Source organism: Papio anubis, chromosome 2 (genome assembly GCF_008728515.1).
Source record: "Papio anubis isolate 15944 chromosome 2, Panubis1.0, whole genome shotgun sequence".
In the NCBI taxonomy this organism is placed as follows: domain Eukaryota; kingdom Metazoa; phylum Chordata; class Mammalia; order Primates; family Cercopithecidae; genus Papio; species Papio anubis.
Window position 1 is genome coordinate 176,299,369 of NC_044977.1, and position 72,089 is coordinate 176,371,457.

General features: G+C 38.1%; 1 long non-coding RNA gene and 1 other non-coding gene across 2 annotated transcripts; both read right to left on the bottom strand.

The window, feature by feature from the left end:
• Positions 1-12,684: 12,684 nt before the first annotated feature.
• On the bottom strand, positions 12,685-26,439 carry LOC103882432. Its single transcript, XR_002520583.2, has 4 exons — positions 25,611-26,439; positions 19,007-19,178; positions 13,322-13,415; positions 12,685-13,135 (listed from the first exon to the last, which is right to left on the bottom strand). It is a non-coding gene; the product is annotated as an uncharacterized LOC103882432 (long non-coding RNA).
• Positions 26,440-67,498: 41,059 nt separating this feature from the next.
• Positions 67,499-67,714, bottom strand: LOC116274082. Its single transcript, XR_004182552.1, has one exon. It is a non-coding gene; the product is annotated as a small nucleolar RNA U3 (small nucleolar RNA).
• Between the last annotated feature and the right edge of the window lie 4,375 nt (positions 67,715-72,089).

The window sequence follows — 72,089 nt, forward strand, 5'->3', positions numbered from 1 at the left end:
GTATTTGTTTTTTTTTTTTTTTTTTACTTTTTTTAAATGTTTGTGAGTACATAGTACATAATTATGGGGTACATGAGATATTTTGGTACAGGTATGCAGTGAGTAATAACCACATATCACAGAAAATTGGGTAGTGATTTCCTTAAGCATTAATCCTTTGTGTTACAAACAATCCAATTATACATTTTCAGTTATTTAAAAATGTATAATTAAATCCTTTTTGACTGTAGTCCCACTGATGTGCTATCAAAGAGAGGTTTTATTCATTCTTTCTAACTATTGTTTTGTACCCATTAACCATTCCCATCTCCACCCCTTCCCAGTACCTGATAACCATTCTTCTATGCTCTATGTCCATGATTTCAATTGTTTTAATTTTTAGATCCCACAAATAAGTGGGGACATGCAATGTTTGTCTTTCTCTGTCTGGTTGATTTCACTTAACATAATGACCTCCAGTTCCATCTATGTTATTGCATATGACAGAATTTCATTCTTTTTATGGCTGAATAGTACTCCATTACATGATGTATCACATATTCTTTATCCATTCATCTGCTGATGAATACTTACGTTGCTTCAGAATCTTGGCTGTTGTGAACAGCACTGCAATAAACATGAGAGTGCTGATATCTCTTGGATATACTGATTTCTTTTCTCTTGGGTATATATGTAGCATTGGGATTACTAGATCATATGGTGATTGTACTCTCTTAGTTTTTTTAAAAACCTACAAACTCTTCTCCAAAGTGGTTGTACTAATTTACATTCCCACCAACAGTGGACAAGTTTCCCTTTTCTCCACATCCTCACCAGTATTTGTTATCATCTGTCTTTTGAAAAAAAGCCATTTTAACTGGGATGAGATGATATCTTATTGTAGTTTTCATTTGCATTTCTCTGATGATCAGTGATGTTGAGCACCATTTCATATACCTGTTTGCCATTTGTACGCCTTCTTTTGAAAAATATCTACTCATATCTTTTGCCAATTTCTTAATTGAAATATTAGATATTTTCCTATAGAGTGTTTTTGAGCTTCTTAAAAGATTCAGATTCTTAAATAATTCAGATTATTAATCTCTTGTCAGATGGGTAGTTTGAAAACATTTTCTCCCATTCTGTGGGTTATTTCTTCACTTTGTTGATTGTTTTCTTTGCTGTACAGAGGCTTTTAATTTGATGTAATCCTATCTGTCTATTTTTGTTCTGTTTGCCTGTGCTTGTGCAACATTACTCAAGAGACGTTTGCCCACTCCAGTGTCCTGGGAAGTTTCCCCAATGTTTTCTTTTAGTAGTTTCATAATTTGAGGTATTAAATTTAAATCCTTAATTCATTTTGATTGGATTTTTATATATGATGAGCGATAGGGGTCTAGTTGTATTCTTCTGCATATGGATATTCAGTTTTCCCAGCACCATTTATTGAAGAGAACTTCTTTTCCTCAGTGTATGTTCTTGGTGTCTTTGTTAAAAATGAGTTCACTGCACATGTGTAGATTTGCTTCTGGGTTCTCTGTTTTGCTTCATTGGTCTATGGTTCTGTTTTTATATAAGTATCATGTGCTGTTTGGCTTATTATAGCTCTGTAGTATAATTTGAAGTCAGGTAATGTAATTCCACCAATTTTTTTTTTTTTTTTTTTTTTAACTTAAGATAGCTTTGGCTATTCTGTGCTTTAGTGGTTCTATATAAGTTTTAGGATTTTTTTTCTATTTCTGTGAAGGATGTCATTGGTATTTTGTAGATTACTTTGGGTAGTATGAACATTTTAACAATATTGATTCTTCCTATCCATGAACATGGAATATCTTTTCATGTGTTGTGGCCTCTTCAATTTATTTCATCAGTGTTTAATGGTTTTCACTGTAGAAGTCTTTCACTTCTTTCTCTTTCTCCTTTCCTTCTGTAATTTCTATTATGCATTAAGCTGGTTTAATCATGTCCCAGAGTCTCATAGGCTCTGTTAATTTTTTCTGATTTTTTTTTTCTTTTTCCTAGACCGCTTTTTTCTTTCACCACTTCAAACTCTGCTATTAATCTCATCTAGTGAGCTTTTTTATTTCAGTTGTTTTACTATTTAGCTTCAGAATTTTTGTTTGGTTCTATTTTAAGATTCTTAAATCTTTACTAATATTTTCTATTTGGTAAAATGTTTTTATACATCTTTTCAGTTCTTTAGACACTTTCTTTAGTTCTTTAAATATATTTTTTATGTTTAAAAATGTCTGGGCTCTTTTGAAGATGGTTTCTATTAATTACTTCTTTTCCTGTGTATGGGCCATGGTTTCATGTTTCTTTGCATGTCTTGTGATTTTTTGTTATTGTTGAAAAATGGACATTTTAAGTAGTGTAATGTGGCAACTCTAAAAAGAAGATGTTCCCCTCACCAGGGTTCGTTGTTGTTTATTGTTGTAGTTGTTACTGTTTGTTTAGTATTCCTTCTCTGAACTAATGCTGTGATGTCTGTATTTTTTGTAGTGTGTGGCCACTGAAGTAACTGCTCAGTTAGCTTTTTAGTTGGCTGATTAATAATTGCACCAACATTTAGTTAAATGCTTTGAACGAATGTCTCCTAGCTTTTGTCAAGTGATTTGAGGATATGTATTGGGGAATGCTTCAGTGCTCTGGAAGACAGTTTACAACTTTGCTTAGGTCTTTATTTTGTGCTTGTTCAGAGCCTCAAGTTCAGCCAAAGTGAGAGATTTGAGTCTTCTCATGTCTTTCAATTATACAGCCCTGCTTATGGACGTGGCCTTTTAGATTCTCAGAAATGTATCAGAGCTTTTCAAAGGTCATTATGGAGGGTTCATTTCTAATTTTGTCTTCTTTTCTTTTATTTTCTCATTCATTGGTTAGCTTAACATATTCCTGAGACTATGCCTCCTCAGGTAGCTTTGATATTAAACAAATTGTCATTGATTATTTTTGACAAATGCCTCATGGATAGTACTGTTTGCATAGAGCAAGTTCTGAGTCAGGTCAAATAAAGACAAACCCTGGGAATAGGGATTTTTCAATGAGCTACTAGGCAGATGAAATAGTGACAATTCTCTAGCAATGAAACTTTTTGAGGCACTCCAAACTTGTATATCCAGTGGATGATAAGTGATTGGTTTTCACAGCTACTGTAGTTTTGAGGATGCTTTTAAAAAGTCCACCAGAGAGCTGTGGGAAGAGTGATCAGATCAGGGCACAGTAAAATACCACAAACTCATAGTTCTTATGGAGAATGTCATTTTCTTGAATAAACATCCCTTGGAATATTTGCAAGTTTTTAGTTAATTTTCAGTTTCTCATTTCTTTTATAAAGAAGCTGATTTTCAGAGGTTCTTACTCCACCATTCTGAAATTTGAAAACTGAGAACTACACATTTTTGAATCAAGCAGTTTCTGATGTGTGACGATTATTTATTTGTAAAAAAACAATTTCCTATGGTTCAAAGTAGTATATTCTATTTTGCATTAACCTGAGCCTGACTGTAGGCAATCATTTGGGAATCCAGTAATGTTGAGTGTAATATGCTCTACTTACTTCTTGCTAATTACAGTAAAAGTAAAGGCAGAGTCTTTCTTCTGATTCAACACAGCACCTTTCTTCTTCATGTGCTGCTTTAAAAATGTATCCTGCATTATTTTCATCTAATTCTACCTGGTCTAGAATTCATAGATCTTGGTTTAAGAATCATGTTTGAATTTATGAGCTACCTTATAGATTGCATTTGCACCTGCTAAAAGTTTACTTAAAATGCATACTTTTTATTTATCAATGGTCTTGTATTGAGAGTTGCCTCTCCAATTCCCTTTGCAAAAGGCATGTGATGCTCTTTAAATGTTTGCCCTTATTTCAAGTGCTGTCTGCTTAGTACTTGTGCATCTTACTTGCTAAGTTGAGTTATCTGCCTTGTGTCTCCATTATCTGCAGTAAAGAGCACTTTCTGCCAAGCAGTAGAGGTTGGAAGGTTCATATATGCTCCCTGGCAAAGAAAGTCACTTTCCGACATGAAAATAAATTTTCTCCTGCATAGCATTTCCTGTATAATGTGATTAACTAGTGCTTCAACTGACACACAGGGAGGAGATTTGCCATTTATTTGCTTTGTGCCCTATAGTGTACAGGCTTTAGTTACCTACCTTGAAAGAAAATCCTTCTCTATCTCTTTATTATATCCTGAATAGAGTCCAAACACTTTAGCATGGGGTTTGTCCATTACTATTTTTCTAGTGCCTGGAACGTAGTAGATGTTCAGTAAAATATTTATTGACTGAATTAATTCAAGGACTTTTATTAACTTTCCAACCTCATTATTTCTTTAATAATCAGTCCATGCTCTGAGTTCAGTGGAACTTTCTTCCATTGCCTGAACTCTCCATGTGCTTTTCACATTCTCTTTTTAAATTCATTTATTCTGCCTTGAATGCCTTGCCCATGAGTCCATTTTACCTATGGAAATTATGTGCCTCCTTCAAAACACTTTATTTTTTCCCTGGCAGTGCTAATTGATCCCACAAGACATTATATATGCCTCAATTTTGTGTATCACTACATACTACCTTGTAGTCAAATCAACTGTAAAAATTATTACATACATGCTGTGAATCAGGCATCTCTTATGAGGCATTTCAGATCCTCTCAGCCTCACTTGTCCTGTGATGCAGTCATCACTGTTGTGTAAACTAACTCTGTGTGCACTCAGACACACTCCAGCAAGTATAAACTGCCAGCACTCTACCTGATGCCCATGTCAGCTCCTTTCTCCTCCTGTGCTGGATCTTCCCTCTGGATAGTGAGGCATTAAAGACTGCAAAAATTCATTTGCTCCCATACATGTACAACAGAGAAGTATGAGACACTTCAGGCTATATGGGGCAAAACTCACCAATAGAAGACAGAAACTGGTAAATCAACTTTTCTATCCTTTTTCTCAAGAATAGACTGCCCTAAAAAGTGTTAGCTAGATGTCCTTTAAAGAGATTGTCTTGTGAGATTAAACAATCATTCACATTTAGTAGCTGGCAGTAGTGCAATCCATAGCAAATTCTTTTTTCCTTTTCTACATCCAGCTATTCCTTTTCTCCCTGTTCCCAGAAATTTTACTCACTCATAAAAATGCACACAAGCTTTTGCCATAGACTTTGTTTGCTGGGAAACCCAGACTATGACATAATGTGCACCTACTCTCAATTCCAGAACTAAAAAAAAGAAGAAGAAAATGTAAATTCTCACCCTGAAGGATAAAATTGGGGGAAGAAACATAAATTATTAGCCATAATAAAAGGTACCATCTGAAATCATCAAACTATGAACACAGTGCTAAGGAAGCAGAAATGAAATGACATTAAATTCTGCTAGTTGACACCGGTTTGATAGACTCAACACAAAAGATAACATTGAGTTAGCCTTCAAAGAATGAGAAGAATTATGCCAGATGGGTAAGAGAGACGAAAAAGAGCAACCAAGACCAAGAGAGTAGCTTGAGTGAAAGGAACAGAGGTGAGAGAACTGCTTCTACAGTTTATTTAATCATTTATTATCACATATATTTGATTACTCTAAGTTCTTGAAGAGAGAAGGAACAAAATAATAAGATTTGAGTAGGGAATTGATCATTTTCTTCATTCACTGAGTGATAACACTTAAAATTCTGTAACAAATTATGAGGTACTCATGGAATTACAGGTTCGCTAGTTCCCCTTTCCAAACTAAAGCTCCATGTGAATGTCCAAGTGTTATTTGCTATACAATAGTAGATAAAATCCGAAACAGCATTGACTGACAGCATTTTGTATTTGAAGGTGCAAATAACGCGTTGCATACATATTGCATCATGCAAGAATTCGGCCACCACAATGACTGCATAAACATTTTTTTGAGGGCAGATTATTCATCATCGCCAGGCTGGAGTGCAGTGGCGGATCTCAGCTCACCTACAAGCTCCGCCTCGGGTTTCACGCCACTCTCCACTTTCCTTCTCCAGTAGCTGGGACTGGCAGAGGCATTTCGCCACCTCGCCCGGCTAGTTTTGTATTTTTAGTAGAGGCCAGGGTTTCACATTAGCAGGATGGTGGTCGATCTCCTGACCATTGATCCGCCCGTCTCGGCCTCCCAAAGTGCTGGGATTACAGGCTTGAGCCACCGCGCCCAGCCCCGACTGCTGTAAACATTTATGTGAACAAGCATTTATGTGCAATACTCCTGTGCAGATTCCCAGGGTTAGAGGAAATGATTGGAAGGATATGGAAGATTTCAGGGATAGAGAAAAGTGTCAAGACACAGAAATGTTTTTGTGCTCACATCTTATCACATTGGATCTCTCGTAAATTTGTGGCTATATTTTTCTTACCATTCTAGGAAAAGAAGACCTTGATATAATTTGGATATTTGTCTCTGTTCAAATCTCACATTGAATTGTAATCTCCAATGCTAGAGGTGAGGCCTGATGGGAGATGTTTGGATCATGGTGGTGGATTCCTCATGACTTGGTGCTGTCTTAACAATAGTGAGTGACTTTTCATAAGATCTGGTCATTTAAAAGTGTGTGGCACCTCCCCCTCCACTCTCTCTCGCTCCTGCTTTCACTGTGTGAGATACCTGCTCCCCCTTTGCCTTCTGCCATGAGTAAAAGCTTCCTGAGGACTCCCCAGAAGCAAATGCTACTATGCTTCCTATAAAGTCTACAGAATCGTGAGCCAATTAAACCTCTTTTCTTAATAAATTACCCAGTCTCAGGGATTTCTTTATAGCAGTGCAAAAATGTCCTATTACAGACCTATTGTCTGTATTATCTGTATCGTCTGTGTTGATTTATAAAAACCATTTAAAAATTCATTAAAAACATTTGCTAGCACTGTGGTAAATGATAGGGCAGAAAAGGCAAGTCCATTCATTCTCCTTTGCCAACATAGTAGATTAGTGGTGGCTGCCTTAAGCACAAGAATGAGTGTGTTTAAGCCAAATCTAGGATCAGAATAAAAGCATTCCATGATCAATAAGAAATGCCTGCTTCTGATGAGAGAGGGGTGTTGGCAGGCACTTGCCTTGCATTTGTTCTACCCTTGCTGTAGGAGTGCAGGATCAATGAAGACACTTGCTCTCTTGGAGCGCTTAAGTTAGTGATGACACTTGCAGATAACTAACTAACATAGCTTAACAAGGTGAGACTGGAGCCAGAAGTTGGAAGGCTTCAATCATTCAAACTTTGAGGGACAAGGCTAAAGATATTTCAAAAAGAGTCACTTCAATCTGTTTTGTATCTAGTGCTTTCCCACATAATTACATTTGAAAAACTGTACAGCATTAAAAGTATGTGAAAACACTGACATCATCCAACCCCTCTAAAACTTGTTTCCAAATTATTCATTCATTGTCACCATGGACAGACTCTGTAATATTGGTTCTCTTTTTATATGTGTGTATTTAACCACCCCTAGGAGAATATGAACTCCCAGAGACAAGGGTCATAGCATCTGCTTCATTTCACCCTCCACCACGCTGAGGAGAGTGCTTTTGAATGAATCAGTGAAGAACTAAGGGGATTTAACCTTACTTACCCCTAATACATAGTTAGACAGTTTCAGTGGTATAAACGTTCTGAAAACAGGGGTGGTTAAAAAAACCTCAATAATTAATTCTGTTTCAAACTCAAAGACACCTCATGTTAGCATTCAGTGACACCCGTACCTAATATTCGATTGAATGGCAGTATTTTCAAGGACTATTCAACAACAGAGAGTCAAATTCATTGAATTTCACATGCAAGGCTAATAAAATCATGGAATATCGTGGTTCTAGAGAGACAGTGAGAGGCATGGGTAATTTAAAACAACCACCACAAAGCTCATTTGCCTTGACGGCAGGCAGACGAATCAGCTAGCCTGGCTGCTTAGCGTTCAGGTTCACTTTGCCCGGGTCACTCAAGTGGCTTCCTTCCCTTTGTTCTATGTGGAGGCTGCTGGGCCATGCTGTGCCTTCTGGCTGGGCAGACAGAATGCTTTCAATTTAGACCATGGAGTTCCCAGCTCAGGAAAGGGCAAAAATTTGGTCAAACCCAACAGACAAATGATTGCCTTTGGTTTGATTCCAAATGAGAATCAGTGCAGCGTGACTGCTGATGAAAAAGGACTGCACAAGGTAGAAATAAATTGATAAGATAACTGCATAATTTTGCAGTCACTTGGCACGTGGCCAAGCTAGCAGGGATCCCACAATAAATCGCAATTGTAAGACTGAGACTGACGGGAAGGCATGTAACAATTAGCATTTTCACTCAAGCTAAATGAAGTCTTCCTTTCCTTTCCCTTCTTCCCTTCCCTTCTCATTCCTTCCTTTCATTATTTTTTCCCTTTCTATCCCTGTTTTGCTACTCGCTTTCCACATGCAGCACAGTATTTTCACAAATACCTAGAACAACCTATGTGAATAGACTCCATTTAAAAATGTAAAATGTTTTTCACAGTAACCTTCACTAATACATCAGTCCTAAAGACTTCATGATGAAGAAATATATCTGTGTGAGAGAGGCATGCGATGTGCCTTTTGAATTCCCAAAGCTTTGATAAAAAAGGAATACATAAAAACTTTATCAGGTTTGTAGGTTCTGACTTGAAAAATAAAGCCAAAGAACAATTAAATCTACCACTTTATTTTTGCTAGCTTACTGTTACTGAGTTGATAAATTATTCCTTCTTAATTGGAGAGTTGTTCCCCCATCCAGTTAGGAGAGTTAAGTGAAAATACCCGTCTTGCAATGAAAAGGTAGATTATTTGTCACAAATTATATCCTCGACAGGCGAGTTGGAGCGATAGATGAGCAAGTGTGAACATATCTAATTATAAGAGGTTTTGGAGGAGAGAGCCGGCAAGAAATATATCTATAGATCTCATCAGCAAACAGATTTTGGTAGATAGATTAAATTAATGGCTCAATTTTTTCTCCCCTCCAAAGCCCATGCAGTGTCTATGCTTTTTGCAATGCAATTTGCAGTTTCTCCTATTTCTTGCTTACAAAACGTACTTTGGCTAATTAGATGTTAGCAGACTTCATGAAAGCAAAGGTTTGTAATATGTTTATATGGCTAATCTTGCTCTCTTCTGCCTTTGCAATTACCATGAAAAATGTGTGCCCTTGGTAGGTTGCTGGTCTAAGGATCTGGCGCGAAACTGCAGCTTGCACCCAAGCCCAGAATGGATCAACCAATCAGTAGTGATCCTCACATATATGAGTGATAATAAAGGACTGATGTTTTAAATGATTAAGTTTTGGGGTGTTTTGTTACATAGCAATAGCTGACTAGTACATAGGCAGCATTTGAAAATAGGAGGAAAATTATTTCAGGCAGGGTAAAACTATAAAAAGCTAAACAAGGCTCAGGAAAAGTACAGGATAAAGCTGGTGCCAATATGTTATAGTCCATCTGGTTGAGAATGTTCCTTAACCTCAGTCTACATAAAAATAAGGATTAAAGTAAAGAGTAGAAAGGAGAACATAGTGGAAAGTGCCTTTTGGGAATTTGGGGAAGTTCAGAGAAATGTAAGTTTGTATTTATCAGTCTCTCCCTCTTGATGTCACCACAAAATCACCACCTTTTTTGCACATTATTACTAATAATATTTAGAGACTTTATATATTTTATTTAATCCTTACCATAATCTGGTGTTTTTATCCTAATTTTATAAATTGAAAATTCAAATTTGGAGAAGACATGTAAATAGAAGGTGTCAACGACTCTAATTTCTATTTTTTTTAATATATTGATCTTCATTTTCTTTGTTTTTTGTATTTTGTTCTGCTGTTCAATGTTCTGCACCAATCTATGCCATCTCATACTGGTCTATATACTAATCTTATTGACAGTCTTCTTAAATTGTTTAAACTTTTAAAACAATTTTTTTTTTTGCATTGCCAGGAACTTTTGGCATTTGTCTATAATATATATGTATGTGATTTATTTACATATATTTAGCTAGGTTATTGCATTTTGTGTAGACACGGTATGAGAAAAAGATAGAATGCCTCTGTCAGTCATCTAATGACCAACTCTAACCATATTTTAATTAAAAATCATATATGGTTATTCTTCTACCTGCTACACTGATAAATAATTTATCTAAAGTGGTGAGAACTTCTGCAGTTCAGATAGATTCATTTAATTAAAATAAGTGTTTAAAATGGCAGAGCTTATGAGACAATGCTTAAAAACATAGTTTGAGTTTTCTAATGAAATCTTCCTACTTCTTATTAAAACGCTAGTGAAACTACACATGCGCGCACACACATAAAAATGCAAAACAAACAGGAAAAAATTACAATTTCACTCTAATTGCTAAAATATTGGAAGGATTACTAGAGAGCTCAGGTATAATGGAACTGCATTTAGACATAAAACAGTGCGACTGACAAGAAGGACTAAAGGGAAAGAACTGGTCTTTCAGGGCAATCTCTCTGTTGCTTTCACTCTTGTTTTCATTTTCTGTCTCCCTCTAACTCAAACACAGAGGGCCTATAACAAATTGAACATTAGGCCGATGTCCCATGATGGGCTATGATGTGTTCCCAAGGAGCCCAGAATCCTATCTCATTCTTCTTCTCCTACCACTTGTGAGGGGATGAGAAAGGAAAGTGGTGTGCCATCCTAAAATGTACTATTCCCTACTTGTGAGAGCTATTGAAGTCATAGAGCAGTACATTGCAAAGCTATTTGTACTTTTGGTTAAGAAGAAATAAAGACTTGGGAGGCTGAGGCGGGAGGATTGTTTGAAGCCAGGAGATCGAGACCAGTCTGGGCAATAAAGTGATAACCCTGTCTCTATTTTTTTTTTTTTAAATTAGCTGGAAGTAGTGGTGTTTGCCTGTAATCCCACCTACTCAGGAGGCTGAGGGGAGGGGATCCCTTGAGCCCAGCCATTCAAGACTGCAGTGAGCTATGATGACACCACTGCACTCCATCCTGGGCAACAGACTGAGACTCTGTCTTGAAAATAAATAAATAAATAAAATAAAGACAATTTCATATGAGTGACACTAGCATATTAATTGTCATGATCAAAAAGGGCCAAGAAAGAGTGCTGTTTTGCGGCATCCTAATAGTCTCTTTCTGCAGTGTGTTCTGGATCCACTGAAGTTTTTGAGCCAAGGCTAGGCCATTTCTCTAAGCAATGTCAGCCAATGACTGCAGGAGTATCCAGTCCTGTGGGAGAACTAGGACCACATCTGCCCAATGTGGGAATCCTCTATAGGCTGTCTTTGCATGGGAGCTTCCCATTGGGTTGGCTGGGACTTTCTCAGAGCTTTGCTGCAGTATGGGGCCTTTCCTAGCCAAAACTCTCTGTTCTTCCCCCTCCCTTTCACAGGTCTTGGACCTATGGACTGAAGGTGCTCTCTGTCTAATTCTCCTTCTTTTCCCCTTAGATTTCATGGCACTTCTCTTAATTCTGACTATTTCTCCTATTTCTCCTATTTCTGACTCCATCTTGGCGCCTGCTCCCCAAAAAGCTCAACTAATACAAGGAAGATCTATGAATCTAGAGCTGAAGAGAAAGGACTAGGCTGGAGATCCTGGTTTGATATTTTCAGCCCTTAGGAGGGGGTTGTAGTCATGACCAAGAATGATATCTATAGACTGTGTATAAAGTCCTTCTTCCCCATAGCACCTATTGCAGATTCAAGTTAAAGGTCTAGGGCTATACAAATTCATGCCATGTACAGATAGATCTAGCTAGTCTCACTTCATCCTTCTTATTGTTACTTTTAGTCCTTGAGTAAAAGGCTTCCTTCAAATTTTGTAAACAAGTAGACACCAGTGGAGTTTGGGTCAATAATTTTATGCCCAATATAAGAAAAAAATAGACAGCTACTTCTTAGAGAATGGTATCTAATTAAGGCTGTTTCTTGGTTGTTGATGAAGCATGTTACCAATCTGTGGGTGATGTGGAGAAAATGTGACAATTGGGGAATTGGCCTTGCCACCAGCTAATTGTAGGACCAAGAACAGTCATTCATCCTATAGCATTGATGGGGGAGACCTTTCCCCCAATTGGAGGGCTCAGCCTCTCTCATCTGAACTTTCCACTGAATGAACTATCCACAGAAGAACCAGGTTCATCACAGCTCTTAGTGCTCTGTTTCTCCATTTGTCCCTTTTATCTCTTTCCAACCTCCCTTGATGGGTTGCACATCTTGCATATTGATTCTGTTTTCAGAATTTCAGTTAGAAAAGTTCTTTTCCCATTTTAGCTCAAGAGTTGATAATAGGACTTGATTGTGTCATCTCATTTCTGTAATTTTATTAGGTTCAGAACAACGTTTGGGGGCATTTTGTCACATCTTTTACACGTACTTAAAAGTGCAGGTCTTAATGTTGAAGTAAAGTACTCTAAAGAAGAGTGCCCTGCAGCAGATCAGAATAATTTAAACTCTAAAGCAGAGTTTGGCAAACTTCTTTTCTAAAGAGCAAGACAGTAAATATTTTACAGTTTGTGGACCCTGTGCTTTCTGTTACAACTACCAGCTCTACTATTAAAGACCAAAAGCATTCATAGAGAAGGCACAACTGAACTTTATTTTTAAAAACAGGTGGTAGACAAGATTTGGCCCATGGACTGCAGTTTGCCAACCTCTGGTCTAAAGCACAGCGCAGTACTTTTTAAATCTTTTAAAACAGAAAGCAAAAACATTTACAACATTTACATTGTAAATATATATGTGAAAATTATGTAATATGAATTTTCTAGCAACAATTTGGTCGTCTCAAACTTCTATTCATCTGACTATAAATTTATGTGTCATATTTTTACACTTTTACTTTTAATGAATTAAAATTCTCATTGTTGAGTGCAGGCTGCTATAAAATAAAACTTAGAATTCTTGAATTTCATAAAGCAATCCATTAGTTCTTGTCATTATGACCTAGTAAGAGTAGAAAATATTTTGAAAACTGAATTAGTTTCCAGTTTATATTCATTTATATTTGTTTGCATTTTACAATTTTTTTTCCATCTTTTTTTATTAGTTTGAAAGCAAGGCCTATTTAAATTCTGGAACTTTTCTCGGAAATTTCACAGTCCTCATTCCGTGATGAAGGAGGTGACTAGTTGCCATGGAGATGATTACCAAAGCTTCATTGAGGTTTGTGATTTCTGGCGGGAAATGAGCAGCAAGAACAAGTAAATTTTTTATGGCATTTTCAAATTTCAAAGCTAACCTTTAAATTGACCCTGTCATATTATCACTGGGATTATGTAATTTTAATTACTTCTACTGGTTATAAGTTGTTGGATATTAATACTAAAGCTGAGCCGTCTGGAACACAAAATTAGACATACCCGTAGGCCGTATCCTGTATTCAAACCACAACTCTCTCTGGGGAGAAAGAGCTAGAAGAATGGCTTCTCAAGCTTTCTGAATGTTGTTAGGTTTCTGTGTAAATGAGAGATAGAAAATATAACTTTATGAGTTTTTGCCTCCTGACATGTTTGCATTGACAATTTTTAGGGTAGACTAATGGGAAGAAAGTTGGATTGGTAATGAAAATTAGGCTCAAGCTCTGATTGTGTTACATATCTCATTAGACTAAAGTTGTCAGATTTAGCAAATAAAAATATGGGATGCACAGTTACATTTTTATTTCAGATAAACAATGAATACGGTTTTAGTATATGTATGTCCCATGCAATATTATACTAGAAATTACTCATTGTTTAACTAAAATTAAATTTTAACTGAGCATTTTGTATTTTATGTGGCAGCCCTTCCTTAGAGAAATCACATATATAATCTTTCTGAGCCTTCCAATATTTTCACATTACACTAGTTTTAATCTAAATACTTTTAGCATTAATAGGATTTTCAAGGTTAGGAAAGGCTAACTGCTATAACAAGTGATCCTCAATTCTTATTGGCTTAATACAACTTGAGGTGTTTTTCTTGCTCACATCACATCCAATGGGGTTCAGTGAGCTGTCTTCCATATGGCAGCTTAAGGACATAGGCTCCTTTGTGCAGCTTCATCATGTTTAAAATATGGTCTCAATAAAATTAAACTGTAAAATACACCCCTCCCATTGGTGGAAACCTGTCGTTGTTACTACTTAGACTTAAGGTGCTTTTGAATGTTTAATTAACCATAGTCCTACAAAGAAGAAATGGCTTTTGTGCATCTCTATTCAATTTTTACCACATGTGTTACTTTTGCTCATCTATTCAATTCCATGTGTCTGGCACTAGTTTAGGCACTGGAGATAAAGTAGTGAACAAACTGGATAACTTCTCTTTCTTTGGAAAGTTTTGTTCTAGTTGGAAGAGACAGGAAAAAACAAACAAAAAATAACTATATATCGGTACTATGAAGAATAATAGAGCAGTATACAGGGAAAGAGAGTTAACGGGAAGTGTATTAGACAGAGTTGTCGGAATCTTTGTGACAAGCTAATATCTCAGCAGAAAGCTAAAGGAAATGAGAATGCCTGGAGAAAGAGCTTTCCATGCAGAAGAGGCAGCAAGTACAAGTCCTAGGGCAAGAATGCATTTGGTGTGCAGAACAGTTAGAAGGCTGCGGTGGCCAGAGCACAGTGAGCAAGGCTAGCAGTGGTAGGAGAGTAGGTCAGAGACACAGGCCATTGTAAGGATTGAGGGTTTTACTCTGAGATGTGAAGCCATTGAAGTGTTTTGAGCAGAACAGTGATTTAAGAACAAGAAATCTTAAAAGCCATTTAAAACTTGTGTTACTTTGTTGACTATATACTGCAGAGTTTATGTCAAACTATCTAGGGCAAGGCTGTAGCAAAAGATCAGTCATGAGGCTGTTACAATATTCCAGGTGAGAGGTGATGCACTTGAATAGACATAGTGAAGTTGGTAGGAAGTGGATGCATTTTGAATACATTTCAGAGATAGAGGAGAGATTAGCTTAAGGTGTCATGTAACACAAAATGAAGAGGCAAAGCTTATTCTGAAGTTCCAGGTATGATCCACTGGAAAATAGACTGACATTTACTAATATAAGTCTACGGAAGGAACTAGTATAGGGGTATTAGAGATCAGGCGGATTCAATGTTGATAGTTAAATTTAATGTGCCTTCAATAAGTTAAAAAAGCCATTGAATGAGTTACATTAGTTATCTAAGTGGAGAATTATATCCAGGATTCAGTAGAGAGATTGAGGCTAGAGGTGAAACAGAGTCATCACTGTACCAATGGCATTCAAGCCTTGAGATTGGAGATGGTCACCAATGATTGTAGACAGAAAAATGAAGAGGTCAAAGGACAGGGCCTTGGAACAGCCCAACATTAAGGTGTCAAAGAGAAGAGAAAAAAAATCAGCAAAAAAAATATTGAGAACGTACAGCCAAAAAGCAAAAAAATTGGGAATATGTACCCAGAGAGGTAATTCAAGGAAAGATTCAATTAAAAAGCCAATGGAATCAAAAGTTCAAATGCTACTGCTTGGTTAAATTATTTAATTCAAATTAAATAATTTCATTTAATCCAAATTAAAGCATTAGATTAAGCAAAGTGAACATCTTTGGTGACATTTAAAGATGCAGAGATGGAGATGAAAGCTTAAGTAAAGTTAGGCCAACTTCCAGCCACTTGAACTAACTGAAGTTGGTTCAATATAGAATGGGAGGAAAGTAGAGGCGCAGGTACAGATGATTCTAAAGAGTTTCGCAGTAAAATAGAGCAGATAAATTATTACTTCTTTAAAGTAAATCTAAATTAGTCCCCAATTTGCTTTCATTAATCCCACAATCATTTACTGCATGTCAGTTACATAAAAGGCATGACACCAGGTGCAATGGATACAAAGATAACTATGACATGCTGCAAGATTGCTGCACTCATGATTAGGGAGAAAGAGGTGCAAATAAGAGATTACAGGTCAATGTGAAATGTGTTATTAGAGTGCTATGGTAGTATGCTGAAAAATGGCAGTGACTCAGCCTTGGATGGTCAGGGAACAACTCACAGAGGTGATGGTAGCACAAACCTTTAAAAGATAATTGGGCTTAAGCAGATGGTTAAAGATTTAAGCATGTTCGTAGTGAGAGATATGGCATATGCAAAATCTGGAGAGCATCCACCACTAATTCTGTTGGATTTGTAAATCTTTCCCCACATTCTATTAAAGTCGAGCTCCAGATACATTCTTTAGTGTTTGGAAGTCCTCCTCATCTTCCCACATGACTCCTCTAGTCCCTACACATATATGCAACCCACAACATGCTCCGTTATTGCCATTCAAAGTGTGGTCCTCATAACAGCAGCATCACATGTGAACATTTTAGAAATACAAATCCTTGGCTCCCGTCCCACACCTACCGAATCAGAGTCTCTGATGGTGGTACCTAGGAACCTACATTTTAACAAATCCTTCAGATGGTTCTGATGCAGCTAAGGTTTCAGAAGCAACTTGTCCAGGTGCCTACAGATTTCTTCTTTTTTAAAAATTTTGTCCCTCTTAGCATTCAGTGGAAATGCTCATAATTAAGGTTATGTGTTCACTAATTTAGTCTCTCCATATCTACTGATAAAAAGTTATTTTGTTCTGAGTTCCAACATGCCATTAGCAGGTGCTTCCATGAAAATAACCAAGTAAGTAACCAGAAATTCCTAAAGTGTTGTTCTTTAGGGAGTACTTGCATTTTAACCAGGTTTTGAAAGGGTATTTCTGCTGAAGAAAGCTGAAGTGAGAGATATTTGCCTGTGTGTATATCTAGAAAAAACTTTGTTAAAATTTTATTTTTTATTTTAGATTCATGAGGTATCGTGCAGGTTTGTTACAATGCATAATGCTGAGGTTTGGCTTCTAATGATCCCATTGCCCAAGTAGGAAACATACTATCCGACAGGTAGTTTTTCAACCTTAACCTCCTTCCCTGCTTTTGCAGTCCCCAGTGTCTATTGTTCCCGTCTTTGTGTCCATGTGTTGCCAATGTTTGGCTCCCGCTTATAATTGAGAACATATAGTTTTAAATTTTCTGTTTCTGTGTGTTAATTTGCTGAGGATAATGGCTTCCACCTGCATCCATGTTGCTGCAAAGGACGTGATTTTGTTCTTTTTTATGGCTGCATAGTATTCCATGGTGTATACGGTGTATACATACCACATTTTCTTTATCTTATCCACTATTGGTGGGTACCTGGGTTGATTCCATGTCTTTGCCATTGTGAATAGTGCTGTGATAAACATATGAGTGCAAATGTCTTGTTGGTAGAGCAACACCATTACTGGGTATATACCCAGATGAATATAAAGCATTCTACCATAAAGACACATGCATACAAATGCTCACTGCAGTACTATTCACAATAGCAAAGACGTGGAATCAACATAAACACCCATCAATGACAGATTGGATAAAGAAAATGTGTTGCATGTACACCATAGAATACTATGCATCTGTAAAATGAATGAGATCATGTCTTTTGTGAGAACATGGATGGAGCTGGAGGCTATTATCCTTAGAAAACTAACGCAGGAGCAGAAAACCAAATACTGCAGGTTCTCACTTACAAGCGGGAATTAAATGATAAGGAACTTATAAACACAAAGAAGGAAACAACAGACACTGGGGTCCACTTGAGGGGGAGGGTTGAAGAACGGAGAGGAGCAGAAAAGATAAATGTTAGTTACTGGGCTTAATACTTGGATGATGAAATAACACGTACAACAAATTCCAATGATAAGAGTTTACCTATGTAACAAACCTTCACATGTACTCCCAACCCTAAAATAAAAGTTAAAAAAAAAAATTTATTTTCATTTGGGTTTATACTCAGTAATGAGACTGCTGGGTCAAATGGTAATTCTATTTTTAGTTCTTTGGGAAATCTCCAAATTGCTTTCCAAGAGGGCTGAATTAATTTGCATTCCCATCAACAATGTGTAAGTGTTTCCTTTTATCTGCAACTTTACCAACATCTGTCATTTTCTGACTTTTTAATAAAGTGATACAGCTTTATTAAAAAGTATCTCTCTGAGGTTTTGATTTGCATCTCTCTGATGATTGGTGATTTTGAGCATTTTTTTTCATATGTTCGTTAGATTCTGGTATGTCTTGGAAAGAAACTTTATAATAAGACTCAGACACACCAAAATTTAGCACCTCACATCATTGATCATTGAATAAAACCTTGAGACAACCATCAGCATTTCATTAATGAACCTTTATCAAGCACTTTATTTAATGAACCTCCTGGGCTGCAGGAAAGAACAGCACAATTACTCTTATAAGTTATAAAAAGTTCTTGGTTACTCCTACCATCTTTTCTAAGGCCTACTCATTCTATTTTCATTTGAAATTCTAGGTTTAAAATAAGTCGTCTTCTTTATGACTCTTCTGAAAAATGTCAATTCAAAGCTGAACAAGATGGACTTTCCACTTTTTAAACAGATTAGTATTCCCGAGTCACTTTTAGAAGCTCTGTAAGGGGGATCAAATGTGCACACTTAGAATATGCCCTCAATCAAAGGGAGGATCAAACACAGTAGGGCTCACCATGAGTGTCCCTGGAATGTAACTACTTTCACAAGCCTGTCTCTTCCTACTGCTATCTTTCTCTCCAGATGCTATCCTCACCACCCCCAGAACATTCCGTATATTTCACGGGTATCTAGAAGCCTTTGCTATCACTCCAAATTACTCTCTGGAAAGTAACTAGAAATAATAATAGCTACAGCTGATACATTTACTATATTCCAACAGCTAAGTGATTTAGAAATGTTATCTCATTTGATCTTTGCAATGATCCATGAGGTAATTTTTATTAGACTTATCTTAAAGAGGCTTAGAGAAGTTGAAAGAAACTTGCTTACTCAGATAGCAAACTCAGGTCTATTGAACTCAAAAGCCATGATATTTTTTATTTCACAAATGCTCAGTCTGTAACATGTCATTTTGCTGCTTTTCCCAGGGATATTTGTGCTTAACATAATCTGTGATAACAGAATGGGTTTGTACTTCCTTGAAGGAACTTGGACACCGATGAACAGGTAGAGATGACCTTACCTGGTTGGCTATGGAAGCCTGAAATCATGCTGTGGGTATTTGTTGTGATACATGAAGGCAAGACTTACGAATAAATGATGATGACAGAGATGTCTTCCCTGTCAGAGTGAAAGCTTTCTGTAGATCTTTCTCCTTACAAGTCAAAGCACATCTTTGAAACAATCAGGAACCCCTGTTTTGGATAGAAGGAATCATTTTAACAAATCAAGTGTTGTAACCTCCCCAAATTCTATAATTTTCTGGGAGGAATATGAACCCCAGAAAGTTTCCAAATACTCTCAGCAGGTACAACTGTTGGGTATGAGTAAACCCAAGCAAGTGTGAGCCATCTCAGCTTTAGCATGTGTGTTAATTAGTATGTCAGATTGTGGGACTCAAAGGTTTGACATTCAGGAGTTCAAATGTTGACTTTACAACCTTCCAGGCACAGCTCTGTCTTAGTCCATATTTGTGTTGCTCTAACAGGATCCCTGAGGATGGGTAATTTATAAAGAAAAGAGGATAGCTTCGCTCACAGTTCTGTAGGCTAGGAAGTATAAGAAGCATGGCAAAGCCATCTACGCAGCTTCTGGTGAAGGCCTCATGCTGCTTTCACTCTTGGTGGAAAGTGAAAGGGAAGGGGGCATGGGCAGAGAGATCACACGGCAAGGAAGGAAACAGAAGAGAGAAACTGAGGAAGCCAGACTCTTTTTTAACAACCTACTCTCATTGACTCCCACAGGAGGGCATTAATCTATTCATGAGGCAACTGCTCCCACGACCCAAACATCTCCCACTAGGCCCCAGGTCCTAACACTCATGCACTGGGGATAAAATTTCAACAGGAATTTTGAAGAGGACAAGCCATAATCAAAACATAGCAGTCTCCACATCTTGCTTTCTTCATTTGTAAATGAAGACGAAATATCTTAGCGTTGTCCTGAGAATTGACACATGTAAAACATTTGGTTCTGTCTTCCTCAATTAATGGTAGCTGCTGTCTTTATGACTATCAATATCTCCTGAATGCAGACATCCACAGGACCCTAGAGATTGCTTCTATAAACTTCTGGCCCCAGAAAATGTATACTACCAGTTTGTAGGTAATACTGTGATGTCAGTGGGTTAGCATGCAGATAATGCTAGTAAAAATAAGCAGTATTTTTGAGTATTTACTACGTACCAAGTCTTATACTAAACATTATATATAAAATATCTTATTTAAGCCTCACAGTGATTCCATGCATGCTAGTGTTACCCCATTTTATAGATGATGAGACTGAAGTATAAGAAATTCAGTAAGTAATCCAAGATCATACAACTGAAAAGACATGAAACTGGAATTTGAACAAAGGTCCGACTAAATGGCTGCCCTCTTCACCAATGAGCTATAAGAACAAATATTTTTAAAGTGCTTGCTAGAGGTAATCTCTTCTTTATTAATTCAAGAGAGAATATTATTCTTGGCTTTTGTCTTCAGGTAGTTTTATAAAATAAACACTAAGCACTTCTTGCATTGCTGAAATATTGTCTTGTTAGGGAAGAAGTATTCTCGGGACACTCAGAATCAAGTATGGTTCCATTTTTATTAATTGTATGGGTTCTTTAAAGCTGTTATTGTGGAATCATTCCCATTCCATTAATATAGGACCGATTATAAATTGGAGTGATCTTATTGCTTTTATTTAGTGGAGGGAACGGAGGAGGCAAGGAAGATAAAGAGGACCATAGTGTAACAGATAAATCTATCCCTTCCATTAGCCTGCACTGGAAGCTTAAAATGCTCCAGGAAAGCCATTTGTGATGTAAATAGGGATGGTGTGGACAGAGAGCTTTTTACAAATCTGCTATTTACGTAAGAGAGGCATCCTGTGGGTTATCCCAGTGGAATTCACTTTCCTGCTTGGTTTACCATGGAAGGGAAAGGAGACCTAACAAATAGCCCTTCAGTTTGCTCAGCTGTGAGATATCCATTAACCAAGCAGAAGTTTGTCTGCACACACTGTATGTTTGCACAGCTTGCAGTGCCATCTTTTCAAGACCCACCATTGTCTGGAAAGCACTCCGAAGTCCTAAGTCTATAATAAAGCAAATAGCTTGCACAGTTATTTACTGTCAGGTTCACTTTTTACACTGTAGCCTATGAACGTCATCCGTTAAATTAAACCTCAAGAAGACCAAACACAGTGCATGAAGGTTAAATATGCTCTTGTGTTTGTTGGCACATTAGCCACCAAGCCACTTTCTCTTGAAAGTGTCCTTCAAGACACTTTCTTTCCAAAAAAAGATTAGAAATTTGATTACCAAGTTCAGATAGAGAAAAATTCACTCTCTGAATTTTATTGAGAAACTTTTCCCTAGCAAGTAACCATAAAGCATTTTCCCTTAAGAGTTCAGATTGAGCACATAGTAGAATGATATCCTAGCAGAGCTAGCAATTATTTATATAGAGTGGCTTTTCAAAACCACTTGCCCATGTATTTTCTCATTTGCTTGGAACAAGTATCATCATTATTATTTAATTTTTCTCAAGAGAAAACTAATCCTCAAAGCGGTTCAAGGATTTTCCTAAGATTATTCACCTAGTAAATGGTAGAAAAAAAACTTAGGTGCCTGTAGTTCTGCCTCCAGGGTCTTTCCACTACTCATCTTCATATACAAATGTATTAGATCTTGCTACTTAAAAAGTGTGGTCCCAGCAAACAGTAGCAGCAGCAACAACAATGGCAACAGCATCACCTAGGCAGTATCTCAGACCCCACCCAAGACCTACAGAATCTGAATTTGTTTTTTGGGTTTTTTTTTTCCCTTCTTTTTTTAGAGATGGGGTCCTGCTGTGTCACCCATGTTGGAATGCAGTGGCATGATAATACCTCACTGTTACCTCAAATTCCTGGGTTCAAGCAACCCTCCCATCTTAACCTCTTGAGTAGCTGGGACTACAGGTGGCACCACCAGATTTGGGCTAATTTTTTTTTTTTTATTTTGTAGAGACAAGGTATTGCTATGTTGTGCAGGGTGATCTTGAACTCCTGGCCTCAAGCAATCCTCCTACCTCAAGCTCCTAAAGAGCTTGGATTACAAGCATGAGCCACCGCATGGTCCTGAATCTGTGATTTAAACAAGATCCCCAGTTGACATTAAAGTTTGCGAAGTACTCTCATTAAGACTCACAAGTATAGTGGTATCTCCTTTCTCCAACTAAATAATATATCAAAACATTGGCATTTGAAATATTGAGTGTTAAATTCCAACAGGGTAGCTGAGGTCTCGCCATTTCTTAAGACATTACATAGGTTTGCAGATCTATAATTTCATCTGCACTTCTTGAAAATTTCATTTTGGTACACATACACCTGTGTCCGCAGTTACACATACATTCATCTGAGCAAGAAAATGATGCTGTTTGTCTCTACCTGCTTGGATAACAATGTTCGTTTTTATTAGCATGGTAGATTGTGAGGGAGGAGCAGTAAGCCATCTGGAGCTTGAGCCAGATATTCCATTAGGGGCTTTCTAGTTGATGCAAACTTTTAAATTAAATGTTCAGTGTCAAGTAAATGCTTGTGAAATTGCAATTCTCCTGCCATATGGTGTGCTGCTTAACAATAGATGATATTTGCTGTTCCTAAAATAAATTATCTATTGGAAATCAATGTTATGTCCAATAGCTTTGCTGATAAACAGTTAAATGAACTCACATTAGTCATTTAAATGTCTTGGTTCTTATTTTCTTGCCTGCAACATTAGATCAAATAATCTCTATGCAACTCATCCAAGCTTTGTCATAGAATTGGAATTTTAAAGTATCTGAGGATTTGTAGAGCCTGAAAGGACAAAGTGAATTCACAATCAAATAATATCTTTCCCCCCTGCATTCTTTTGTGAATGGAATCCTCTGGCCCTTCATTAATGGCACTTAAAATAACTGTTTCCTTTATTATTCTCAGCATGAAAGAGTCTCTAAAGCTCTCTGCAGTATAGTCCAGCTCAGAACCAAAATGAAGTATACATGATTGAATGTCAAGATGTTGCTGAAGCACTCCGAGAAGTTCACCATATAATGACAGGACTAGGTTCTGGTTTATTAGAGTAGGTGGCCTGGAGGAGGAGCTTGGTGGTGAAAATATACACGATGGCAGAAACCTAGTTTCTGAGTAGTTAAATTTGGCCCTTGTCCTTTTGCACTAGGAGTACTTTTTAAAAATAAACTCCAGAAGAATAGCTCACTCTCGGTTTTTAGAGTAGTTTTGGCCCTTTTACTCTTGGTCAGGACTGACACTTCCATCCCAGTTTTCTGCCCAAACACGGTCAATCTATGAGCAGACATTTTAGAGAAGACCTGTGCTTCTGAGGTGAAGGTGCTACCCAGCTGGTTTTGGTATTTTTGAGGAGGCACCAGCATTCTAACCTCAGATACCTGTTACCTGGGATTATCATGAAAGGGAAGTGGTATGTGTAGGAAATTAAAGAGTTTTAGAAAGAAAGAGAAAGCTAATTCAGAAGCCCAGACAATGCTGGATTGGATAAAGCCCAATAATGCTTAGCACAGGGTCCAGAACATTTCAAATGCCATGTTTAGAAGTTAAAAAGCTGATATAATTTTACTTCATTTAAGGTGGTAGATTCTGCCCTCCACTTACATTAATGAGTAGGGGAGGCATGTGTGCTTAATAGTTTAAATGAGAGCAATAATGGGATGACAGCAGCAAAGCCAGGGCTGACACAGCAGCTTTCATGAGAAATGGTAGTCAGGGTCCAAGGCACAAGGCCTGTCCATGAATCCTCCAGCTTTCCTGGGTCCTCCATTTGTCAGGTTTGAGGGAGGCCAGGCATTTCCTACTGAAAGCACTTTTAGTGAAGGAAAGGCTCCTAAGGCTTATTAAAAGAAAAACTTAAGACAAATTAATTTTAATAGGATTTAAATAAGCAAAGAACGATTCACAAATTGGGAAGCCCCCAGAGCCAGAATAGGTTCAGAGTGGTTCTGGCACTGCTGCATGGTAGGATCAGATTTATGACCTGAAAAAGGAAAGTGATGTACAGAAAAGGAAAGGGAGGCACAGAAACAGCTGGATTGGTTACAGCTCAGTGTTTGCCTTAAACACAATTTGAATAGTTGGCCACCTATGATTGACCAAAATTAGGTGATTGGTACAGGAGAAGGTTATAGTCTGATTGCATATCCAGTTATGTTACAGTTTACTACAGATGGAGAAACCTTTAGACTGAACCTAAAATATGTTAGAAGGCAGCTTTAAGCTAAACTTAGTTTAACAGACAGAATGTGCAGACATTTGCTCAGGTCAGTTTTCCTGGAATTTAAAAATAATCACAGAAATCTCAAGATTGGACAGGAATCCCAAGTGTTGGCCACCAGCTCTTTCTCCCTTTTCTTTTTCCAGTCTTACAATAGAAAAAGCATTTCATATTAGATACCAGTATACACATATATGCATTTATATAAAACTGAAACAAAAGGTTCATAAGATAATATCCTTATTACATATGATCTACTGATAGTTTTTTTTAAACCTGATTAGACTATTTTGTTATGAAGAAAACAGAAACTAACCCATAGTTAACCTTAGATCTGGGATAAAGAAACCCTTTTCTTATGGGTGCCTCCAATTTGTCCACCCAGGAGGTGCTTCCTACTATCACAAACTCCTTCTCTGTAAGCCTCTGCTGGCTCTGCTGCTGATCATGCCAGTACCTTGAGGCAGAACTGCTGTCACTATGCTGGTCCCATCAGAAAGATGATGCAGACAAATCCCTGTTGCCCTTGTTCCCACCAAAGCACAGCCAGCAAAAGAGAAACCATACCAATAATGTTAACAGATAATTTAATATAAAGACTTTTGGAGATCAGAAAAAAAGTGTATAGCAGGCAGGACTACCTTGCAGCTCCCACTCAAATGGACAGAGCAGTGTGTCCCACTCAAATAGACAGAACAGTGAAGCTCCGACTCAAATGGACAGAATTCACATCATGAACTTTTGCTCCAAGAACTACTGCAGGAACATACCAGCAAAACTGAAAGAATTCACACACCCTTTGAAAGAAGTGCTTTGCTGCTGTAAACTCCATGAGACAGCCAGAAAACTGTGAGTGCCCAAAAGTGTGAGGGGGAACTCTGAACACATATCCTCACTGGGGAACCTGAAAATCCAGATCATAGGAGAAAGATTACCCAGAGGTGGAACAAATTTAGAGAACCAAAGGAAATATAAAAGTAGAAGAAGCAGCGGGAAGAGCCCTATAGGTACTCCTGGTCCCCAGGGAAGCCCAGGGAAGCCATTTCTGACCCTATCTCACAGGGTTCCTTGGGGAGGGCTGCTAATGGAATTGAAGAAGGACCACAGGGAGATGGAAACTCCCAGCTGAACTTTGTAATAATTTTAACCTAGCGCAAATTTTCCTGGGCAGAATCATTGGTGAGATGAGGATGGCAAACAGTAAGTGCAGATATAAGCACAGAAGCGGACAGGAGTGAAGCATGAAAGCCCTGCTTGCTTTCTCAGTGGGGAGACTTGTAGCCTGAGACAAGATCTCAGCCTTGTACACTAGCTGCCTGGTTATAAACTTGGTGCTATTGTGAGGCATGGTGGAAGTGAGACTGACCTTTCTGGCTGTGTGGCAGCTGGGTGAGGCCTGTCAGTGCCAACTTTCCCCCACTTCCCTGGCGTCCTGTACAAAGCAGCAGAGGTAGCCATAACCCTCCTTGGAACATAACTCCATTGATCTGAGAACAACACTCTGATCCTCCACAGTGGCCACAACAAGCCCCACCCAAGGAGAGTCAGAGCTCAGACATACCTATCCCTGCCCCCACCTGATGTTCTTTCTCTACCCACCCTAGTAGCCAAAGACAATAGACAAAAGACATAATCTCTTGGGAGCTCTATGGCCCCCCTCGTCACTTGAGAAACCAGAATGTTTATCCAGGCAACCTTAGGGCAATCTTGTATCCTCCCTATGCTATCACTGCTGATGCGCTCTTGATAGCGCCACCTGCTGGCTGGAGGCCAACCAACTCAAGTCATTACAGCAACTCGTAACTGAACAAACCCACTCTAAGAAAGGAGAAAACAACTGCTAATTCCACTGCCTGTGACTTCGTGGCTAACCAGAGGTCCTAAAAGAAGAAAAAAACAAAACAAATAGCAAAAAAACACAAAACAACAGGATATGGATGAAGAGATCTCTAGAGAAATAGATATAATAAATTTAAAAAATTCACAATTTTTGGAAATGAAAGACACACAGAAATACAAAATACACTGGAAAGTTACAATAATAGAATTAAACAAGTAGAAGAAAGAACTTCAGAGCTCAAAGACAACACTTTTGAATGAACTCAATCCAACACAGACCAAGAAAAAAAAATGAACAAAGCCTCCAAGAAGTTTGGGATTATGTTAAATGATCAAACCTAAGAATAATTGGTGTCCTGAGGAAGAAGAGAAATCTAAAAGTGTGGAAAACTTATTTGAGGGAAAAAGAAAAACAACTTCCCTGGCCTTGCTAGAGATCTAGACATCCAAATACGAGAAGCTCAAAGAGCACCCAGGAAATGCATCACAAAAAGTCTTCACCTAGGCACATAGTCATCAGGTTATCTAAAGTCAAGATGAAGGAAAGAATCCTAAGAGCTGTGAGGCAAAAGCACCAGATAACTTATAAAGGAAAACCTATCAGATTAATAGCAGATTTCTCAGCAGACATCCTAAACACTAGAAAGAATTGAGGTCCTATCTTTAACTTCCTTAAACAAAAGAATTACCAGCCAAGAATTTTGTATCCAGTAAAACTAAGCTTCATAAATGAAAGAGAGATAAAGCCTTTTTCAAGGAAAGCAAAGTAATTCTTGATGCTGCATCCCAGCAGCTGTCTTCTTCTGAGGCCTCTTAACCATGTGAAGTAAAGGTATTCTTCCTCGTTTTCCTGCTCAAGTAAGCAGGTAGGTACCATTTCAAACACACACACACACACACACACACACACACACACTCTCACACTCACACTCTCTCTCTGTCTCTCTCTCTCCACATATATGCACAAAATAATTTTCAGAGACAATAAAGTCTAGAGCAATGTTTCTACTATAGTTTAGGTGTTTGTTCCCACAAACCTCATGTTGAAATTTGATCCCAAGTTAGAGGTAGGGGCTAATGGGAGACATTTGGGTCATAGGGATGGACCCCTCATGAATAGATTAATGTCCTCCCTGTGGAGGATGAGGGGTGAGTGACTTTTCCCTCTATCATTCCATGAAAGCTTGTTGTTAGAATGAACCTAGTACTGCCTCTGTCTCTCTAGCTTTCCCTCTAACCAAGTGATTTCTGTACAGGCAGCTCCCCTTCACCTTTCACCATGAGTGGACACAGACTGTGGCCCTTGCCAGAAGTAGATGCTGCTGTCATACTTCTTCTGCAGCCTGTAAAAAACCATGAGCCAAATAAACCTCTTTTCTGTATAAATTACTCAGGATTAGGTATTTGTTTATAGCAACACAAATGGACTAAGACAGCTTCTCTACTGGGGTGATTTTGTCCACCAGAGAACATTGGCAATATGCAGAGGAAATTTTGGTTGTCACAACTGAGGGTGGGAGTGCTGTTATCAATTGAGTAGAGACCAGGGATGCTACTAAACTAAGTATTCAATAGGCTTTCACCACAAAAAAATTATCCAGCCCAAATGTCATTAGTGCTAAAGTTAAAAAACCATGGTCTAGATATATAATATAGTTTACTCTGCAAAGAGTCCCTATTCATAATGATACTTATATTTTATACTATTTAATAGAGGGAGGTGGAACTCACAGCAAATCCACACGAATCCTCTCCAAAGAAATATTATCTACCATTTCAACCTCATTCTTGGCATCTCTGACTCCATCTGTAAGATAATATGCGTGGTCTGCTAAGAATCTCAAAGTTGGTTCTCATGTAACTTCTCTGCAGTCCTGTTTTGGCAATCTAGCACCATACGTAGGAATGTGGGTATATCTGACACATTCATGCTTTGATGCTTTGTAGTTTTCCAGATGGCCACAAAGTAATGTGTGGCCCATTTCTAGAAGTGTTCAAGAGACCACAAAAGCATCTGTCAAGGAAGAAAGTGAGGGGAGTTCTTTATGGCCTATTGAGTTTTCTCCAAACACATGAAGTATCTGATTGCTTTCACAGTAAGTCTATGAAACAAAATGTGCATGAGCTAATGTGTTGGAAAATCAGTGGTCATAGGTACTGTATTTTTACTGGGACTGTAGTGTTGGTTGACTCTTACTAGAGAAATAAAGACTGTCTTCCTCAGCCTTGCTCCTGCAGCATAAGACGCTCCTCTAGTGGAGGAAGACGTTCAGGCTCTTCAGCCTAAAAAGCAGCAGCACTGTGCACCAATGAGCATGTTCAAGGCTTGGCAGGATTCAAAGAAGGGTTTTCTGCTAACCTTGCCTCCCTGACTGAGCAACATCTTACAGGTATTAAATTATGAACGCTTTGTGAAATTGCTTTGAAAACAGCCCTGCAGAAATCCAAAATAAAGCTGGTATTCCTCCAAGTGTGCCATAAACATGAAGGAAACACTATCCCAAAGGCATCCACAGGCCTTCAGAGGATGGGCTAATAGAATAAGAGCTTTCTGGCAGTTAGAAATCAGAAGAGTTTGTGAGAAGGGAGGAGCCTGTGGCTTAATTTTAGCCCTGTGGTGCTTTCCTCTATTTTTCTGGAAAATAGTTGAGGTTGACATGTGTTTTGTATAGTTTGTGTGGAATTCAACAAAGAAGGGGGAAGAAACAGCACTTTAATGGGTTTCTTACATGAAGAAATAAATTCTACTTTCTCTGTTTATGGGGTGGGCAACCTGTTAACACACTGCTGGCTGAATTACCTTTGACTTAAAACATCTGAAAGCAATAAATTCAAGTTTCATCAGGTAACTCATAGGAAAGGCACTTTCCCCTGCTCTTCATTTCCAACAGTTTTGAGTGTGCATCATAATCACCTGGAGGGTTTATTAAAAAGATTTCTGCATTTCTGATTTAGTAAGTCTGGAGTATGGCCTTGGAATCTGCATTTCAGGTAAGTTCCCAGATGATGCTGATGCTGCTGGCCTAGGATCTCTCTTTGAACCTAAACAATATGATCAGATTTACTCTAAACCAAAGATTATTCATGGCTCGTCTGAAGTCTGGGAATCACTGCTGAACCTGGAAAGTACATGGCCAGGTTCCCGTCTCCTTGATGTCTGGCTACCTCCTTGTATAACTGCCACACTCTATATGGGTCACTGTTGCTGTTGCAGCCCCTAGGCTTCTTTCTCTTGAAAAACTTTCAGAAATAAGTCAGATGAAAGGATCTCAATCTCTATAGGCTCTGCTTTCCTATGTGTTTATTTATTACTTTATTCTCCATAGACCTTCCTCAAACAATGGCAAAGATGGCCATCAGCAGCTCCAGACTTACCTTCTACCAGATCTGTAGACTGAAGGAAGAGATACTTTTTCCCAAGCAGAGTTCTCATTGGCTGACTTGGGTCACATGTCAACTCCTGAACCAATCATTAACATAGAAGAGATTTGGTATTTTGATTGACCAGACTTATTGACATGCTCAGCCCTGGAGCCAGAGGTGGGGTTACTCCCACACAAGCTGCATGGTAGACAATAGGAAAGGTGTGGTTCTCCAAAAGCGGGAGATGGGTTGTGTTATCAGGAGAAAGAGCTAGGCAAAGAGAAACTACACATGTCCATGACAATGTGCTGGAAGCAAAGACAGGTCAACTCATTGTCTTGGCAAGCAAAATGATCACAGAGAAAACCCAGCCTCCTCTTGGTACCAGTGAATGAAACAAATGACCAAAGAGCTTAAGAAACTAGCTGAGGTTTATGTAATTCTAACATAATAAGTTAGAGGAATAATGGTCCCACTTTTGTTTTTCTTTGTTTGTTAGGTTTTCATGCTCTCTAACTGTTCTAGGGCCTTCACTATTGGGGATCTACCTGAGCCTGTCCTGGTGAAACAAGATCCAAAATTCAAAACCAGTTTGTTTTACCTCTCTTCAGTTCCTGCTGAAAGGATTGTAGCAAGTTTGGATGGCACATTAAGATGAATAGATACACTAGAAAGTTGATTACTTTGTTGTGGGGGGGAAATATTTGCATATACATCCTTGGATGTTCTCCTTCTCCAAAAAGCTAGAAACTACAAATAATAAATACAACAGTGAATATTTCAGATGCTGTTGGCAGAAGATGCCACTTCGAAACAGAAAGTACATTCAATCAGATCATACATTCATCTTCTGCATAGCATCTACTCTAAAAGATGTGCCATTTTGAGTAAGAGGAGGTAATACAGAAAAACATTCGTGAAGCATTATCATGTGAATATAGTAGTTTATAAAACAACATACATTACATGACCTTATTAATGCCAATAAATATGAGTATAAACACAAAAGAGAGATGTTTAGAAACTTATTAAAAATGTTAATAGTATTTGTATTTGAGCATTGGGATTATGAGTTTTTTTCTTTATACTCTCATAAAGGAAATGTTATAATACGCACAAACGGCTAATAAAATGTATGCGTGCACGTCCTCAATTTTAAGACACCATTGATTATAAGAGCACTGTAGAAATATCAGCCTCTTAGTTTTAAAAAAATTACTATTATTTTGTTACCTTTTAAAAATTTTAACCATATTTCTGACTTATTCTTGGAGGGAAATAATAAAACCTCAGGCTTTTTGTTTTTCAACCAAAGGCAGAAGTAATAATATGAGATCACACCTTGGCTACAAGTTAATGATCTATGCAATGTAGATGTGTCAGCATTTTTAAATGTCCACATTAAAATAGACATCTGCCATTAAAAATAAACACAAATCACTTGCCAAAGTTGTAAATTCACAGACATTGAAATAAATAACTAAAACTGAGTATTTTTAAAACCCTGAGGTCTCTTGACAATGTTCATAGACCAACTCAAAAGCCACATACAAATAATGCGGGAATAAAGAAAGAAAATGACATCAGCTAATTTTTACTTGACTTCATCATAACGTGTCTGTTGAGTATTGCACATGGATACTACAAAGACTAATGATAACTCACTTTTGGCGCCAAGATTTTCAACAAAGAAGCTTAAAGTTAATATTCATCTGTTTCAAAAACAATATTACATGTACAAACACCAAAAATTTCTAAGTCTGATGGTGGGTGCCATGGTTCGGTTCCCAAAAGCAGACTAGGGACATATCTATTAACTGCAAGTGAATGAGGAAATGAGAGCAGGTGAATGAGGAAATGAGAGCAGGTGAATGAGGAAGTGAAAGCAGGTGAATGAGGAAGTGAGAGCAGGTGAATGAGGAAGTGAGAGCAGGTGAGTGAGGAAGTGAGAGCAGGTGAATGAGGAAGTGAAAGAGGAAAGGAAAAGTTGTCAGTAAAGGGTGATTATTGAGCCACCTTCCACAAGAACAAAGGGAAATTAACTCCATGGAGAAAACAAATACTTGGGAACTATCCCATTCAAGGGGTGAGGGAACTGTGGTATTTGTACATATATTCCAGAGAGTGAATGGTTGAGCACTGCTGCTGAGGATCATTAATTACCTGGATTTCTGGCCTGTGACTCATGCTTCTAGGAAGAGAAATCTTCTGTGATTCTGAGAAAATAAGTCCTCATGCATAAAGATGCAGATTCAGGCTGACGGATTGGGTCAGCATGAGTGCCCTGACAGGTCCAAGAGAAACAGATGGAGTAATGGCAACGTCTGCTGCAATGGGTCCATAAGGTCAGCCCCTTTGCTTTTAGCACAGAGAATATAGCACATTTCCTTCTTATTGTTTACAAACATTTCTTACAGAATGCATATCTGTTTTCCTTAATCCAAATGGTCATATCATTACTTGTTTTCTGTGTTACAGTTAGTATCATTGCCTGCTAGCCACTTCTGGCAATAACGATTCAAGATCTCTTTGCAGTAACTCTAGAAATCTTTAGATTGCAAATTTTGTTTTGACATTATCTCTTTCTTTTCCTTCCCTCCTTCCTTTCCTCCTTCCTTTCCTTCCTTCCTTCCTTCCTTCCTTCCTTCCTTCCTTCCTTCCTTCCTTCCTCCCTTCCTCCCTTCCTCCCTCCCTCCCTTCCTCCCTTCCTCCCTTCCTCCCTTCCTCCCTTCCTCCCTTTCTCTCTTTCTCTCTTTCTCTCTTTCTCTCTTTCTCTCTTTCTCTCTTTCTCTCTTTCTTTCTTTCTTTCTTTCTTTCTTTCTTTCTTTCTTTTTCTTTCTGTCTGTCTGTCTGTCTGTCTGTCTGTCTGTCTGTCTTTCCTTTTGAAATGGAATCTCACTCTGTCACCCAGGCTGGAGTTCAATGGTGCGATCTTGGCTCACTGCAACTTCCGCCTCGCGGGTACAAGCAATTCTCCTGCCTCAGCCTCCTAAGTAGCTGGGATTACAGGAGCATGCCACCACGCCTGGCTAATTTTTGAATTAAAAAAAAATTTTTTTTTTTTTAGACGGAGTCTTTCTCTGTTCCCAGGCTGGAGTGCAGTGGCGCGATCTCGGCTCACTGCAAGTTCTGCCTCCTGGGTTCACGCCGTTCTCCTGCCTCAGTCTCCAGAGTAGCTGAGACTGCAGGTGCCCACCACCATACCAAGCTTTTTTTTTTTTTTTTCATTTTTAATAGAGATGGGGTTTCACCATATTAGCCAGGATAGTCTCGATCTCCTGACCTCATGATCTACCCGCCTCGGCCTCCCAAAGTGCTGGGATTATAGGCGTGAGCCACCGTGCTCAGCCTAATTTTTGTATTTTTAGTAAAGACTAGGATTCACCATGTTGGTCAGGCTGGTTTTGAACTCCTGACCTCATGATTCACCCGCCTCAGCCTCCCAAAGTGCTAGGATTCCAGGCATGAAACACCGTGCTTGGCCTTGTTTTGACATTTTCAAAAGTAGTTTCTGCACTGTTAATTTTATGATTCTTCTACAGAAGCTTCACTGCCCTGCAGTTAATTCACAGAATGACTTTTCTTCTTTGAAACTGCCAAGTTGAGGTGAGTGTCAAAACCTACATTATTAGGCAGCAGGAACTGTGAACCTGTAGTCTATGTGGTCTCATGTCTTCATTAAGTCACAGTATCTGAGCATGTGTGTGCAGATGCAATGGCCATATACGATATAAGATTCATCAGAATTGAAGACCCAACAGATGACAAAACTGGGATTAACAACCCTCTAAAATAAGAAATAACTACACTCTTAGGACAGAGGAAAACAATCTGGCTCAGTTACAAATACATTGGCCATTTAATGCAGAGAAGACAAAAGCAAACTTTTTTTCTTTTTTTAAAAAAAAATGTTATTTGAGTCATCATCATTACCTTTCAACTGCTCAGACCCAGAATCCCTTCACCATCAAAAGAATTCACTATTTATATATATACACACACTCATCAGGATTTCAGAAATGCTAAAATATGGAAAAAGTCATGCAATAACCTGTGCAGAGAGATATTTTGTTTTAAACAGTGTACAACAGAAATCTCTTGGGAGATAAATATCTTCGTCTGAGAAAATGCTTTAATAAACCCAAGAGAAATAGGATACTCCTTGCTGGGTGTAGGTGTGGCCAGGTAACAAAACTACAAGGTGGAATGGGATGGAATTGCTCTACATAATAGAAGATATACGGTTTGAACACCTGGACGATGTAGGAGAGAAGGATGAAGAAGCAAGGCTAAGAGGAACAGAAGAAGAGGAGTCAAATCAGTGAAGAGAGGTGGTGGCTATATGTGGACAGTAAAATTCTACTGTGAAAGGGTGATACCTACTTGTTTGTGGAGAAGGTGTTTTTGTTTCTAAAAAGTAAATTCTTACTCTTGTGTCCTAAACTATGTTATCCTCAGTTCAGGAAACTCCGTGATTCTCATAATTAGTTTGACGTGCATTTTTTTTTTTTTTTTGGAAATGGAAAGAAAAGAAATGAACTGGGATTCAAGCCAAGATGGATGTCGGGAAGGATAGAGATAGCACATGAGGTTTAGGGACCTGGGAAGCTGCAGTGACTTTGAAACTATAAGCCCTACCCAGAGATGCAGTGAGGATGCGGTACCTCCATACCCAGAGAATTAAAGGCGGATTGACCCACTTGTATCTATGTACGAAAGGCCTAAATGACCTTCAAATGAAATTTGACGTATATTTATGTAAGTGTGTGTGCTGCTTACCAGTCATCTTACAACTTCACAGAAAACCTTATTTTTGTTCTTTAAGAAACTTCTTATAAAAACACATACCATATACTGATGGCATTTAAAAACATAAGTACACATTTTACACACTCCTATACCATGGGGTTACATTTTTGCCACTTTTTTTGAATTCCCCTGCAGCAATAATAATTGGCTTTTATTATTTACTATGAGTCAAACGTATTTGTCAATCAACCGCACTGAGGAAATGCTAAATGAGAGGAGGAAGAGAGAAGATGGCAAGTGTCCTGTTTTAATTTGTGAAATTATTATTGCTACTGTTTTACAAAATAACTAGATTTTTGTAAAGAATAAAGATGTCATAACCCTATTAGCATGAAGAATGTAGAGAAAAACCTGAATGTCAATTATCATGAAAATAATTGTATTTCTTACAGGTGATGTTTACGTGTTTCATTTTCTGGTAAAAATATGAGTATTGTGATGACACATTTAATAGCTTACATATGAAACCCCATGGCATGTAAGTATTAAATATCATTGCTTATTGATCTATTAATAATTTAGTAGGTTTTTACTATTAACTGGATTATCTATGACAAAAACATAATGAGAAGAGTGAACTATTGGTATGTATTTTATGGTATAGTTTACATTAATTAATTAACTGCCTGCTTATTTGATTTTTATAAAAATATACTGCCTATAAATAAGTACTGAAACATTTCTGTCATAATGTTTGCCACATTTTTAACTGTAGTTAGCTTAGGGCCGATGAACTTACGGATGGTAATTCTCTGTCTTCTTATTTTCTTAATTTGTTCCAATTTACTATAGGAGAAAAATGTCTATTTGAGTTTTAACTTGGTTGTGTTTATTTTATTTAAATGCGGTGTATAGGAAAATAATCTTGTACAAGGTGTAAAAGAATTAAAAGAGCTGGAGTGTAATTAGTGCTCAGCAAGTTATCAGTAAGTCATCTAAACTTTCTACACTGGAGTTTAATCATCTTTAAAATGGAAGAATGACCTTTCTCTTTTGAAGTTCAAAGAGTATGCTTTGTTTTTTTTCTATTTATTTGTACATATTTATGGTGCACATGTGCAATTTTGTTACATGCATAGATTGCATAATGGTCAGGTCAGGGCTTTTAGGGTATCCACCATCTGAATAATATACATTGTACCTGATGTTCAGTTGCTCATTATCTGCCCCCCACCCTCAACCCTCCCAGTCTCCATTATCTATTATTCCATTCTCTATGTCCATGTGAACTATTTTTTAACATCTACTTATGAGTGAGAACATGTGATACTTATCTTTCTATGCCTGGTTTGTTTCACTTAAGATAATGATCTCCAGTTGCATCCACGTTGCTGTAAAAGGCATGATTTCATTTTTTAAATGGCTGAGTAGTACTCAGTTGTGTATATATACTATGCTTTTTTAATCCAAACATCCACTGATGGACACTTAGGTTGATTCCATAATTTTGCTGTCATAAACATGGCTGCAATAAACATATGACCGCAACTATATTTTTGATGTATTGATTGCTTTTACATTGGGTAGACACACAGTAGTGTGGTTGCTTGATTGAATGGTAGTTCCATTTTAGTTCTTTGAGAATTCTTTATACTGATTTCCATAAAGGCTGTATTAATTTACCTTCCTACCAACAGTGTGTAGGAGTTGTATTTTCTCCAAATCCTTGCCAACATCTGTTATTTTTTGTCTTCTTAACAATAGCCATTCTGACTAGGGTAAGATGACATCTCATAGTGGTTTTGATTTGCATTTCTCCAATGATTAGTGATCTTGTGCATTTTTTCATATACCTGTTAGCCAGAGAATAACCTTTTTGTCCCCGTATGGAAGAGGGGACCATGTTTCTCTATTTTTTTCTATCTCTTATAAGGCTGTTACCTGTCACAGAGGCAAGCTTGTGTTTAATAAATGCTTGGTGTTTAATACTTAATAAAAATGATAATTATAATAATATCAATAGTATATAATGTTTATGATTAATAAAATGATAAAAATAAACATGCTTGGTGTTTAATAAATATTTGCTGGCTGATTCAAGGAATGAGGCATGCATGAATGTTTTGAAATATTCAGCAAAAACTCAAGCTAAGGGATAATTATTACACAGCCATGATTGAATAGCTCTAATAACCAAACTACGAGAAAAATCCCTAAATGGTCACACTCTGTTGCCAAGAAAGGGTTAATCAGCTATGTCCTGTTAGGGGAATTACACTACCCAGAAGTAACTGCTATAAAGATTTTGATGTTTTTCTATAGGGTGTGTGTGTGTGTGTGTGTGTGTGTGTGTATGTGTGTGTGTGTGTGTGTGAGAGAGAGAGAGAGAGAGAGAGAGAAACAGAGACAGAGAGGGACAGAGACAAAGGAGGAGATATAGTTGTGTATGTTTTTCAGAGGCGTGTGAACGAAAGCAACTCCACCTTAAATAAGAGCTAAGTAAAATGAGACAGAAACCTACTGGTTTCTTAACCAGATGGTTAAGGCATTCTAAGTCACAGGATGAGATAGGAGGTCAGCATAAAATACAGCTCATAAAGACTTTGCTGATAAAACAGGTTGCAGTAAAGGAGCCAGCTAAATCCCACCAAAACCAACATGGTGATGAGAGTGACCTCTGGTCGTCCTCATTGCTACACTCCCACCACCACCATGACAGTTTATAAATGCCATGGCAATGTCAGGAAGGTACCCTATATGGTCTAGAAAGGGGAGGCATGGATACTATACCCCTTGTTTAGCATATCATCAAGAAATAACCATAAAAATGGGTGACCAGCCACCCTCAGGGCAGCCCTGTCTATGGAATGGCCATTCTTTTATTCTTTTACTTTCTTAAAAGTTTGCTTTCACTTTGCACCGCGGACTTGCCCTGAACTCTTTATTGCATGAGATACAAGAGCCTCTCTTGGGGTCTTGATCGGGACCCCTTTCCGGAAGCATATTTCTGGCGACCACAGAAGGGACTCTAGTGCAGAAACCCTGACCCAACGGCTACCTTTGGGTAAGTAGTGAGGTCCAGTAACATCTTTCTTGTGAACCACAAAAGGGACAATACTGAGGAGACCCCCGACCCAAAGAAAATAGACCGTAGCACTTATTGGAGGACTTTGGGTAAATGGTGGGGTACTTGGGTAAAGAATGGGATTGGACTAGAGGCCCAGCTTAGGGGAGTTAGAGTCTTTTCCAAGAAAGAGTGGGTTAGAGGCCCCTCTTAATAAAAGGCAAGGACGCTTGACCGACCTTGGGTTAGAGGCCTAATTTAGGAGGGTTAGAATTCCTTCTAAGATTTAGGGGATTAGAGGCCCCTCTCAGTAAAGTCCCTCTCAACTAAGAACAGGTTGGGCACTATGAGATGTAAACTGTTACACTCTTTGGATTAATCTGCCTTGCACTCTTTGCTGATGACTGTGGGTGACAGGGTTAGGCATGGACAGGATCGTGGGACATGAGGAGCCTTTTCCTCCTTCAAAAGGGGAAACTTGAGAGCTGATGGGACTGCTGGAAAAAATTCCCTTCACGACAGCAGTTGCAGCCACCTGAACTTTTCAGTGTTGCTGCAATGGGTGGGTCTTTCGCTGGTGTCCCTGAGCATTTCACCTTCCCCACCCTGCCACAGACAATGCTTTTCTCTCTCCCCTTTCCTTTTCTTAGCTTTTCTGTTACTCAGGGCAACCATCTTGCCTAGAGACCACGTGTTGAAACTCCTAGACTGAGGTTGGATTAAAGATGACGGGGGCCATCTGGGGGGCAAATTTAAGCCTTGCCAATTTGATATTAAGTGCTAAGCAGAGTGGCTAATGTGTATGTTTCATCACGCATATTTTGCTCTGGCCAGAACAAAATAAACATGATTTTCCTTTATGATGAAGCTTGCCCCACCCGGGCAATGATGCCACAAGCCAGATCACTAGGGCTGCTCAGGGAAAGGGAACCCACAAGGCTGGCATGCTGGCAAAAGGGTAAAAATATCTTACCAGTCAGATTTCTGGCTTCTGTCTCTGTGCAAACAGTTGAATGAATGGGAAAAAAAAAAAGAAAATCAGTGTATATCTCTTCTGTAAAGTTTTGATGAATGCAAAAAAGAATTCTAAGGCTAGTCTTAAGCTGGTGTATTTTGCGCTATGAATTCATTTTTCTGTGTTGAGGGGTACTTCAGGATAAAACATGGGCTTAGAACACCTTTAAGCCCACTTTTCAAGACAACACAGCAAGCGGGTCAGTAACAAACTTGGCTTCAGGTCCCTGAAACAAACCAAAAAACTGTGTGAAGTCTCCACCTTGTTTTATGTCCTTGGGGGCTTGACCTTGTAACCATGTGGCAGTACTTTCTCTTGGTCTCCACCTTCCAGGGAACAGAAATTTTTGGGTTCATGTCATAGTTAGCTCTAAAAATCATATTAAATACTTAAAAGCCTTTGAAAGCTCAAAACAAACTATTCTAGACTCCTTCTGGGAAAGGAAATGGAAGCTACCCCATGCTGCAGCTCAGTAGCTAACGTTTTGCATTTTCGCAGTGGTGGTCCAGGTTCAATTCCCCACCTAAGAAGTAAATCATTTCTGGTCTAGTATCTGTGTGATCTTGTCTATGTTCTTGTCCTCCACGGACTGTCTTACATTTTCCTTTCTCTAAGCACCTGGGAGGTTACCTTTGGTAAAGTTCAAAAGCCAGAAATATTGGCCATATGACCTAAGAAATTCTAAAAGGATGTTGTTAAAGAGTGCTATGATTAGAATCAGTTTAATTAGAAGTAGATATTCAAGCTCTAACAGCCTGGACTCCTTGGGAAAAATAGGAGGCACCAGAGAACCCTTTCCAGGCCCTGTTCTTCCAAGGCCTCCAGCCTAAAACCAGTAATCCAATTAAGAAACTTAAAGGCTGACAAACAAAAACTCTTACAACCACTGTAGTAATCTTGTTTTGTCTTTCTGTGTAGCTATATATGTGTTATGTGTAATGTTTATATAAAAGAGCTCTAATTAATTGGCTGAAACAAAAATAAGTGCTTAAATCAAATATTTTAAAAGCAAAATAAAAGCTATAATGTCTTTTAGTTTATGTAATTTTAGTAATCTTTGGGAAATAAAAACAGCTTTATAAATTATTGATAAAATAAAAACATTTAGTCTAAATTATGTGGGTCAGATATTAAGTTTACTAAATGCTTTAAGGTTGTAAACTGTTTCTTTAACTTTTAAAAATTGTTCAATTTACCTACCTTAAAACCATGAGATTCTAGATAAGTCCTGAGGACATGTGCAATTAGCCATGCCCATACCCCCTAGCTATACAAAGATTATAAAGAAAGAGATTTTATGTAAGAAAGGATCTTGTATGGTCAATTCTTGCCCTAAAGTAAAATGACTGGTTGTTCAAAAGGAGGGATGCTTAGGGCAAGTCAGAAAGTCCAAGAATATCTCAGATGGTCTGTGTAAGTCATGAGAGGATTTGTGAAAGGGGATTTATGTAAGAAATGTTGTACAATTCAAAGATTGTTAGGCCTCCTGAATGCTTCCTAAAATGCCACTATGACTCTTACTGTACAATTTGCATGCTTAAGTAAGATAAGACCTGGGACATGTGGAATTATCCACACCCCCTAGCTATGCTGGAGAGTCAGCCCTTATCTGCACTTCTGCCTGGTGTGTCCTTGGCTAGGTTCCACACCTAGTATATAATTAAAATTGCTTACTAACTAGGGTTTTCACCAAAGTAAAAGTCGCTAAAAGTTAACATTGTAACATGTAATTGAAACTACTGAAAAAACAATTTCACATGTAATGTGTGTAAGGAAAGTAGAATGTACTTTTGGTAAAAGATTATAAGAAGGCATGGGAATGTGTTTTTTTTTTTTTCCCTAAAGGGTTAAATAATTGTTTTAAGTTAGATAGAATGAAGCTAAAGGCTTGGACAGTTATGGAAGGTTTGTAAAAAATTAATTGTAAAAGAGATTCTGTGTATGGACATTGGCTAAATTAAAGGGATATTATTCAGTATTTCTACAAATTAAACACTGGAGTAAAAGCACAATAGGTTTTTCTTAGAGCAAAAACCTGCTTATGAAATACTTGCTCTTTAACAAAAACTTGTAAAGGGTTATAAAAGGTTTATAAGAATCTTACCTTATGGTTAAATATTAAAATTGGGTAAATATGTCTATAACATTTTCTTAAAACTTGGCTTTAACATTAATACTACATTAATGTAAAGGTAAAATTTGTCTTGTTTGGCACAAAAATCATACAGGAAGCATTGTCAAATATAAATGGGTGTTTGGTTTTCTTTGGGCTGTATTTGCATAAACATATTATTGGTATATATTCCAAAATTATGAGAAGCTTCTATATTTTTGATACGATTTAGTGTATATTATCAGGAACAATTATAATTGTTACATAAAATTGTTGTCTGCCATGGAGGTAACAAATTTCTTTGTCAATTGTTTCTTTGACTGTGGCTGCCCTAAAACATTTTGTCATCCACAGACTATTGTTGTCTTGCATTAATCTTCTTTAGAAGGTGGTTTATAATCAACTATAGAATGCTAGAAGGCATTCTTAAATGCAGGTTTCTAACAACTTTGGAAACTGTAACGTTAGAATAGAGAAAATAACTTTCAGAACTCTCATGAAGAGCTGGAATGTTCATGAATATCAAACAGAATAGGAGTTAACTGAATTAACTGAACCAATAGAAAACTTAAGTAATCTTTTTAACTTTTCTTAAAATGCTGCTGATTCTTAGTTTTGTTTTTCAGTCAAGGATACTTTCATTTTGAACTAATTATAGCTTGTAGGAATTGAGTAAAGCATATTGCTTTGAACAAAATTTGAAACATAATTTGTTTTTCTCCACCTAACTTTTCCAAAATTTAGGAAACTAGTTGTGAGTTTTCTTAACTTATGGCAATATAGTTATTTGCATAAGTGAAATAAGAATCCGTTTTTGGATGGGCGTGGTGGTTCATGCCTGTAATCCCAGCACTTTGGGAGGCTGAGGGGGGTGGATCACCTGAGGTCAGGAGTTTGAGACCAGCCTGGCCAACATGGTGAAACCCTGTATCTGCTAAAAATACAAAAAATAGCTGGGTGTGGTGGCATGCACTTGTAATCCTAGCTACTCAGAAGGCTGAGGCAGGAGAATCACTTGAACCCAGAAGGCAGAGGTTGCAGTAAGCCAAGATTGCACCACTGCACTCCAGCCTCCCAGCCTCCAGCCTGGGTGACAGAATGAGACTCATTAAAAAAATGTGTTTTCTTTTGTAATAGGGCTGTAGTGGAACTTTTTTAATTATAATTTTTTCTTTCTTTTTTTTTACCAAGGCTTTTAACTGGAATGGCATGCTTCTTTTAAAGGGAATCAGCTTACTTCTCAAAGTCAATAAAGCCCAACAAAGGAATTGGCCACAGACCTTGTCATGAGATCCATACAAGATTCTCACCTGTGGTAAGTAAAGAATGTCACTTTTTGACAGGTCCAGAAGCCCCAAGTTATCTTGGGACCCCAAAAGGGGAGGAATTTACTCAACTCATAGGTTTTTGAGGGTACAAACCCATGGCTAAGCTTGGCTTTAAAAAGTCTTATCTAAGGTTCCTTCTATGGAACAGAGTTCCATCAAAGCCAATTTAAATAGACCCTGTGTGAAAAATAATTATTCTTGCTGCACTTTATACAAATAATCAGGCCAAGTATAATAAAGGAAATCAGTTTTACCATGAGTGGTCTTTAGTAAAAATGGGAAACGGGAGAGCGAAATATTATGTCTCAAGAACTATGGTACACTTGTTATTAAATTCTAGTCTCATTAGTTGTTTTTAAGTTTATTTCTGCAATTTAGGCTAACCCTGCTTATTCCTGTGAACCAACCAGTGACCTCTGGCTGCTACTCAGAAGAAACAAGAGGGATGGGTAATGTAAAAATCTGGATCAGTATTCTAATTCTGTACACATTACAATCAGCTACCAACCCCATATCAGCTTAGTTCCAACAGTTGCCCAGTTCATGAAAAGCCTTCTAATTTAGTTTACTTGGATTAACTTTACTTATTTTGCTTTACTCTTCTGGAATATATTGCTGTTACACTCTTTGTATAGGAATACTGGACAAGCTTGCTGAATGTTTTCTTAAACACTTATTAATCTTCCAGATATCACCTTTTGTTGAAACTCAAGAGTTATGAATGGACCTTACCATACTGATGCTTTTTTACTGAGCTTCTCTGTACTCTGAATGCAAGAGACCCTCCTAGTTAGGCAGGTATATCGTCACCCCTATTCAGCCTAAAGAAGTTACAGAAGATGGATCTTCATCCCTCTGCAACCCTCAGGATTATGGGTTCTCTTATAAAAAGGAGGGAGGAAATATCAGAGGCCTGTGAACCAGAGCAACTCCATCCTAAATAAGAGCTGGGTAAAATGAGGCAGAAACCCACTGGGCTGCATTCCCAGACAATTAAGTCATTCTAAGTCACAGGATGAGATAGGAGGTCAGCACAAAATACAGGTCATAAAGACCTTGCTGATAAAACAAGTTGCAGTAAAGGAGCCAGCCAAAACCCACCAAAACCAACATGGTGACGAGAGTGACTTCTGGTCGTTCTCACTGTTACACTCCCACCACGCCATGACAATTTACAAATGCCATGGCAGTGTCAGGAAGGTACCCTATTAGCATATCATCAGGAAACAACCATAAAAATGGGCAACCAGCAGCCCTCTGGGCTGCTCTGTCTATGGAGAGGCCATTCTTTTATTCCTTTACTTTTTTAATAAGCTTGCCTTTCACTTTGTACTGCAGACTCGCCCTGAATTCTTACTTGTGTGAGATCCAAGAAGCCTCTCTTAGAGTCTAGATCGGGACCCCTTTCCTGTAGCACATTAACATATCATGCTTTTTTCCTATACAAATAGGATCATGCCAACTATATCCCTGTACATTTTAATTTTTTTTCTTTTTAGATAGAGTCTTGCTCTGTTGCCCAGGCTGCAGTGCAGTGGCACAATCTTGGCTCACTGCAACCTCTGCCTCTTGGGTTCAAGCGATTCTTCTGCCTCAGCTTCCCGACTAGCTGGGACTACAGGCGTGCACCGCCATGCCCAACTAATTTTTGTGTTTTTAGTAGAGATGGGGTTTCACCATGTTGGCCAGGCTGATCTAGAACTACTGACCTCATGATTCACGCAACTTGGCCTCCCAAAGTGCTGGGATTGTAGCAGGATGAACCACAGACAAAACTCCTCAGACACTGAGTTAAAGAAGGAAGGTGTTTATTCTGTCGGGAACATCGTCAAGACTCCTGTCTCAAGAGCCGAGTTCCCCGAGTGAGCAATTCCTGTCCTTGTTAAGGGCTCACAACTCTAAGGGGGTCTGTGTCAGAGGGTCGTGATCGATTGAGCAAGCAGGGGGTACGTGACAGGGGTTGCATGCACCAGTGGTCAGAGTGAAACAGAACAGACCGGGAAGTTTCACAATGTCCTTTCTGTACAATGTCTGGAATCTATAGATAACATAACCAGTTAGGTCAGGGGTTGATCTTTAACTACCAGGTTTAGGTCAGTCTGGCCCAGGCCTGGTTTCAGGTTTGGTTCCTTGGTTTGGGGTCTGGTTCCTAGGCACCGGGCTACCTGCCTTTTGTTTCCCTTTTCTTTTCTTTTCTTTCCTGAGTATAAAACAATATGAGAGGGTCTGTCTCTCTTTTCTCAGGATTACTGGAGTGAGCCACCATGTCCAGTCAAATTTTAATTTTTCATTTAACATATCATAAGCATCTTTCCATGTCAGCCCATTCATTTCTACCATATTATTCTTAATGACCACCCTATGTGGAAGTATCACATTTTATTGATAGGTATTTAGTCTATTTTTTTGTTTCTTGCTGTTAGAAGCAATATGAGTTGAAAACTCTTGCATATCCATCTGGGCCTTGAATTAACCACCACACTCTCAGATTCCTTCTTTGTACATATTTCCATCCTTAGGCAGAGACGGTTGCCTGCACTTACTGGCAAGCAGGGAATCTGACAGACCTCCTAGCAGATGGTCTCCTATGTTTCCCCACGTGGGGTCAACTGATATTTGACGAAACTGAATGGCCAATTAAATTCAGAATTAGATTGGATTTTTCCTCTCATTTATTTGATTTGCTGTTAATCCATGTGGATTAAACAATCGAATTTTATATTTTGAACAGATATTGCTTTCTTTATATTTTCTCTTTCCTTTCCCTGCATAAAAATCCTATAAAATGGTATACATATATAATACATATATTGAATATCAATTATAGATATATCAAATTATAAATATATTGAGTATATTATACATTCAATATACATTGTATGTAGATTCAATTGTGAAGATTTTATTTCAATTTTGAAGGCTCATGAACATTCTCTACCACTGATAGAGGCAGTCATTTTGCATACATAATCTCTAGTAACTTTCCCGAAGTCACATGGCTAATAATTGCAGAGCAGAAAGTAGAACTCAGATTCCTAGTTTATGTTTGTTGTTTACAAAGACAGCACTGCTTGTAAAAAGAGGTAATGATGAATAATACTGTACTTAGCTTCAGAGCCCAGTTCAGTTTTTATTCCAATAGATTAAAGTACATTAGTAGCCTTTCAAGACCTTGCTTAATTACAAATAGCCTTTGATGTCTGTTGCATGTGTGCAAAATCCCTTTGTGGGGAAAAAAGATTTTAAAACCATAAAAGCCTTTGTAGTTCTGACACAATGAGACACACTTTTTAACACTGATTCACATCCAAATTTATTCTAGGATGATTCCTGAGGCAACATCTAAATATGTAGACTCGGAGACAACCTTGCTGCCAGCAGGGATTAAAGAATTTGTGAGTCACTTCTTGTATTCTAGAATGGCTGACAAAGAAATAATGTGATTTGTGGGTTGATAGCAGTGGTTGAATGGAATCCCCTGGTGGGAGGTGGGAGTGGTTGGTGGCTTGTACTCTTCTACAAGCCTTTAAAAAACCTGCATAGATATGGGGTGAGATCACCTCATTAATTTCTTTCTCCAATTAAGAATAGTCTCATTTCCTTTTTCTAGCTTTACTTTTTAAGTACCAATTAATAGATTTCAACAGTGTTTGGAGCATAGAAGGTACTTAATAAACATTTTTTTGATTGAAGAATGAATGAATAAATGAATGTATTAAGCATACAAAGCATGTGCCATGTTTTGTTTTCAAGCATGCGCCGTATGTTGTTTTAGGCCCTGAGAATATAGCAGTGAATGAAAAGTCCAAAAATCTCTGCTATGTTATTAAGCTTACACTTCAGTAAAGAAAATAAGGCAGTAAATTAGAAAGCAAAATGTATATCTTGTCAAATATTGATAAGAACTTTAAAGAAAAGTAAATCTGGGAAGAGGAAGATGATACAGAGGGTGTGAGTGATGTTGAAACTTTACAATGGAATTGTCAAGAAAGGCACACCTGCCTCTAATATCTGTAAGTGTGTGGGCAAGAATACTAATGGGAACCACATACCATAAATGTTAATATTTTAAAATTATAAATTAAAATAACAAGCTGTTAATTAAAATATATTACATCTTCCTGAAATACATCTTCATAATGACAAACTTGAAAATTATGTATAAAGTTATAGCTTTTATATGACACACAATATCAAACATTATTAAATTTCATTATCAATGTATTTCTAAATGTTTTGTGGCCAGCCATGTTTAATGACAGATACATTATTAATAACTTTTTATGTGTTTATTTTATAAAATGTATTATATTTTTTCATTTCAGAAAAATCTCCATGTAAATAATCTTTGACATAATTTTGTTGTGATCATCTAAGGGACCAGAAATTAAAATATATATAATATTAAACAAATTTAGTATTTTTAAATCAAAAAAGTAAATTAAAATTAATGTAAAATATTTTAAAATAAAATTATTTGACATATACTTAAAATATTTTATTCTAAAATACTTGAATTTACATAAGTTAAAAAGTAAAAGGCAACTATAATTAGTGAATATCAATATTTGACACTGAAATTTATTTAAAGCTGAATTTTAAACATTATATTGAAAATGTAACTAAATATTTTAAGACAGTTTTTTAAAATAAAATCCACAATTTTAGCTTTTAATATCTGTCTAGATTTCAATAAATAAAGCTTACATATTTCATATATGTTTCATCTAAACTTACCTACATACGGATTTTAGAATAATATTAATATGAATTATTTTATATTATAAACTGTTTCTCAACCACTAAGGACAACCATTGTGAAAATTATGTGAACTCATGAGTATCCCTAGAACCACTTAGTGGAACATAAAAAGAAATAAGGAAATGGACTTTCAACCTTATTATAAAATGATATTGCATTATGCAAGATATTACAGCTTTCATATTTTCTGAGAGGAAGAATTTAACAAGATGATTAAATTACTGTTTCTCTTCCCCAATATATTAACTATATGTTGGCATATAACAAACTACTCTAAAACTTAGCACCTCAAGACAACAAACATTAATTATCTCAGTTTCTGTGGGGCAGCAGTATGTATATATTTTATCTGAGTGCCTGTGGTTCAAGGTCCTTCCCAAGTCTTCTGTGATTATTCCACGGAACCATTAGTTGGGCTGTATCCCATGATTCAACTGGGGGAAGGATTTCTAAAGTCATTCTTAAAATGGGACAACTAGCAATAAATATGCACAACTATGTTCAGCAACTATATCAATGCTTTACCAAACTTCCTCTTAGCTGAAACCGGAAAATCTCTGTGGCTACTCTGGGGACACTTGATATGAGGGACAATATAATGGAGGGGTGTCAGAGTAGAAAGAGAAAGTGATTCACCTGTAGTTAAAAGATAGTACTTTTGAAATTTTACAAAGATATGACTATGAAGACATAGCTACAGCTCTTCCCCTGGCTTTGGAAGTGTCTTAAAGTTTAAAAACGCATCATTAGCTTCTTCATAATTCATCTCTGCTCTTGATAAAAATGAGCCAAGAAAAAAGAAATCCTACATGAAAAAATGGTACTATACAGAGCAGATCTCTTAATTTTCAGAATTCAATAGGTATTGAAGTTATTCTTTATTCAACGCAGTCACTATGTGACTTCATCTCTCCTGAGGGAAAGAACAGGGATATAAATCAGCCTACCTCTCAAGTCCCATGATTCTGTGTTCTCTTTTAAAAATATCTTCCATGCATTCAGTGTCTCCAGCAAGCTGATGAAGACTCAAAGTTACCTGACCTCCGGCTGAATGGAAGGTTCTCAGTGTCACAGAACACTGATAATCAAGAGAAGAAAGCTCCAGTGCTGACACCATAAGAAGGCTGGTGGTGGTGGAGAGGGTGCCTATAATGGGAAAGCCGGAGCCACTACCAGAGTAGAACACCTGAAACAGAGAAACGTCTGCATTGCAAATTCGGTTGGGCTTAGTTTCACCTGTGATTTATAGCTAGGCTCATTTCTTCCTGTTTAACTTGGTTTTTATTATTGGTCTCTGTTTAACATGGTAATAATCGATCATTTTCATTAAGATGGTATCTTGCCCTGAAAATGATGCCTTAACTCGAAGGACAAGATATTCAGCAATGACGTCTGTCATTCTTTAATTAATCAGAGCGCACCTAATAAAACCCAGAAGAATGAATATCCTGTCTGAACACAATTACATTATGTCTGCATAAGGGCCTGCATTTGACTGTTCTGGGCTTCCTGTTTCTCCACATGTGGCAAAAATATGGACAACTTGAGCATATCACATATCTAACGCATACTGGGTTATGGAAGCCAAACTTAAAGATGGGTTCTGGAATTTAATTTTGCAAATATTCAGTTGAAAGAAGGTTTTTGCTGTTTCTTGAGGTTAAAATGTCTCAGTGAAATCTGAAGTAAACTAATTAGTTGTAAGTCAGGGAATTATTTTAGTATTTCACAACATGATTGTTTCTACTAAGTCCAAAATTGGCCTAAAATTTGGTGATTTTATGTTCACATATTTTAAAACAGTGCTAGTTTCAAATTTACTTACTTTCCATTCCTAGGGAGGTTCATGTTAGTCACATCATAGTGACCAAATTTTTGTTTTAGAAATTAGGAACATACTAAAAATTTGGCAAAAGAGAATGTGTGTTTTACTTCATGGCATCATTTTTATTTTGTTTTGTTTTTACTTGCTAAAGCTGCCAAAGTGGAACATACAAGAGTTGACATAAATACTGCAAACTGATAGGCAATCCAAATATTTATTTCTGTGGTACAGGCTTTTTTGTTAATAGTAAATTTGGGAAGAATCTTTAAATTAGCTTCTAAGAAATTGGTTGAGTCAAATGTGCGGGTAGCATTCAATACAGGTTGATTTCTGCTGCTACTTTTACTGGCAAACAATGGCCAACTGCCAAGCCATGGTCAACCCACACAGCTGTTTTCAATGATTCATTTCCCTTGATTTCCCAGCTGACCCATTCAGAAGGAGAATAGCAGTTTTCACACCCCAGTTGCTAGCCTTGTTGCTGCAAGGAGCCCTCCCCTTCAATTGTGGGAGTATTTTGAAGGCTAAAGTAAGATACAGTTGTCCTCAGAAGCAAAGTTGTTTCTATGCCTAGAATATAAGTGGGGAAAAGAGGCTGAGAAAAATCTGGGAAATGTTGATTTTTATGGTGAGGTGCTCACCATGGCTGTGATTCATAATATGCCTACCTCTCCAGCTTTCTCTCATACCACACCATGACCTTAGCCTGGCATTCCAACCACCCTGGCAGTTTCCAAAGTACAGAAGGTTCTTTTACCCATTGGTACCACTGCTATTCCTAATGGTTAGAATGCACTTCCCTCTTGTTTGTTTGGAAAAATCCTGCTACCTCCCAGGTGCAATCCAAGTATTAAAGTCTCTAGAAGCTTTTTCCTGAACCCCCAAAGGTAGGTTAGATCACGCATTATTAATGGGGTAATGTTGCCCAAAAGGGGTGAAAACTGGCACTTGGAAGGCAAAAAAAATCTTACTTTTTAATGTATGGATATACATATAATATGTAAATAGACGTGTAATGTAGCTGAGGCATTTAAATTTCAATTTGAAGGAGAGAGATTAAAATAAAATGTCTAAATAGGCATTGATGAACTTGGGTTGAGTCGAGAAACCTGGGTTACAATACTATTTAGCTTGTTTTAAGTCACTGATTTTGGAATGTTTGTTGCCCAACCTTACTGCAGCAAAAGCTGACTCACACCCTCTTTTCTTAAGGCCATCTCTCCTTCTACCACAGTCACGATTTGAAAGTTTTTGAGGCCTGGGGCACTGTTTTGGGCTTCACTGCCTCTATAGGACCAGACACACCGCCGGAACATAGCAGATACTCAGAAAATGTATGTTCAATGACTTCAATGGGATCATAATTTCTCAGTCTTACTCAAGGCTTTTAGATCCATTGTGCTCTACAAAAGAGGCTTCCATCCCTTCCAAATTTTTCTGCATCCCATAATTTAATGAGTTGCTGTTTTCATGAATTTTTACTCCAGCTGCAACAGCTAAAGAAGTGATGACTCGGCCGGGCGCGGTGGCTCAAGCCTGTAATCCCAGCACTTTGGGAGGCCGAGACGGGCGGATCACGAGGTCAGGAGATTGAGACCATCCTGGCTAACACGGTGAAACCCCGTCTCTACTAAAAAATACAAAAAACTAGCCGGGCGAGGTGGCGGGCGCCTGTAGTCCCAGCTACTCGGGAGGCTGAGGCCGGAGAATGGCGTAAACCCGGGAGGCGGAGCTTGCAGTGAGCTGAGATCCGGCCACAGCACTCCAGCCTGGGCGACAGAGCAAGACTCCGTCTCAAAAAAAAAAAAAAAAAAAAAAAAAAAAGAAGTGATGACTCAAAGTTGAACTTACAACATAGATGTGTCCTGTTCAAATATCCAGTGAATGTTTCAGCTCAGCTATTACGACATTGTTTAACATACTCCATTTCTAAAAAGCATAGTGCATCCACCGGATAACCATGCCTCTGTCATGACAGCATTTTCACTGTGACATCAGTTAGATCAGAAGTACTTGGTGCTCATTTACAGCCCTATTTGCAGCTTTCTACAGTGGCACAGATTCCTGTGACTGTTTTAAATTACTGGAAAAGCCAATATTCGAAAATTTTTCTTAGTATGATTTGTATATGCTTGACTAGGTTCCCTCTAAATTTCATGCTAAAACTTAATCACCAATGGGATAGTATTAAGAGGCGAAACCTTTAGAAGGCGATTAAGTCATGGGGGTTCTGCCCTCTTGAAAGGTATTAATGCCCTATAAAAGAAGCTTCACCCAAAATTTACCCCTTTTTTAGCCCTTCCACCTTCCACCATGCGTGGCTGCAGCAACAGGGTGCCATCCTGAAGTAGAGACTAGCACTCACCAAACAGCAAACCTGCCAATGCCTCGATCTCAGACTTCTCAGCCTCCAGAACAGTGAGAAATAGATTTCTGTTGTTTATAAATTACTGTCTCAGGCATTTTGTTATAGAAGCATGAAGAAACTAAGACAGTATGTATCATTCTTTTATTTTATAAATCTCTTTTATTAATATCCCACACTATAATGGCAGCAGAGAAGAAAATACTGGAGAACAGCTAACTTACTGAATATATACTATATTCCAGCCATTTTGCTATGTGTTGTCTGTTCATAGCCTCATTTAACTCTCCCAATAGTCTATTACATAGATATTATATAATCTTGATTTACAGATGAGGGAAACTAATGATTAAGGCAATTAAATATTGCCTAAGAACTCATGGCTGGATGTTGGAAGGTTAGAATTTGAGCCCAGAAAAAGCTGACTTCTGAGCATAAGCTTCTAAAGCACTATGCCAATTAAAAAAAAAAAAAAAAGATTGTTTCAAAAATACATAAATAAAATGCTATGTTCTAAAAGCATCTAAATAAAGATTATTATAGTTGCTGTTAACAAGATTAAATAAATGGACAGGTCATTTCAATTTGCAATGCAAGATGAAATTTTGGCTTTGGATAAGTGCATAATTTTAATTACAGGTTTACATATGAAAAAAATAACTATCCACAAACAGTAAGAAGTTGAAAATTGGATTCCAAGGAAAATACTGAGATGTGTTTGTTGAGCAATTTGCAAAACCAAACTTGTTAGTTGTTGATAGAAAAACATGAGAGAGTGTGTGTGTGGTGGGGCGATGGAACTGGTGAAGAGAAGGTGGGGTGGGGAGAGGGAGAGAGAGGGGAGAGGAAGAGACAAAGAAGAAAGAGAAAAGACTAAAAAACTAAATTTTAGTTCTTTTCTTTTAAAAATCCCCACTTCCCCAAACTTCCACTCTAATTGCCAGCATGAATGAATTCTTTTCACAGGTGTTGATGTTATAATAGGACACCACTGATTTAAAAAAAAAAAAAAAAAGCTAAATTGGAAAGTGACTGGATGACTCAGAAAGTGAAATTAGAACAGAGCTTTCCCATTTCTAGGAGGCATTACATTTTCCATGTGCCAACATCTCATTTGGCTCCTTTGAAAGATCCAGTCAGAATTCTGTAGGCTTTAAAAGCAAGATGGAAAGACTGGTGTTTCTTAAACTTCACTAGACCTTTTTTTATAAAATTATGGTGTTAAAATATAGGGGAAGGCAATATAAGTAGAATTCAGCTCATTTAGCTAAGGAATTTATCTCAAATGCAATTTCAGATTTCATTCTTATCCTGAAAATTCTTTTCTTCTCAAGAAGCCCTTTTGTTAGCATAATCTCTTTTCCCAAGACTTATCACTAATGCTGGTTTACTCCTACTTTTCAACTGATTTGTTACTGACGTTTCTCACACCCAGGAAGCAGCTACCCCAAAATAAGGGAATGAATGACTGGAACCAGACAAGACAATAAATGGCCACTCCCTGGTAGGGAAAGACTTTGGAGGTGGGTAGAAATGTTTTAACTCTATGCTGCTGCTTCCTGGGTGTGACATTGAACTTCAGTCATTGTAGTAAGATATGAGGTAATACATTTAAAGTACTATCAATGCTCAATAACTGGGAGTAAATGCTCTCTGCGGTGGAAGGATATGGTCTCTGGAGAAAGTCACACTGCCACTTCCTGCATTTATTAAGCATATGTTCTTGGGCAGATTACTTAAACTTCTCTGACCTTCAGTTTCCTTACCTACCAAATTTGGAAATAATATTTACTTCTAATGGTAATCATAATTTGAATGAAAAAATGTATATCCGGTTTCAGGTCAATACTTTTCCCCTTATTTCTTGCCCTTTCTTCTTCAGTTGTAAAATAATTTGGTTGTCAATATTTTCTCTAAGGCTTCTTTCAACTTTATGTTATGTTGTAGTTAATGTCTATTGTCAGAAATATTTCTTATGCTCAGTTTGCTTCCTTGGTTGAGTTTCCTATGAAATTTTCATGGATCATCAGAGAATAGAGGCAAACAGGAAACACAAAGTGGGGGAAATACCGTGGTATGGTTTTTGGTGTACAACTGACCACTGCTGCTTTTGGTTTGAATTAAGGAAACCTAGGCTGCCAAATTACACCGGAACAGAACTTCTCTTTCTTTTTTTTTGAGACAGTCTCGTTTGTCGCCCAGGTTGAGTGCAGTGGCCGGATCTCAGCTCACTGCAAGCTCCGCCTCCCGGGTTCACGCCATTCTCCTGCCTCAGCCTCCCGAGCAGCTGGGACTACAGGCGCCTGCCACCTCGCCCGGCTAGTTTTTTTGTATTTTGTAGTAGAGACGGAGTTTCACCGGGTTAGCCAGGATAGTCTCGATCTCCTGACCTCGTGATCTGCCCGCCTCGGCCTCCCAAAGTGCTGGGATTACAGGCTTGAGCCACCGCGCCCGGTCAACTTCTTCTTTTTTTGATAACGAATCACAAATTGTATTTCAAAATGTAAACATCACTAAACATGCATACTTGTTAAAACAATAACATTTACAATCTCATTCATTTTTTTTTCTTTTTGCACAGAACATCATTACAATATGGAATCTATGCCGTACAAAATACAAAGCTTTATATAAGCAAGACAAGGCCAGACTGGGAATTGTACAACTGTAATACTTCAGTGTAGTGACCCAGGAAAAATGAAGCATGACCTTCATTTTTGGAAGCATGGTGGGTGCTAGTTAAAAAAAAAAATAAAACAAAACAAAATAAAACAAAACAAAACAAAATAAAATAAAATATAAAGTTCCTACAGAAAAGAAAAACGAGCTCCGGGGAAACGGTCTTGGACTCTCAGATTCTGCCTTGGGCTTTGGCTTCTATAGAAGCTCCGCCAATGACTTTGGATGGGAAGGGGTTACCTGTGCGGGTGTGGGGCAGCTGGGACTCCAAAGCATGCATCCAGCACCTGCACACAAGGAATTCCCAGTCACCGAGGAGCCACAGCAAGCCTCGAACCCGACGATGGCAATGCATAGTTGCTCAGTACAGAGACTCCCGCCTGCGGAGGCTGACCAGCGGCAGAGGCCCCAGCACACGGCACCAGGGGCCTCCCCAAGGTGAGGCCAGGGAGCAAACTCTCCTGCACACACACCCAGAGGCAGGCACCTGGACCCGGCACAGAGGCTGGAGCTGATGAGCCCAATGATGTCTGAGCCACACGGGAACTAGCCCCTCGCTCCTTTGAGAGGGCAGCCAGGCACAGTGGCTCCTGTGTTGAATGCGTGGCCGCACAGGCATTCAGCTCACACACCCGCTTTCCAAATGAGCACTCACTGCGGCCTGTCAACCGGCCCTCTGGGAAGAGGCCAGGGAGAACAGGACCCTGAGCCCTGGGAAAGAGCTGTTCCCGCGCCCCACCCCCATGACTTCCTGCCTCCCTCCCATGACCCCCTTAGGTGATGCTATTTCTCTCCCAACCGGTTTATTTTAAAATAAAAGTAGTGAAGTTTTGAAGCTGTGCGAGAAAGGAAGAAGCAGGGCAGGGCCAGGTGGCCGCACTGCAAGTCTGAAATCTTGATAGGAGGTCAGTCGAAACCAAGTATGGACCCTCTTGCCTCGTGGACACAGGGCTCCCGTCTCCTGCCAAATTCAAGTCTTCTGACTAATGAGGGACAGGACAGCAGACAGGAGGAGGCGCCTCACCCTAAAGGGTGCTCAGGCCTATATCGATAGTAAGCTGGACTGTGAATCCACGTTCTGGTACCAAGTTCTCTGTAATGGGTCTCAAACAAGTCTTCAAAGCCTCGGAATCAGGTAAATTAGTCATAGGACCTGCTTCTCCCTGAGGTAATCCTGGTTTCAAAAACCATCAACCCACATCTCAGATTTTAGCTTTGGAAAATATGGTGATCAGAATTGCATATGTAAATGGATAGCAAAAGATATGGATAACCTACAAAGCATTTCTTACTGGCTGCGATACGACCAACACATCATACCCTTTAAACTAACTTCTAGCACTGTCTTTGACTAAATTACCTTTTTAAATGGGGGGGGGGGGGTGGGGGGTGGGAATCAGTGACACCTGCCAGATGTCAAAATAGTCAGGTAGCCTTATAAACAAAATCACAACCAGGAGCGGAGAAACAAGGCCATGCTACTGCTCAGATCAAGTCTCCCTTAGAAGAGAAACTTCAAAAGCCACTCTGCAAGCTCTCGCTGAACAAGCGTTTCTCAAAAACGCCAGTGGAAAGGGTGGTGGAAAGCACTGGGGGGCACAGAAAAAAGAAAAGGCACTAAGGTGGTAAAGAAAGAAAGAGATCACTTGTATTCTTTTTATTTTTACTGTTAGGAACTTTATCAACTACATTGTGTGCATTACATTGTGGAATTCTTTCAATAATGCTGGACAGAAACACTTTAACACCATTTTACAGATGAGAAAAAATGAGGTTCCAAGAAGTTATGTAATTCTCCAAGGTTAATCAGCTAATAAATACCTAGGTCAGGATTCAAACCCAGTCTGGGGGCTCTAGTGGCTGTCCATTTTACATACTGATTCCCAACAGTATATGAACTAGGAAGTGCAAGTTAAATTAGTTTAGGCAAAAATAGGAATGTATTAATTCCCATAAGCAAATCATGAGGAGTAGAAAGAATTAGTCCCATAAACAACTAGTTCCAGTGGATATATACACAGTTGGTTTGCTGACACTCTTTCTTCCACTCTTCTACCCTTCCTTCCACCTTTCCTTTCCTCTCATCTCCATCTTTTTGTTTCTCACTGCATGTTAGCTTCATTCTCTCCACCACATTTTCCCATCTGTCTAAATCCATTACCATGGGCAGCATTGAAGTTGCATCATGCTAGGTAAATATAACTCTTTCCTGCCTTCTCCTCAGAGAAATTACTTAGGAAATGGCTATTATTGTTGTGGTTTGGTTGCATATCTACTTCTGAACAATAATGGGAATGGTTACAATGACCAATTCAGGCTGGGTCACGTACCTAAACTTGTGACCAGGGGTCTCTAGTTTTAGAATTGGAAACCCCTTTCACAACCATAATGTTGGAGAGGGAAGCAGCTACCTCAAAAGAAGGGAATGAATGGTTGGTTCCAGGCAATATAATAAATGGGTACTCTCTGACAGGGAAAGACTTTGGAGGTGGGTAGAAATCTTTTAACTCTATGCTGCTACTTCCTGGGTGTGACATTGAACTTGAGTCACTGTAGTGAGATACGAGGTAATACATTTAAAGTCCTGTCAATGCTCAATAACTAATTGCTAACTAAAATAATGATAAAGTACTAGTTAAATGCAAGGTTCTAGTATTGTTGATATAGTTTTGGTCTTTAATTTAAAAATGTTCTTATCATGGTCTAGATGGGATACAATTTCAAAACTCTTTTTTTTTTTTCCCTACACTGTGGCCACTTTCCCCAAGCAGTATGTTCAAATAGATAGTAAGCTCCTGGAAAGCAAGGACAATATTTTCTGCACCTTTTGTTTTCCCACAGCACAAAGGGCAGGGCTTAGGACTGTGTTAACAGTACTTGCTTAAAAAGCACTTGCTAAGTTGAATCATTGAAAAGATTTGCAGACTAGTCACATTGGGAGTACATACCCAAATTTAGCATTGCTTCTGCTGGTGTTCTATGTCCTGGGCACATAAGTATGTCTGAGAATAGGTATTGAGAGTGTTAATGTTCACTTTTACAGAAAATGAGCAAATGGGTGATTTTTATCAATTTCTTTAACCTAAACTGGCAGAGTCACGTGAAATAGTTTTCATGTTCAATAACATTGTTGCCTTAAAATTGAGGAATATTATGAATGTTAAGCTAAGCCCTGACAACCCATCTTGTGTTATGAGTTTTCATTATTTAACTCTGCTCTCTCATGGTCATTTTAATACATTTCCACATATTAATTATATTCATGCTGATGTCCTGAAATAACCTCAGGCAAGTTCATTATATATTTTGATGGAAAAGCACTCAAATCTAGATGACAATTTACGTTTTACAAATTGGATTTGGAATAACCGTTGAAGAGCTTTCTCTAAATAGACTCTGATTTTGAAATTCTAATTAAATTTTGTATTTTGTTCTACACAAAATAAGCACCATCATTATTTTGGATGAAATTACTGGATATCTCACCCAATTATTCATGGCTTTGAAACATGAGTTACTGCTTCTTGTCATTTTGTCAGTGGGTTGAAAGCCCTCTTCCAGGGATGCGACGAATTGTGGATGAATACTGAAGAGACAGGAGATCCGGGATACCAGGGTTGATCTGCACTGTGTGTGTAGGAAGTTCAACTGCTGTGGGTGCTGGAACATTAATTTGGATGCCGACATTTCTTTCGCATAAAAAGGGGATGCATGAATCTCCTACTTTGCTTCAGTTGGCTTGAGTCCTTTGTCTTCTGAACATTTTCAGTAAGAACTCTGAAGAGCTTCTCATCACTGTAGAATATAGTACAACTGCATAAGGTTGCCCTCCAGGACCTGCAGATTTCAACCTCTGCCTAACTCCAAAGTCCTCATCTTGCGTCATTCTCCCTTCACCCACCTTGCGCTCCAGACACATTTTCCTTCAGTTTCTTTAATAAATACAACATGCTTCCCACTGCTTAAGACAGTTGTTCATAAATCAATTCCCACTGCCTGGAATGCTCTCCTCTCCTTCACCTGGCTTACTCTCACTTGCTCTAAAGTTTCCGCCTAATAGGATTTCATCCTGACCTCCCAGACCACGTAAGGCATATTTTCATAGGACTATGTGTTTTAGGTTTAAATTTCTAAAACCCTAGTTAAGCTTTATAGTTGTTTCCTTAGTAATAAATAGGTTTGTCCCAAAGTTAGTAGGAACTGAGAATAAAGAGGAGGAACACTTGCATTATTTCAATCCTCTTTTTCCTTCTTTCCAACTCTAGTTCCCCAGAGAATAAAGTCAAGGAAACAGGAACTGAAAAAAAAGCAAATGCTTAAAGGATAGAGTAGGCTACGCGTGAGCCCACACATCCTACAGCTTTCCTAGGCTAGTGGGGATAAGAGGAGTAAGGCGTGCTTCAGAATGAAGCCACAGTGGGGAAACCATCCATGAAACTTCTTCACTTGGGCAATTATCAGTCTCTGCTGCCTTCTGGGTCTTTCTACACGGCTCTGAGCACTGAGCTCCTTGCCTTTAGTATTGATGCTCTAGGCACAGCCTTGATCCCAACTTATACTTACTAATTTTAGCCAGTGCCCTTCTCTGTCCTTATTTTACACAGTTTACTTAAATGAAGATGGTATTCTGATGACTACAAATGTATTTCAGCTTTATAATTTTCATATGCAATTTTCTATACTCACAAATAGTATTTTCACATAATTCCTGAAACTGGCAATAATCCAAAGACTTATGGATAGATAAGAGGGAAGGAGGCCTCCGATGATTTGAGGACTGACATGAATCTACAGTTTGTAACCTATCACACTTCTCATACTTTCTTTATTAGTAAAGATTGAAATAATTAATTATGTACTTTTCTAATTATTTGTTCATTGTTTGTTTCCTCCCCAGTAGTCTGTATAATTCATGAGGTTTGTTGATTGCTTTATCCCTACTGATTAAAATACAATAGATGCTCAATGAATATAGAACAAATGAATAAATGGCGTAATAAAATGGGAGAGGGAGGAAGAGGCTGTGGAGAAAACAGAAAAACATTTCTATGTTTTTACTGTATTTTCTTACTAGCTCAGGTCTACAACAGTATGTGTTCACTAACTCTTCCTCTAGCTTCTCTTGCTGTTCTTCCCCAAGCATAAATTTTAATTTCTTTATCATGGGCTTAAGTGCTCCACAACTGAAGAAAATAAGTCACTCATTTTTGTGGCTATGGAGATAACACTTTAAATGTTGGTTTTCAAATGTGCTTAAATCTTATTGAAATGTATAGGGATATAAGATATTTTAGAGTAAGTCCTAAGTATTTTTTGTTTTTGTTTTAAATCTAATCTAAAAAGTTAGTTGTGAATAGTCATTATTCACAGATACTGAAAGAGTTCAATATGCTTTCCATATTGTATTTTCAAATTGCACTTTCAAATTGCATTTGAATAGAAATTCAAATACATTCAATGCATTTCAAATAACACAAGAGACCAGTAGATAGATTGCAGAAGCTTGTTTGCAATGCAGATTTAAAAAACATTGTCTTTAGACTAAGAAAAATTAGTTGTAGTGGTGTGTGTGACCGGGGAAATTCATCCCTGGGATTGCAGCCTACATGTTTGGGCTTCCTTTGGAGGTGAGAATAAAAATTAAAGCATGGATTGAGCAACAGTAAATTCCAACAGTACTTCTGAGTAGCTGAAGACAGACTAATGTTATCGCTGGGATTCTTTTTTTTTTTTTCTTTCTTTCTTTTTTTTTTTTTTGAGACAGAGTCTTGCTCTGTCGCCCAGGCTGGAGCTCAGTGGCGCGATCTCCGCTTACTGCAAGCTCTGCCTCCCGGGTCTACGCCATTCTCCTGCCTCAGCCTCCCGAGTAGCTGGGACTACAGGTGCCGCCACCACGCCCGACTAGTTTTTTGTATTTTTTAGTAGAGACAGGGTTTCACCGAGTTAGCCAGGATGGTCTCGATCTCCTGACCTTGTGATCCGCCCGCCTCAACCTCCCAAAGTGCTGGGATTACAGGCGCGAGCCAGTGCGCCTGGCCCGCTGGGGTTCATTTTTAAAAGTTTCTGACAACAATCTAATCTGAGACCTGTAAAAATAGTTTGTCAGTTTAAAACATCAAATTGAGTTGCAAGAGATATTCTAATACAGGTCTAAAAATAAGAGTAGGAATTTGGATGAACTGTGTGAGTGCTCATTTCATTCCAGTTGATGGCTTGGTGTTAGAAGAAGGCACCCATTGTGTGTGGAGAAGGAAGGACCCAGGCAGCAGCATAGCAAAGGCCATGGGTCAACTTTCACTCCCACCTTGAATAGACACCTGTACACAACACAAATCATGGAAACATAAGTTAATGGCTCTGCTTCCAGTTTTAGCAAGATATGAAATACATTGATAAAGTTTAATAAGAATGATTCTTGTTGGGCCTTGATAATTTTTAATACATTTATGCTCTTTTAATTAGCCTGACAGGCAATTTTACAAAATTGTAGAAGACATGGGCTCTGACCTAAGACAGAACTTCATTTAAATTCTGAATTTGTCACCCACTAATTCAGTGACCTCTCTGGGCCCTCTAAGAGCCTCAGTAACTTCAACTATAATATTGAAATGCTGGTGTCTTTGTTAGTAATTTGTGGTGAGGATTAAATAAAATCAGGTATGTATCATGCCTAGCACACTCTTTGGCACATAGGAGATGCTTAATAAATGACAGTTGCTGCTATATTGTTTTTTAATGATAGTTTTAATAGGGAGCATTTTAAAATAAAAGGATGCTTCTACTGATATGAGTAAACCACACAGATCAAGTCATACCTCACACAGTTCAAAAGATTGGTTACAATATATCAATATATCGAACTAACTTAATTGAAATATTTTCTTGAGTACTTAATTCTATAAAGAAATAATAATGACAAATAAATGGAAGCCCTTTGCTGGTCTTTGGCAATAGCAAAATATATAGCAAATTGTCCATATATATGATGCAACCTGAATATCAACCTGTCATAAAAATGCAAAATATAGTGAACGAGGAAGGGATATAGCTATATACGTAGAAATTCCGCTTCACTTTTCACACTTCAGCAAATATTACAACTGCTCTTATTTGAAAATATGTTTCATGATATCCTAATTTTTCCATACAAAGAAGAAGTTTATTTCATAGACACACATACACACAGCTTATGTGAAACTATCAGAGCACACAAAATACAGGGGAGATGATGTGGGGCTAGTACTTTATATTTCAGCCCTGGCTTCACAGGCAGTTATTTTGCAAGTGGATTTCAAAAAATAATTACATTAATCAAAACTCTATTTAGTTTTCTATCTCAGTATTGATTTCCTACACTTCTCAAATTTATATTCTGCCTCTTTAGTTGCCTACCTCCTACTGCCTCTCACTTTCCTGAGCTGAGTATGTGTATTTGCATACCACAAATATCCTCACAGTTGTCCTTTGAAATAAGATGTCTCTGAAACCAAATGCAAAGAAACAGAAATTAAGTTTATTTTCCCTACCTCTGTTCCTTATCAGACCTGTTTCTGAAATTCTTTGATTTATTCTACTTAAAAAAAAAAAAAGAAAAAAACACACAAAAAAACCACAAATATGCCGTATTAGCAGCAAATTGTTTCAAAATTAAATGTAAAAAAATAATATCAGATAAAATTTTAAATGATGTTTCCCTGTGTTCACTTAAGGTTGTGACTGTGTGGTATAATTTGGGGAAATATGAAGTGATTATTGAGGCTTACAGGGAAAGCACCCAATACGAGACTATCAGATACCCCATATCAAGGCTCAGCCATTTTTAAAACATGTTCATCTCTGTTTGGTAAATCCTGGTTAAGGTATAAATAATTTCAAAATCCAATACTACTCTTCCAAGTCACCACCAACAAAATAAAATAAAATATAAAATATAAAGGATTTCAAATAAAATTTGCTTCAATTACAATTCCAGTCACTGTCAAATATGCTAGCTTATCATTACCAAAATAATATTATCAAAGGAAAGCCACCCAGTTTGCAAACCACACACTGCCAATCTCAACTTGATTAAAGTCATACTTATACTTAATTATTTTTTCTAGTTACTGGGCACTTTAATCTTCCGGGTTGTCTGTAGGAAACCCTTCAGGCGCCCAGAACCCACAGCTCTGCCATCAGATCTCCGTCCTGGGAATAGAAGCCATCTATCTGCATCTGTATACATGGCCTCATGTAGTAACGTGCAGGGAAATGAGCGTGCCCTCGCAATGGTTCGCAGTCCTTTCTTTATTTCAACATCATGGCATTTTATGACTTCCCTCATAAGGCAACTCAACTATTTTCACAATTTAGCTAGATTTCTGGGAAAAATATGTGAAACGTTGACTTCTTACCCCATTCCCTCTAACAACAGGTTGATTGAGGAGTACATTTTACTGTCACATTTTCATTTCAGAGGAAAAATTTCTCCCCAGACATTTATTTCCCTGTGGTTCTCTAAGAGGGAGACACGAATGGGAAAACCATAAAATAAAATCAGATAAGGCGGGACACCAAGATAATCATGTAGCTCGATTTTGATGTCTGGATCTCTTTTTAAAAGTTAAGGAAAGAACAAGTTCTTGTTCTCTGCAGGTAAATCCATGGGAACTTTCTCAGTGCAGTGGTAATACATAGTATAAAGTAGCTCTCCTTAATATGGTGAGGAAATTTTGCCTCTTCACCTTTCCAAAAGAAATGACTGTAATTGTTCTTTAATTCTCCAACAACCTTATCTTTTGGTAGCTCAATAATGGCAGCATCTGATATACGTTGGACTCAAGGACTGTTGGCAAGATCACTATAATTTCCAAGATTTCCAAAAATTTTCAATTAAGAGTGTTTTAAAAATAAATGAATGCAGGATTTGATTTTCAAAGCTGGAAAACAAATGCCTGATTAGATGGAATGGTCTCCTTTTGAGGAAGGAAACTGGGACTAGTTTGGAGCACAATTTGGCATAATGAAGAGAATGTAAGGTTTAGTCCTGCAGTCACTAGTTATGTGACTTCAGGCAAATTACCCTTTCTGGGCCTCAGTTTCCTTATCTGAAAATGGGGATGATAATAATACTGTACCTAGGTTGCTTTGATGATTAAATGAGGCAATACATGTAAAGTACTTGAAAGAACACTTGCCTCTAGTAGAGTTTGTTCTTATTATCAACACTACAGGAGTTACTAGGAATACATGATTAATTCTGCCTTTAGACTTTTCAGAAGACTTAGCATTAGAATTTTATTTTTAAGGGCACACCCGTGCAGGAGCATAGACTTTTTTCTCTAACATCTTGATAACACCAGAAGGCATTTGCAGATTTCAAATTGCCAACTCATGACAATGTGCCAGTTCTAAGTTTCAACCCAATGCTCTTTGCCTCAAGTTGTTCTCCTCCCACTTTAAAGAAATCACGACTTCCTGTGTTCAACAAATGCCTCAAAATCATCTCAGAGTTCGCCCAGGAGTGATCCTAGTTTTGAAGAGACTCCTCTCAACCCACCTGTCAATTATGTCAGTGTAAAGGCATCCAGAACATCTGTCCTGAATTTCCCCGGACTGCACCTGGACTTCAAAATGATGGAAGGTGGTGATCTAACTGTGCAGAAAATATTGTGAAACAGGCTACATTCTCAAACTGGCTTGAGAAACTTTTAGAATAAAACATGTCTGGCTAGGTTTATTCGGTCTAGTCATTACTCTTTGTGTATACACAAGGATTTCAAACTATCAATGAGTGACTGCAAGTGATTTCTAGTCATATCCAACCAACAAGAAGTCTTCCCTTATGTGTCAAAAAGCAAGCAAACCTCAAATTGGTTAAGTTTTCTTTTCCTGGAAAGATTCGGTGGACTATGATACCCGAATGATTAGAATGAGAACATAGTGAAGGATGAAGCAATCTTATAGTTCCATAAATTCTAAACATAGAAAAAATAAACTGAAAATTCCAAATATTTAAAACTTTAAGTTTACATTGAAATTGAGAGAACTCAGAGCAGTCTGCTATGTTCAGTATAAAAGGCAGCGTTAGTAAGACAGGGAATGGTACAAAGTCATCCAGCCTAGAATGATAGACTGGATATGAATAAAATGTATTTCCTTGTAGGAATGTTCAAAGCAATGCTATATACCTTTTCCTTTCCCATAAACTGATAACATTTGAAATTATTTCTGTACATGTATAAATTCTCTCAAACATCACTTAAAATATTTAAAAAGAAAAAATTAAAGTGTGGCTTTGGGAAGGTCAATGTAGAAATGCATTCATTGTTTTGTGATGAAGAAAAGAAAGTTTGAGTAAGTGGTATATGAATGTAGTCCTTTGACAAGATATAAAACGGTTATTCTAAAAGTCCATTTGCTGTTTTTCATTAACTTATTTAGGCCCCACTGTGTTGCAGAAGTTTTATATACAAGAGAGATTTATTGTAGTCGTCAGGGGAAATGTCAGGAAACAGATGATTAAACGGATGGACATGAGGCAGCTTAGGAAATGACAAGATACAAACGTCCATCAGATGCTTTGGGACCTTAGAGAGATCTAACTCAACTCAGGTGGGGAAGAACAGGAGACAGGAAAAGTCCCAGAGAAGGCAATGCTGAGTTCCTACCCATCTCAAAAGATGGATTAACGTTGGCAGAGGGAGGCGCTGGGAAGACTCCTCAGGCATGAGAAAAACTGGAGCAAAGTCCCAGAGCAGGGAATCTGTGACGCGTTCAGGGAGGAATAAGTATTTCTCCTGAAAATGCCATGTGGGAATACAATATGGAAGGTAGGGTGTGGCAAGGGGTGGGATTGGGAACCTGGAATGGGGCCAGACCTTTGAATATGTTAAGAAATGTGGACTTTATCCTTCAGGACAATAGAGGATGTGGAAGAACTGCAAGTAGACAGTAGCGAGAAAACAAAATCCCTCTGGCTACAATGAGGAAAAGAATTGGTGTGCAGGACACAGAGACAATAGCAGGAAGGCTCCCATGGAAGCTGTTGTAATAGCCCAGGTTAATTTTTTAATGTTTTATTCTGAAATAATTATAGATTCATAAGAAATAGCAAAATAAAAGAATGAGACCCTATATACTCTTAAATGGTAACCACTTCCTTTAATAGTAACAACTTACAGAACTGTAACAACTTACGGAACTATAATGTATTATAAAAACTAGGAAACTCACATTGGCACAATGCCATTAACTAGACTACAGACTTCATTTAGATTTTACTAGCTTTTACATATCTATAGGTTTATGAAATTTTATCACATGTGGAGATTCATATAATGACCACCACAATAAAGTTACAACTCAAGTAAGGTTCGGTAAGGACATGAACAAAGAAAAGATGGAGAAAAGAGGAGAGATTCACTAACTACTTAGGACACAAACGCCAAGAGTTAAAAGCATGGATTCTGCAGCCAGAGTTTCCCAGACTGCATACCAGCTATACCACTGACTAGCTTTGTGGCTAGGGATGCTGTGTAACCTCTCTGTGCCTCAGCTTTCTTGTCTGCAAAATTGAGATAATAGTAGTACTTCCTAAAGATGTAGTAAGCAATAAACTAGTTTATAACAAGCATAGAGCAGTAGCTAACATATGGCTAAGTGCTATAAATGTGTTAGTGATTACTGTTAACTAGAATCTAGATAGAGATTGACGGGATGTGGAAGTGAAGAAAAGGTCAAATCTTGGGCTCATGCTACTTAGTAGATGGCACTGGCATTCACTGATGTAGAATGATAGGTTTAGCAGGGGAGGGAGGTTAGTAAAATTTGATGTGCCTTTTTCATCCAAGTGACGAAATACAAAAGAGGGTTAAGTATTCATAATGGAGATGAGCTTCAGAATAATGTTTGTGCCAAATTCGTATCCCCTACCAAGTCTAGTATGAAGCCCATCTAGAAAGAAATATGACTTCTTATGGCAACAGTCTGTAAGAGGGGCTTTGGCTCTAGTCCCCATGGATTGCTCAGTATATAACATAAGCATGACCACAGACATCAGACTACACAGAATACAGAGTGTGGCTTGGGAAATCCCTGACAGACATGACTCAGGGATATGTTCACTTTCATTGGACTTCAGGTTCCACATTACTGTTATGTTTTCAGGAGTCTTGATGTCATTCTTCTCTCCTCAGGTATCCCACCCTGAGAGGCAACTTTTCAAAAACTCTGTACAGCTATTGTTGTTATTAATTCAAAGTTGAACATAGAGTAATCTGCATCCCTCTGATGGCTTCTCTTTTGTATGCAAGTTATGGAGACATGCAATTTTCTCTTTGCCATAAGCTATGGTAAGAAATGGCCAATCAAAATACAGCCCAGGAAGCAATGAGCAGTCTAGGGAGAGGGCACTTGTGCCAAGCTCTTCCAATCCTATTCTGTCTTTTGGGAATTTAACTCACAAAGAGCTAAGAGGAGAATTGATCAGGATCACCTTCAGGAAGGCGTCTAGAAAGAGTGCAAGGAACCTAGCCCCTGCCTTGGCATTTAGCCTTTTTTTTTTTTTTAAACCTGTGAACTACTTCAATATCCTTTCAAAATTATTTATTACTTATTATTTTTATTTTTTGAGACATGGTCTACTTCTGCTGTCCAGGCTTGAGTGCGGTGGCAGAATCACAGCTCACTGCAGCCTTGACCTTCCAGGCTCAAGTGATCCCTCTTACCACAGTCCCCCAAGTAGCTGGGACTACAGGCGTACACCACCACATCTGGCTAATTTTTTTTTTTTTTAATAATAATTTTTTGTAGAGACAGGGTCTCACTGTGTTGCCTCGACTGATCTCAAACTCCTGGGCTCAAGCACTCCTCCTGCCTTGGCCACCCAAAGTGCTGGTATTACATGTGCAAGTCACTGTGCCTGGCCCCGAATCCTTTTAATACTTCTCTTTTCTCCTTTATTTAGCATGCTTTCTGTTCTTTGCAACCAACGAAACTTAAATCTTAAGACTACACTTTTTTTTTGTAGTGTAAAGTGGTACAAAATTTGGAATATCAGCCTGGCAGTATGTGTCAGTATTATAAATGTGTTTATATTTGGCTTTGCAGTTTTCCTTCTAGCAATTTAGATCAGAAAAATATTCAGACGAGTTCAGAGATATACATAAGTAGGATGATTATGAATATAAAATTTGGAAATTGAATGCCAAGAAAATGGTCATTAAATAAATTAGGATATAGCAGTGTGATACAATATTATGAAGTCATTAAAAAGGATGATATATACATATTTACTAATTAGAAAGGAATGCCATGAAATAGTAGTAGAAAAGGCAAACTACAAAACATCTTAGATAGCATGATCCAATTTGCATGATACAGCATGGTGAGTATGCATGCATGTGTGTATGTGGGTGTGTGTATAGCCAGAGAAAGAAGTGTGAAAGAAAAAATGCCAAATTCTTAAAAAATGAGAATTATCTCTAAGTGATGGGTTTTATTTTTGTCTTTATTGTATATTGTGTATATGACTTTCTATACTGTATTATGTATTAGAAATGAACTTATATTTGTAATCTGATTATTTTTTGAAAAATAAAATATCTTTTCTTCTGCAGAAATCCATGTGCATTTTCTTCCATTGGATGAGCACCCTTTGCCCACAGCTGAGTTGGAGATTGATGTTTTACAGTGAAATGAGACATTTGCATACATTCATATGTGCCTTGTATGGATAAAGAGTGTCGAGCCCAAGGCCTCAAATATGTCAGAGTTACAGATGTGACCTGTGTATTAGTTTATTATAGTTGCCAGAACAAATAATCACAAACTTGATGAAATTTATTCTCTCACAGTGCAGGAGGCCATAAGTCCAAAATCAGCATCACTGGGTTGAGCACAAGGTGTTCATAGGGCCACATTTTCTCCTGAGGTTCTAGAGGAGAATTCATTTCTCACGTGTCCCAGCTTCTGATGGCTGTCAGTATTCCTTGGATTGTGGCCACATCACTCTAATTCCTGCCTCTGAGGTTACATCACCAACTCCTTTTCTGTCTGTAGTCAAAATTTCCGTCTTCCTCCATCTTACAAGGACACTGTTGATTGTATTAAGGACCCATCAGGATAATCTCCTCATCTTAAGATTCTTTTTTGTTTGTTTGTTTTTCAGAAAACTACTCAGACTGCGTCCTCGCCCTCTTACTCTCCAGAGAGGAGAGAAGAATGATCGTCAAGGGCAGAAGGCAGTTACATCGAAGCAATGCTGAAAACTGGCTTCATGCTCAGGAGAGAATGCTGTGCTTTTTCCTCATGATTTCTGGTGCTCTACACATTCGGAAAAACTTCTCTAGTAACAAACTATAGAAATGCTCCCTCAGAGTATAGTATTCAAGATTCTTAATCACATCTGAAAAGAACCTTTGTCGTGCCAGACCCTTGCTGACATCAGTAGGAGTGACACCCTGTTTGACAGGCTGAAGAAGAGACTTAAAGCCATTGAATGAGATATAGGGTTTACTGAAGAAACTTATGTACAGGGTGATCCAGTGTCAGTGGCCTGTATAAAAGAACAGCTACCACTTGTAAAAAACATGCAGTTTAGGCTGGGTGTGGTATCTCACGCCTGTAATCCCAGCACTTTGGGAGGCCAAGGCGGGCAGATCCCGAGGTCAGGAGATCGAGACCATCCTGGCTAATACTGTGAAACCCCGTCTCTACTAAAAATACAAAAAATTAGACAGATGTGGTGGCACACACCTGTAGTCCCAGGTACTCGGGAGGCTGAGGCAGGAGAATCACTTGAACCCGGGAGGTGGAGGTTGCAGAGAGCCGAGATTGGGCCAGTGCACTCCAGTCTGGTGACAGAGCGAGACTCCATCTAAAAAAAAAAAAAAAAAAACAGCAGTTTATGTGGCATTTTCATTTAGCACTTTTCTCATATCAGCCTACACCTCACAACCTTCCTTTAACACCAAACAAAGGGTTTTGAACCCCTGTGTGGCCCATGTTCTATGGGATGGGCTAGGGATTCAGATGTTCCTCACAGATAAGGAATGAATCTCCGGGTTGGTCACTCCCTGATTCCTTAGCTCTGGACTCCACACACATATTCTTTTTAGACCATAGGGTCCATCTGAGGGTACCAAGTTAAGTTATTGCTGTCAGGTGTGTCTGCCATACAGAATCATTCTCAGAATATATGCTTAAGTTATTGCTGAAAGGTGCATCTGTCATATGCCCATTTTCCACATAAGGTAACATTTACAGGTTTCAGAAATCAGAAACCAATATTTTAGGGAGATTATTTTTAGCCTACTGCTGTATACCATCCTAAAAATAAGAAATGCACACTAAATTTGCCAAGGACTATTGATTTGCCTTTGTATCTATTGGAAACACACACTTGAATCCATTGATTAAAACAGCACCACAAAGTAAATTTAATAATATGTTTCAAGTTTTGAAATGAAGCATTCATCATTTTACAATTCTAAGAAGATAAAAGTGTGCATTTGTGTTACATTTATGTGATACTTCATAAAAAAATGTTCAGGAATCTAAAGAGAGAATAGATAATCACAGTTCTAGGGGAAAAAAATGGCATAGGCAAATGGGGTAACTAGGGAGATTAATGAAAGAAAGAGTTTAGGAAAACCAACAATGGATAGTGTGATAGCAAGGGAGGTGGAAATATGCCCCCTAGGTTTGAGAGGGGCAAAGGAAGGGAGAGATTACCAAAATGTAGACAGCTGAGGCTTTCACTGTAGCTTCAGGAGAGGACTGACTGCTGGACAGGAGCTGTGGCCTTGGTAGAGGAGCTCAACCCCTTCCAGATTTCCCTCTGGAATGGGGAGCAGTTGCCTTACAGTGGCCAAATCAATGAGAAGTCAGGTGACAAGGAAGCCCATTGATGCTGTCCATACAGATAGATCAGCCTCCTAGAAGATGATCAACTTGGAGAAGGGTAGAAAATGAATCTAGCTCTGAGGTCAAGAAAAAATATTCAGTACATGCTGCCAGAGAGAGCTATAAGAAAAAGCATAGTATCTTGGAATCAGAAGGAAAAGAGTATCTCAAGAAGGCAGATAGGTTAATATTTCAAATGCTGCTGAGAGGTCAAGTAAGATAAGGACTAAGAGATGTTCATTGATTTTTAAGACAAGGAGATCTTTGGTGATCTAAGTCAGTTCTGCTTAGATGCAGTGGTGAGTGATGACACTGGATTGAATTAGTGTGAAGAGTGAGGTAAGCAAGTGGAGACAGCAAATGCAGACAAGAAAACTCATTCAAGTTTGTTTGGGATGGGAAAAGAGAAATAGGGCAATAGCTGAAAGACAAGAAGGGATTGAAGAAAAAATCTTTCTCTCCCAAGTTTGGAAAAATCTTAACCAGGTAAGAATGGTAATGAAAGGACAAAGGTGAGAGGCAGCAGGGAGAGAACCGTGGATAAGTGTCTGTCATTCTCATCCAGGAAAGATTGCTCCGATGAATTAGCCATGTCTGTTATGGACATGAGGTGAGAGTGAAGGGATGAATGTGTGACTCTGATTCTAATTCTCTATTTTATAGATAAAATTGCGTCCTACAGATGGTAAAAGTGGGGAGTCATTTGTTCTTTATTCAGGTAACTAGTAAGATGTCTTGTTCCTTTCAGTCCAGGGATTCTTAAAAGTGGGCACTGTGTTTGTTTGTATGGCTGAAAAGTAATACCTGAGGCTTGGAAATTTATAAAGAAAAGAGGTTTATTTGGCTCACAGTTCTGCAGGCTGTACAAGAAGCATGATGCCAGCATCTGCTTCTGATGGCCTCAAGTTGCTTCCACTCATGGCAGAAAGTGAAAGGGAGCTGGTGTGTCACATGTTAAGAGAGGGAGGAAGGCAGAGAGATCCAGAGAGTTCCAGGCTCTTTTCAACAACCAGTTCTCTTGGGAACTAAGAGTAAGAATTCACTCACTCCCACAAAAGTGGCACCAAGCTATTCATGGGGGATCAAACCTCATAATTCAAATACCTCCCAATAAGCCCTACCTCCAACATAAGGGTCACATTTCAACACGAGACTTGACAGGACCAAAGGAACTATATCCAAACCATAGAAGGCATTATTTCCAAAATGATGCCACTCCTATATTGGTGAAAGGTGAGGGGATTTTATATTTTTCACTGATTACTACTTTTATTTAATAATTACACACTGATTTTTATAGTTGCAATATACTATTGGCCCAGGGTACTAGATTTCCTTTTATGGTGGTAATATATAGTTTTTCTCTTAGTTAAATGCTTTTAGGCAATAAAAGTTGATTTAAAGAATTTACAAATAAGAAAAAGGTATACAGATATTACTCAACTATGACAACAATTGTGAAATTGTGAAGGTGGCACATGAGTGAATGACATTTGAGACATACTGCATTATACATGTTGCTTATCTTCTGGATAACTTGGTGTTTATTGGTGTAAGAACAAAGTTTAAGGGCCCGAGTCTTCTGTCTGTAATCTTAACTTTGAATTACTGTCTTAAGCAATTAAAAATGCAAACTGCACCTGAAGAATTAAGAAGAAAGGATGAAACAACTCTCCCAGCATTTTGCTGAGTGGACAGAAGGATCATCTTAGAAATGGATTTTATCACATAATTAAAGAGGGAATCCCTGATTAATTAAATGAAGAGGCAAACTCATTTAAACTGGTGATACTAAGAAGAGATTACTACAATATTTTTCTTCAGCCAAAATAAAGTAAATGGATATAGCTCTATACAACTTGAGTTTTTGTTATCTACGGTGTAGTCCATTTGATGACAAATTTTCAATACTTACAGATTTATTCAGGCCTATTAAAAGCCTTAAAACAACCAGGAAGTGTTATAAATATTTGAACAGAGAGCTGGATGTTTTGAATGCTGAATATATCATTAGAATCACAGCTAGTGCACCAGCTGTGTTAGTGCAACATGACTGCCCTTGGTCCTATGCTCACTCTGGTGACACTTGCCTTTTAATAATTCAATCATGTTATATCCTTCACTAGTTGAGGGAAGCTCTATTTTTGTTTTAAAGGGCTGTTTCTCATCTAGAAAAGTAATAAAAAGGCAAAACGTTTATGAGAATAGTAAATCAATTTGTTTCCTAATAATCAGAGTTACACAATCATCATTACTATTTCTTTGTATTCAGTCAGCTTCACATTGCAGATGGAATGTTTTAGTCATCTTTAGGGTAATAAACTCCTGATTCTAAGAGGCCTTCTTCTAAGGGTCTCACAGTATCGGTCCTCTAAGTCACTGAGGACTTGACCCTTTCTACAGCCCATTCTCTTTTTCATGCTGAAATGTTCAGATTCACCTACTTCTGCATAGATGTCCTCTACTTTTTGCTCAGAATCAGGCTCAACTCAGCATTCTATTTCTAGATGTTGTTAGAAATCTAACCTAACCTCTTGAATCATAAGTGGCCACTGAAATTTGCTTAATATTTTCATTAACTCTGCTTTGGGTTTTTGGTTCCCAACTGTTTGACCTGACCCTAAAAATAGTGTATTAGTTTCCTTGTTGTTACTTTTCTGTATGAGAAATTACCAAAAGTGGATGACTTAGCAGATATTTATTCTCTCACAGTTTTGGAGTCTAGATTTTCTGTGTTGACAAAGACATGTTCCCCCTGAAGGCTCTAGGGGAGAAAACTTCCCTCCCTCTTCCTAGCTTCTGGTGGTTGCCAGCAACTCTTGGTGTTCCTTGGCTTGTAGACGCATCACTCGCATCTC